General features: G+C 40.8%; 3 protein-coding genes across 3 annotated transcripts in view; all 3 read right to left on the bottom strand.

The window, feature by feature from the left end:
- Positions 1–9,990: 9,990 nt before the first annotated feature.
- On the bottom strand, positions 9,991–24,814 carry LOC306891072 (2-hydroxyacyl-CoA lyase 2-like; the record flags this gene model as incomplete). The annotated part of the gene is made up of 15 exons (XM_079451077.1): positions 9,991–10,169; positions 10,623–10,728; positions 11,002–11,073; positions 11,219–11,289; positions 11,386–11,555; positions 11,680–11,794; positions 12,571–12,705; positions 12,826–12,962; positions 13,906–14,003; positions 14,221–14,320; positions 14,432–14,543; positions 19,300–19,438; positions 21,326–21,453; positions 21,540–21,741; positions 24,791–24,814. The coding sequence occupies 15 exons, from the start codon at positions 24,812–24,814 to the stop codon at positions 9,991–9,993; spliced, it is 1,788 nt and encodes a 595-aa protein (XP_079307203.1).
- A 6,845-nt stretch (positions 24,815–31,659) lies between these two features.
- Positions 31,660–49,819, bottom strand: LOC306891075 (2-hydroxyacyl-CoA lyase 2-like; the record flags this gene model as incomplete). The annotated part of the gene is made up of 15 exons (XM_079451083.1): positions 31,660–31,838; positions 32,292–32,397; positions 32,670–32,741; positions 32,887–32,957; positions 33,054–33,223; positions 33,348–33,462; positions 34,239–34,373; positions 34,494–34,630; positions 35,574–35,671; positions 35,889–35,988; positions 36,100–36,211; positions 36,382–36,520; positions 38,200–38,327; positions 38,414–38,611; positions 49,783–49,819. 15 exons carry the CDS (start codon positions 49,817–49,819, stop codon positions 31,660–31,662), a joined length of 1,797 nt encoding a protein of 598 aa, XP_079307209.1.
- Positions 49,820–70,030: 20,211 nt separating this feature from the next.
- Positions 70,031–72,089, bottom strand: part of LOC306891076 (2-hydroxyacyl-CoA lyase 2-like) — a gene marked incomplete at both ends in the record, with an annotated part of 7,799 nt that continues 5,740 nt past the window's right edge. Inside the window, 6 exons of the mRNA XM_079451084.1 lie at positions 70,031–70,209; positions 70,663–70,768; positions 71,042–71,113; positions 71,259–71,329; positions 71,426–71,595; positions 71,720–71,834. Coding sequence (XP_079307210.1) covers positions 70,031–70,209; positions 70,663–70,768; positions 71,042–71,113; positions 71,259–71,329; positions 71,426–71,595; positions 71,720–71,834 — 713 coding nt within the window. The remainder of the gene's footprint in view (positions 70,210–70,662; positions 70,769–71,041; positions 71,114–71,258; positions 71,330–71,425; positions 71,596–71,719; positions 71,835–72,089) is intronic.

A 72,089-nucleotide genomic window follows, 5' to 3' on the forward strand; every position in this document is an offset into this window, starting at 1 on the left:
TCAGGGGGTTACCTCTGTGACGGACAGTTACCTGATATAATCTCACACCAATAGCGATATGAGGAACAGATAAGGCAGAGGTGTTCCAGCACGCCAGGCTGAGCAGAGAGTATGTAAAGTGCACCTTGAAGTAACTTTCTGACCTGCAGTAGAGTAGCAGCTGCACCACCGATAAGAAGCAGAGGAGATTCGGCCATCTGAGCGTTCTTCACCGCAGTGACAGTGTTGGTCAGTCCAGGTCCGGCCGTGACTGCAGCCACACCCACTGTGCCTACAGGGGCAAAACACTAGATTATCACCATCTAACATCCTCATGCAACACGAAGGACCCTCTTGCTTTCTTAGATTTGTTCTTACCGGAAAGTCTCGCCACGGCATCGGCTGCAAACACAGCCGTGGCCTCGTGCCGCGTGTCGACGATGCGGATGCCCAGTTTCTCACAGGCCACCAGGATGGGCGAGATGTGTCCTCCCACCAACGTAAAGACGAATTTGACACCGTGAGCCCGCAGGACCTCCGCCACGCTCTCTCCTCCATGCCGGGGACTCTTACTTTCTGTCTGGGTGTCACAGACGTTGACAGTTAGAATAACATTCCCTGGTGTATAATGCAACAATCTTTGTCACTGCGAGGGGAGGAGAATACGCCTCAAGAGAATAGAATAATAGACACATTGTCGGATTGTGGGAGTGGTGTTTCCCTGTCCTGATTTATGGATATCTGCCAAAACAGGTGTTCTGCACGAACGTGTTTACATGCAATGTTGCAGTAAAAACTTGCAGTGTTGGCAATACAACAAGAATGCTTAAGTGTCAAATAGGCGCATGAGATCAAAGACAGCAAGGCTTGTGATGCAGTGAGCTGCGCGTGCACACCTGTCACCAGTGGCGGCTGGTGAAAAATATTTTAGGTGGGGCTGTTTGTGTGTGTGTGTGGGCATCTGGGGGGATCCTCCCCCAGAAATTTTTTAATTTCATAGATGTGATTTCCTGCATTCTGGTGCATTTTAGTCCATGTCCCTTGCCTATACCAATAAAAGAACTCAAACCAGTCAATACCAATGGTCTAAAAAGACAATATTAATTGAACTGCCATGTAGAAATCAAGTCTCACAGGTAATGATAATGAACAAGTTACATCGCTCAGTGTCCAGATAGGAAAAAGTGAACAAAAAAAAACAAAGCAAGCATAGTTACATTACTATTAAGATCAATATTTTAATGGCAAATGTGTGTGAAATGTGGTGTGGTGAGTGAGAGAGAGACTGAGTGAGTAAGAGAATGACAGCGTGTGTATGTGTCTTTCAAAGTGAGTGAGTTGGAGAGATAGATGGAGGGTGAGTGTGTGTGTGTGTGTGTGTGTGTGAGAGAGAGAGAGAGAGAAAAAGAGAGAGTGAAGAGTAGAGAGAGACTAAGATATGGTGTCTGTGACAGACTTGTGTATGAGAGAGGTAGATGGAGTGAATGCGGGAGGGTGTGTGTGTGTGTGTGAGAGAGAGAGAGGTAGATGGAGTGAATGCGGGAAGGTGTGTGTGTGTGTGTGTGTGTGTGTGAGAGAGAGAGGTAGATGGAGTGAATGCGGGAGGGTGTGTGTGTGTGTGTGAGAGAGAGAGAGGTAGATGGAGTGAATGCGGGAGGGTGTGTGTGTGTGTGTGTGAGAGAGAGAGGTAGATGGAGTGAATGCGGGAGGGTGTGTGTGTGTGTGTGTGAGAGAGAGAGGTAGATGGAGTGAATGCGGGAGGGTGTGTGTGTGTGTGTGTGAGAGAGAGAGGTAGATGGAGTGAATGCGGGGGGTGTGTGTGTGTGTGTGTGAGAGAGAGAGGTAGATGGAGTGAATGCGGGGGGGGGTGAGTGAGTGAAGGGGATGGAGAACTCTTATTTGTACAGGAACTTTGCTCGTCTATCTTTCTGAGTGGCAAATCTCTCAATGACCCTTGTGTTGAAATCTGGAATGTCCCGTGTGAGTTTCTTCTCTATAGAGAGTATAGCCAGAGCGTTGAGGCGATCTTGTGCCATAGTGTTCCTAAGGAACGTTTTGATCCTCTTTAAAGTAGAGAAGCACCTCTCTGATTCTGCTGTTGTCATTGGTGTGGTGATGAGGATCTTGAGAAGACTTACAGTTTCAGTGAATGTGTCTTGAAGGTTATTTTCCATTACAACCTGAAAGAGAGCCAGTGCACCACTGCAACCCTGGAAGTCCTCATTTTCATAGATAAGGGACAGTTCTGTTTTAAGTCTGGCTTTGTCCAACATGGGATAGGCTTCCACCGTGGTTCCTAGTGCTGAATCTGGGAACTTTCTGCTGTGTTGTGGGAACAAGTCTCCTTGCAACAGAGTGGCACTGATGAGATGATTGGTGAAAGAAAACCTCTCCTTGGCATGGCTCATAATGGTATCACACACCTATGAAATTATACATAATTGTAGAAGAGTAAGCAACATTAAGTTTTCACATTTCTCAGTTCAACAATACAATAAAATCAGCATATTCATAGCAGTTACAATTTTGTTATGAGCAAGTAAGTTTTATTAATTACAATACAGACACTAGCTTTCACTCACTCACTCGCTCGCTTGCTCGCTCTATTGGCGGTCTCTATCACTCACTCACTCACTCGCTTTATTGGCGGTCTCTATCACTCTCTCCCTCGCTCACTCACACATACACACCATATAGCACTAATTAATAAAATCACAAATGTGAAAAAAAAGTAGATAGATTTGACAATTCAGAATACAAAAATGTGCAAACAAACACAAATACATATAGGCTATAGAATACAGAAACAGAATTTCTATTACTGCTTACCTCTATTGCCAGATGATTTTGTGGAATAACGCCAGGATGAAACAGAAAACCTCATCTTCCAACATTCTCATACAACCCCCGGCCTCTCTCTTCGATATGGCATCAAAGTCTCCTCTGTCTCGAATGGTTTGGAAGCACTTAACCAGTTCATCTTTGTGCTCGTAAACTGTGTTAACAGCACGACTGTGGAAGTTCCATCGCGTTGTTGAAGCACCTGGAAGTCTGTGTGCCACCACTTCATCCAGCACTGCCGTTCGTTTGAATGACTTGGAAAAAAATGTAGAAAACCCCCCAATGTCTGAAAAAAACTGCCCGATCTTTGGGATGTTGCCTGCTGCATAATGAGGTTCAACTGATGCGCATAACAGTGAACGTAGTATGCACTCCCGTAGACGTCTTGCACTATACGCTGCACTCCACCTGTAGCACCCCTCATCACTGCGGCACCATCATAGGCCTGGGCAATTAATTTTCTCTCTTGTCCCGCATGAAGGATGGTGCTCAGCCTTTCCAATAATGCAGTGGCAATCGTATCAGCGGTCGCATTTGGAAGCGCGATAAACTCAAAAAAACGTTCTTGAATGTTGTTGTGGCCATCTATGTACCGTAGCACAAGCACAAGCTGACAATGAGTGCAGATGTCGGTTGTCTCGTCTGCCTGAATGGCAATATAGTCCGACTGTTTCACCTCTTCCAGAATGCGGTCTCTGAGAACTGACAACATGCAGTCTAACAGTTCATTTTGCACGGTCTTCGAAGTGCCTTTAAAAACAGTGGCGTTCTCCAGGTGCACCTCCAACTCACGGTCGATTGAGGCCATAAGATCAATTAGACCCAGGAAAATGCCAGGGTTTTCTGATGCGTCACTCTCATCGTGACCACGCAAAGCAAGTTCAAAGGCACCACAAAATTTCACGGCATCGGTGCCCAGTCTTCCTCTGCCCAGTCTTCATCTGTCCGACAAAAGACGTTACAGGAGACTTTCCAGGGAGGCAAAAAGTATCCAGGTACAAAGAGCTGGTCATTAGTTAACCTATTACGTGTAATCCCTTGTCACTTGGTACAAATAGGCAAATAAAAATAAGTGTGTTTGTGCGCGCACACAAATGAAAGTTTGCGATAGGAAACTTCAGTACAGTTCAGTAATAGTTCTGTACAGTAAGTGTAACAGTTCAAGAAAAATGGCCTGTTTAAAATGACAGTGAAAAAATGCACAGTTAATGTTTTTAGGATTTACGTTATTTCATCATAATTTTTGGAAGAATGTGGTTTAAACATTTAAATTTTTTGTTAAATTAACCTTTTATAATAAATATGTTATTAATGGCCAGTACAAGTCGTAATTTGTCTTTAATTGTAATTATATTCTATTATAAAAATGAAAAATTCTCATACACTTTAAAAATGATAGCGGTATCGGTATCGGTATCAGTATCGCTTAAATTTAAAGAAAAAATATCGGTATCGTATCGCATCAAAAAAATGTGGTATCGCCCATCACTAATCTTGGTACTACAGGCGATATTTTCAGAGCCCCTAAACCTTAAAATTACACGACGATGATTGGCGAAATATAAACTTTTTTGCGTAGCAACCGGGGAACTATTGGCTTAAATTCCAGCACTGTAGGGCTGAGCGAACTGGAGCCCAGGGAAGACAGCCTATTGGCTACTACTACTACACCAACATCCAAATATCATTCTGGAGAGTTCTAAACACATTCTAGAGTAAAACCATTAATATCATGTAATTAACACAGATTATTTTTCAAAATGAGAGATTATTAAAAGATTTTTTTTTTAAATACAAATAAAAAACTGGCAGGGAGGTCGGCACCCCAGCGCCCTCTATGGGCGAGCCGCTGCTGGTGGAGCGGCATGAATATGACGATGATCTGCATCATTCAAATTCACTCGATGCAATTTAAAAAACAACGGAAGCAACGGTCAACTGTACACTTCGCTTCACGACCAGCATCAGAAGAGTTCGTCTTTCACCTTTCGCTGAAACTTGTTTACAGGAAGGATGCCATTGAAATGCAAAGAACCGTCTGACAAAGAGACTTGTATAATACATCCGGGGAGTCGGGCCAGGTAACCGGAAAAATCTCATTTTATTAATAATGCACCACCACATTTAACCAAAATCTTGTGTTTTTGGGGGTCGGGGTACAAATCATTTGTATTAATGCTTATTTGAGGAGGTTAAATCATGAAAGGCATTCATTCCTTCCACTGGAAAAGGGCCCTGGACTTTTTGTTACTAGAAATATCTTTGCATATGAAGGAAAATGTGAAAACAAAATCATAAAGGAATTTAATTTGAGTTAAACTCCCTCTTTTGAACAATCGATTAATCGATAATCGTGTTTTTATATACGCTTTAAGATAAACCGTGTGCAATTTCAATACTTGAATCCATTGTAGAGTATTTTCTCCATATATTTACCAAAGACGGTTTAAAAAAATGCTGTTTGAAACTGCCTCTGTTTACAACTTCATGTGAGGCATAGATGTGGATGGTGCATATACTACATACAGTATATAACCATCACTGATGTTTCAGCTCTGCTTCTGCAACACCAGCACACGCTGCTCACACGTCAAATGAAGCATCTATGTATACAGTACAAATGTTACATTTCAGCCTTTTTAAGGCATGAATAAATCATAATCACAGGAAAAAACCTTTTACAGATGCTATTTCAGTGCTAAAAGATGAGTGACACAACGGCACATTATTGAATGCGGTGGGACTTTGAGTGAATTAGCTAACCAAGCAACATACAATAGATTTTGTGTTTCAAAGCCTTTTTTTTTCCGCAGAAATGTATACCTGCTGTTCATGATCATCCTTACATCTTTCAACTTGTTTGCCATCCCTTTGGACATGGCCTTTTCTGAGGATATCCACAAAAGCTCACACAAGATTTGGTTATCTTTAAATGTCATCTCAGACATAGTGTTCTGTTTTGACATCTTGATAAACTTTCGAATGGGATTCTTCAAGGAACATGGTCAGGTAGGAAACCAGCCGTAACAGCGTTCTGGGTGAAAAACAAGAAACGAAATGAAAACTAAACCTTTGCATTAGCCAGATTACTGATGAACGCCTTAATAATGCCAATCACACATTTTTAGAAATAGTCCAGTTTAACTGATGACAACAACGTAAATATGATTATCTTACTTAGCTGCACCTGTCTATGTTTTTATATTCAAAACAGATTTTCAGTCCGCACTTTTTTGTTCCGTCTAGGTGCCCGTTCTTGATCCTCAGCTGATAAAGAAAGACTATCTAAGCTCGTGGTTTGTTCCAGACCTGCTGGCTGCGTTTCCGGCGGATGTCTTCATCATAATTTTGGTGAGTTTGCTTATTCGGCCTTATTAATATCAGTCACATTGATGATATCAACTATTCGATGTCTTACTATAAAACCATATTTGATTTGTTTCAGGAAAACTATCACGTTGACACGAGCTCGCTGATGGCCTCAAAGATCATGAGGATCCTCATGTTTGTGAGGATTCTGAGCATGATACGTCTGCTCCGTGTCCCGAAACTCACCAGGTTTTTCTTGGAACTTGAAGAAGTAAGGAATAGCCAGTTTCTTGCATACAAAAGTAGACATTTTTGTTGTTGTATGGAGAGTGATTGTAATGGTTGCATGGTGTTTTCGTACGTGCTTGTAGGATTTACACATCCAGCTTGTAGCAGTGAGAAGACTCTTTAGAACCTTGTTTGTTGCAGTGGTGCTGTTTCTTATTATGCACTGGAACGCCTGCATCCAGTTTTTCCTCTCCGGGCTGCGTGAATTTCCACCTGATAGCTGGGTCACACAAGAACACCTCCTGGTAAATGGTACATGGTTTTTAATATGGTGAGAAGTCACGTGAATTGAATGCCTGTTTTATTCTTTTTTTGACACATTACGTAGAATGCCTCAATTGGAGAGAAGTACTCATCTTCTTTCTTTCGTGCATTCTGCCAAATGACCGGGACACTATGTGGAGCTTCTGACCCTCCGACACGTACGTCACACTTCCAACATGCATTCGAAATACTTAAATTCAGCGATGCTTGCATTTAGACGAACTCAGGGCTTTGACCAAATCCTTAACAATAAAACTTACCACAACCTAGTAAAAGCAAGCAGCACTCAAAAAGGATGTAAAAAGATGCAATAATGGCGTTTGCATGGATGTGTTTCTCTGATTTGTAGGTATTGAAGAACAATGGGCCGCCATCATAAGTATTGTGATTGGCCGATCGATGTTTATTGCACTTGTTGCTTTGCAGATAGCAACATTTGCAGCTAGCAATGCGAACGTAAAAGAGGTGCTCTTTTGTAACATTTGCTCATTTTTATTAAATGAACTGAAGGTACGTCAGATAATATAATGGCATATTTGATATGTTACATCTGTAGCTGAAAAACTTCGAACATCTGCCCAAGGCATTGCGCAAGCGTGCCATTGCAGGCTACAGATGGCAACAGAAAAGGAGCTGTCTTGGCCTCCTGCAAGAATCGCTAAAAAAGGTTTGTCAAATTGAGAAAGTTAGATTTTTTAAAATATGAACTGATGTGTGCAGTTATACCATTTTGTCAAATGTTGTCACTGACCGATCAAAAGAGTGTAAATGTGTATACCTTCTAAAAGTTTATTTTGTTCATGTGTAGGAGCAAATTAGCATATTCATGAGCTCAAAGCTAAAAGACATTCATGTTTCGTACTGTAGGATGTTATGAAAGTCATGTGCCCAAACTTGATGAAGGGATGGCTGTTTGCTAGTGGCGATGTCACGCTGATCGAGGCCGTTCTGATGAAGCTGGAGTGCGAAATCTTCCAGACAGGCGACATCATCATCCAACGGAACGGTCCTGCTGACAGGATGTTCTTCATCGAGCGTGGACGGGTACACGAGGAGATCAAGTCTTTCCAGCAGGAGCTCTTGTCTGGAGAGTACTTTGGAGGTGGTGTATGAGAAACTTGCTTTAATTCAGTTTGAACTTTACAGAGACACACATCATATCATTTTTACCAAGAACTTCCTACTTTTGACAGGAAGCTGGTAGTATGTGTGAAAGAATTCAGACATAATTCGGACAACTTGGAAAACGACCGAAAAACCTTTAAGTGTGCCATTGGTATATTTAAAAGAAAATATACATACAGTATATACTGTACCGCCAGTCTACTTTTTATGTTGACTTACTGTAGATCTACTTGTTTTCATCATTTGATGGAGAAATGCCGTACTCTATAAAAGTGTTATGACGTATTTGGCTTGTAGTTAAGTTTCTTGCTTATATATTGAATGTTTTTTCTATTTGGATTTCTCTGTTATGTCTTTGCAGAGATCAGTTTGCTCTTGGGAGGACGGCAGCCTGCTCAACTTCGTGCCTTAAGTTCCTGCACACTTTTTTCCTTGTCTGTGGACAAGCTGCAGGAACTTGAGAAGAGCTTTCCTGATGTGATCGCTGATCTGCGGGAAGCGGCTCATCAGCACCTTTCAGATATCGAGCGTACGAAGCCTTTGTCAAAGCAGTCAGACTGGGTGTAGTGGCTTTAAAAAAATTCTTTATGCTGAAAAAACAATGCGAGTGACGTTACAGTCCATTTAGCAATGCTCAAAACAAAGCTCAGAAGTTCAGCTTATGTTGGTGTATTATGTGTGCATTAACTCTCTGCTAAAATGTTTTGTTTGTGTGCTTTACAGAAGGTGCTGCGGAGGATGAAAATGAAGATCAAGTGTGAAGAAGATGGAGTGCTTATTAATTAAAACTAAGAAACGTTCACACACTTGTGTCTGATTTTTTGGGCTTCGTTGGTTCTTGTCAATACTAGTGTTAACATATGGAAACATTTAGTGGTTTGCCCTTTAGTGCTCAAGTCACAGTTTTGGCCATCTTATCTTTTAATTTGACATTATTTGAAGATGAAAATACCTTTGCAGTAGTGTAATGCTATGGAGGAAGGAGAAAGTAAGCGGGATTATAAATCCACATTTGGTGGTTATGACCTAAATCAGCTTTAAAGCGATCCTGGTTAAGGCCTTTGGTCCTAAAGCGGCTTCTTCAAATGCTCCAGAGACTCAGCTTGAGGCCGGACCAAGGAGACCAGGTTGTCCAGCAACCTTTCCCAGAATCATCTTCTCCACTGGGAGCCCACTGACAAGCCCCAGAAGCTTCTGAATATCAGAAGGCGTGAAATAAGATGCTGTTCTCAATGATGTTTATGAGTCTTTCGTGATTTTATTGCAATCAAAACATCTTGATGAATTATATAACAATACCTAAATGATTCTGTGAATCACAAACCTGAGGAAAAGAACTGTGATATAGAAAGGTCTCAGATTGAAAAAATACAGACTACTTATTTCCAGAGGTTCTTATAAATATATTTTACGGTAATACTTAGATTAAAACTAACATGTTTCTAAACTTCAATTTGATGATCCACTGATTCCGTCATACAGTAAGCATGCACAATAACTGTAACTGCAAAGTCATGGTCTTCAGTTTCAGGCACACCGTTGAATGAAAAAGATTCAACACTATTGCATATATCACACAAGCAGCCACACTAACACACAGATCAGTCCTTCATTGTCATATATTAATGTGCTTGGAAAACATGAAATAAATATTGAAAGGACCACAACATTTCTGATCTTCCAAAGCGACACACTAAGGCACTGCTGCTCCTTAAGGAAATTGGTGAACTTCAAGAAAAAAAACATGTCCAGGCCACCGTATACAACTTATATTTTTCTTAAATAATGAGACATTGGGTAAATGTATGTGCTTACTTATAAAATAATGTCACAATGTAAAAATGTATTAAACATCAGCTCTCTTTGAGCGAAATATTGTCTTATTTCTGGTGGAGAGAAAGATGACCACAACCTGTCCTTTTTCTGAGTTTCACCCAATTTAACTTTAAAAACTGTCCTAGTTACAACACCGCTGCAATCTGGTATGTTGTTGCACACATTTGATACTCTGCTTCCATTCCAATAACTTAACTTCTTTTTGTTTTAACAAGTCAGTCTGTAAATGTAATGAAATGTGCACCGCATATAAATTAATTAGGCTTTAAAATTAAAACATAAAATTGAAATGTAAAACATAAAAGAGAACTTTGGGTTTCTAGGCAGGATCGTGCACAGTGTCGCTGTTTAGACGGAGATAGAGCCCTCCCTGAAGTTGGTTTTCCCAATCAGAACGTTTAACAGAATGGCTTTTCCCTCTCTACTTTCCTTCTGTGCCTTTTTAATGATGTCATCAAGTTGTGACTCATCCTGTCGCCCAACCAGGTAACCCTTGCCCCCATAGCCATCAGCTACGATGTGATAATCTGCAACAGAAAACAAGAAAAAAACGAATTCATACTTTTGTATCCAAATACAGTATAGAAGAAAGTCAAATGTCAGTGCTTCTGTATTCCTTGAGTGTACAACTGCTGGACACTATGCAATCCTATAATGTCACAGGTGCTACGGAAGACTCAACAATAAATTACTAAATAACAAAAATGGTAAATAACTGTGACCCAGACTTCTCTTTTAAAGCGATTTTACACGTAGTTGAACTGTACGGTACAACAACATTCAAGTAAATAATTTCCCTGGTTAGTAATATGACATCACAGGTCAAAGAACATACATGCAACAATATCCTTTTTCTGAAAAACATCTTGATCCACATATTTTTTTGAAGACTCGGGAGGTGTACTGTAAACTTCAAACTCGTGCTAAATCCTACATTTATGACAACATTTTGAAAATATTATTAGAGTAAACCATCTCACCTGTGAAGGCGAGACCACAGGCTACATTGCTCCCAAGCAAAGGCACTTGTTCTCTGGAGATCTGACTCCAGCAGGCATCATTTCCGACCAGAGCGATCACTGGTGTCTGACATGACGTGAAAAAACATCTAATTTACAATCGTTCTGGCTTATATACTGCATTTATGCATTATGCACTTACAATATAAGTCTATGGGGACAATCACATAACATGCTTCATCTGCTGTTGATCGCATATGGAAAGGGTTAAAAATGTTATGATTTTTTAATTCATTTGTAAATAAATCTAATGTAATCCAAAACCCTATTACGCCCTGTCCTGTCTTTTAAATAGATATGTAAACTATTTATATGTGAGGTTTGGCCGTGTTTTCCCCACCTTGTGGCGTGTAAAGGTATCAAATTCAGCTACACTGTATCCAAGGGAACCATCACCGTAAATGATCCAAACCTGTAACACACACATCGCACCACGTGGGAAAAGCTGTTTCAATAACTGGGGCAAATGTCACTACAGTCAGGTCAGCTAGGTCCTCTGGTCAAACAGAGATCAATATCAAAGCATTCAATACAATTTAACTTCTTTACAGTCTTACCTCAGAGTCAGGTCGACAGAGCTTGGCCCCCAGAGCAAAACCTCCTCCAACACCCAGAGTCCCAAAAGCTCCTGGAGTGAATAGCAGAAAACAGAATCATCAATTCCTTCAAAACGGTGCTTTAGATGTTCACAAACAGGTCAAAAAATATCGATAGTCCTGCTAACCTGGGTCTAGCCAGCGCAGCGGGCCGCGCCGCCTCATGATATAAGCAGCACTGCCGACAAAATCTCCCCCGGCGGCCACTATGATGCTGTCCTCATTCAAAAGCTCATCCACCCGGTGCAGAACATTCAGAGGATTCAGATGCATCTCTGTCTTCTCATCTGCTTTGGCTCTGAGATAAACAAATAGGCAGCGAGATGAAACTAAAGGGAGTTATAGGTCATAGGTTTACACATTCAGTCTCCTGAGACAAAGCTGACATGCAAGCAAGAATAGAAAAGGTGGGGAAAGTTCACCTGTTAGTTTTCTCTTTGACGTAATCTCCTTCTTTCAGACTTTGAGGCCATTCCTCTGGGCATCTGTGTCCCTTGAGGGCTTTAGAGAGACGCAGGAGGAAAGAGCCAGCATCGCCTGAAACATTTGGAAAATAAATTGTCAGTGTAGAACCCTTTTTTTAGTAGTGTATATGTACTGTATGTATACACAGGTTATAACTTAAGTTATACAAATATGATGTAGCTGTAATCCGCTGAGCGGCTAAACTGGGAGTGCTGTATTTGTGACGCATCAAAAAGGACATCATACATACAAAAAACAGAAAGCTTTCCAATACTCCAATTATTACTCCACAAACATGTTGCAAAAATAAATTGCTGGTCAACAAAGAGTACACTTACTCCCCATTCACCCCCTCCTGACCCACAACAGGTGAGCAGGTGCCCGATAACCACTTCCTACATATCTCACGACCCCTCCCAAATCATGTGACGCATTTACCATTTCATGTCCACTACAGATGGATTTTGATTCTAGTTTATTTAGTGCAGAGCTTTTTAAACTTCAAAAGGTCCCAAAAGATATACATATTTTATATACATATAATATACACAATAAAGTACAGTCTCTTTACAAAACATTGATCACAAGATTGTAAGTGTGTAATGTAAATGATGTGCCCAAATGATAAAATACTGTAGTAGAGTATACTATAATATTTACTATAGTAAACTGTAGTAAAATGTCAAGATACTCCGGTATAGGGTGTTCAATTAAGTATAGGCCTATTACAGTTAATGAATTAAAACTAGTTAGATACTATAGTTAATACTATAGTACAGAGAATTTTATTTTCATTAATGTATTATACATTATGTATTCAGGAAAGAAATTAAACTGCACTTCTTCACCTTGAATGGCCACTGTTGGTTTCCAGAACATGTCCGAGTTCTTCAATAGCTGACTTCTGTCTCTGTTAACTGCAATGATTTTACTCCGTCGGTTCAGCACCCTTCCATAACCCAATCTGAAGTCACACACTGTGCCTACAAACCAAAACAAATCATGTATTGACATCTAGAAAAAGAATAGCTTAGTTTTCTAAGCATTCCGAACAGTATAAAACCATAGAAAATAAAAAGACACTAGATGGCGTTGTTACTCACCTGCCAGCAGCACAAGATCAGCATCTTTCAAGGCATCTCTCCTGTTCTGTCTGATGTGCAGTAGACTGTTCTTTCCCAGCATGCCCCGAGACATCCCACCCAGGAAGCAAGGAATGCCTAAAGACTCTAGGGCCTTTCTGTAAGACACACATCCAAAAAGAGAGTTCAAACTTCAACCATGAGTTACATGTCCGGGTGCTATAAATCAATAATTGTTGCCGTTTTTGGCTCATGCTTACACAACTAAAGCATTATTCTATATGATCAATTTATTCAATACATACAGTAACTGTGTTGGTTGCATATGGAGCATAAAAACCCTTTGGACCTAAAGCAGTGGTTCTCGAACTGGGGGCCCCAAGATTGATCCAGGGGGACACGGAATTTGTATCATACTTTTCACGCAATCAAACACTAGAAAAATAACCAAAATTATTTATGTTTCAGCATTGTATAACTGAATATGTTTTTGGTTTATTAAAATTCTAGTTTAGGATTATGCGACTTTATTTTGGGGAGGGTCGAAAATGCACTGTACAACAAGGAAAACGTTTGAGAACTACGGACCTAAAGGGATAGTTCACACCAAGATTTAAACTCTTTTTTTGTAAGAAAAATAAATATTTGTTCTGCAGAATACAAAAGAAGATATTTGTTGGTAGCCAAACAACACCGCCCCATTGACTTGGCCCCAAAATGATTTCTCAACATATTTTCTTTTCCACATAAAAATGAACCAGAAGTTTTGAACCACATGAGAATATAATTTTTTGAGAGAATTTTTTTTGAGTGTTATTTTATACTTCTAATGCCCTTTATTGCAAAGAAAAATAAATAGTAAGCAGGTCTAAAGTAGCAGAACGGGTTTTTTCACGATATGATTTAAAAAAATGTAAAGGTGTCAACCAGTATATGTCAATATTAAATGTTTAATGTTTACTGTTTTATGAAGGAGGGGTGTCTTTAAATATCTAGACTGGCACCACAAAGACAATAGGTTTAATATCCAGAAGGGGATTGATGAACTACTCCATGAACGAGTATGACACAAACTGGGTAAAGACAGAATGGCTAAATGACCTGACATCATCTGCAGGTGTAGGCGGCAAGGTTGCTTGGCTGCCCAACAGTATGACGGGTTTCTTGGCTCGGCTCACCAGTTCCACACATCTTTGAATCTGGAAATGAATGAAACAACTTGAATACCGAGTCATGTAAATAAGATCTAATCTGCCGTGTCTGAAGTAAAAGTCACAGCTTTCTAGATCATTTCATTCTGCCCTGTTATGGTTCATGTTAAAGATGATGAGAATCAAATGAGATCTAATGTGACGCAACCATAAAAGCAATTAATAATACATCTCAAATGGCCATTAAATGATTGACAGGTCTCACCTCATCCTCTGTGGCCTGCGGGATGTGAACGGGAAGTGGGGAGGGATCACGGTTTTCCCAAGCTCCAGCAAATAAGTTAGATAAGTGATTTTTAAGATACCTGGCGGATAACAAACAAAAACACTTTCAACGTAAAAGTGATTGCCTTTCCTTTAATAATGAAATAAATCGTAAGAAAATTGGAGGAAATAAAAAGTGAGAAATGTTTTACCGTGCAGTGATTTTGCCCATAAGACCTTTGGGAGTGTTTTTAGGGGCAAACTCTTTTTCCACCACATGGAAAGGGTACAGCGTGTCTATGGGAAGCTCGATAAACACTGGGCCTGTGAAATTGTTATACACATCAAACTGTACTTATGCACACAGAGTCAGGTCATGTACTCTCTAAAACGTCTCAGGTTACGACTGTAACCGTAGTTCCCTGAGACAGGGAACGAGACACTGCGTCAATGTTGACACTTTGGGGAACGCCAGCAGCGTGACGCATCTGAATACGTTGTGTGAAACTAATCTCGCGACTTATCGTCGCGCCGCGATGACGTCACTATGACGTCACGAGTGACGCGCGGCACCGGAAGGTATAAATAGGAAGCGGACGCAATGCAAACCAGCTTCTGCAAAAATTATTGAAGCAAATGCTCCAGGCACAGGGAGTTATGGCACAACGACGCAGTGTCTCGTTCCCTGTCTCAGGGAACTACGGTTACAGTCGTAACCTGAGACGTTCCCTTTCGAGGGAACTCTACACTGCGTCAATGTTGACACTTTGGGGAACGAAATGCCCACTACGCCATAATGCATTGTGTCTGTCCAAGTGTGAAGGTGTCCACGCACATCTCAGGACAAAAGTGCCTGGGTTCCAGGTAAAGAAAAGAGGTCCAGTTTGTAGTACCATATAAACATCCCGCATAGACGCCCGACAGAAGGGCCCGCGAGGAAGCCATACTCCGAGTTGAATGTGCCCTTACTAGCAGAGGTGAAGGTATTCCACGCACCTCGTAAGCTAAAGAAATTGCCTCTACCATCCATTTACAAATGGGCTGCTTAGAGGTTGGTTGACCTCTGTTACGAGGTCCAAAACAGAGCAACAGTCGGTTAGAATTTCGTCATAAAGAAGACCTGCACATATTCTTCTAACGCCCAGACAGGGCATGACAATTATTACCTTCGGTTATCCGCTATCTCGTGAGGTGGAGGATGAAAAGCCTGGAGCTAACTCCAAACAAGATTGAGAAGCTGATAAGCTTGAAGGTCGCCTACCCTCCAAAGAGAGGTAATGACTACCAGACAGGCTAGCTTGAGGGATAAATGAATGTCCCAGCTAGACTCAATGGCCTTAAAAGGCATCTGGGAAAGCCCTTCTAGAATCACAGTCTAGAGCAGGAACTTTCACCTGAGATGAAGGCCTCATCCTCATGGTTCAATGCAGGAACCGAACAGCTAAGGGATGTCTCCCCAGAGAACCCTCGGGTATAGGGGGTGACAGGCCGAGATAGCTGCCACATACACTTTAATGTATGTCGGACTCTTTCTAGAAGTCCTGGGAGCAGAGCGATCGGAGGGAAAGCTTACAGATGCCGTTGTGGCAATGTCTGTACCAGGGTGTCCAGTCCCAACGGAGCTGGGCGTGTAAATGAAGACCACAGAGGACAATGAAACGTCTCTTGGGACGCAAACAGGTCGATGGAGTCTCCTCTCCCCCGGGCCTCAGCCCCTGCCTTGACAGCGTGTCTGCTCCCACATTGTGGACTCCAGGGAAGTACACTGCCCTGAGCGATGTAAACTTCTCCTGGGCCCATAGGAGAACCTAGTGCGCCAGTCTGCAGAGAGGGCGTAGTCTCAGGCCCCCTTGAAGATTTATGTAAGAGAACTATCGTATTCTGTTAATAAGAACATGATGGCCTCTAAGGACTGGAAGGAAGTACCTCAGTACTTGTAGTACAGCTAATCTCCAGGCAATATTTGTGCAGTTGGTGATGCTGCACTCCAATTTCAACCCTTGATTGAGAAACCAAGGATTCTTCCATATAACCAGGAAACGAAGGCATCTGCGCGTTAACCTGATCATACAGAACGGGTTACCTCTCGAGGAAAACCTTTTGCCTTTTAGCCACCACTGTAAAGATCTCATGTGCAGGAGGCCAAAGGAATCACGTTGGACGCTGCTGCCATTAGACCAAAAAATTCACAGAAATGCTTGACAGTGTAAGCATGACCTTACTTGATCCTGGACACTGCTGTCAGGATCTATTCGACACGTGCAGGGGACAATCGTGCCTGCATCGTGACCGAATCCTATACTACCTCTATTGAGGAGTTTAGTTGCTCTTTTTGGCATTGAGCCGTAACCCCCCACGCTTCATATGGTCGAGAACGAGATCTCAATGTCGAATCGCCATATTGTGAAACTGAACTAATATTAACCAGTTGTCTATGTAATTTAGTATATGGATCCCTTGAAGTCTCAATGGAGCAAGGGCTGAATCCATGCATTTTGTGAAGGTGCGTGAGGAAAGAACAAGGCCGTATGGAAGAACTCGATATAGGTAAGCTTTGCCCCCGAAAGCAAACCTGAGAAACTTCCGATATTGAGGAAGGATAAGAGTGTGGAAGTATGCAAATTTCAGCACTATTGTGGTTAACCAGTCTTCTGATCTGATTCCGGCCACAATAATAGGGACAGTGAGTATCTTGAGCTTGTATCTCTTCAGATTTGTTGAGATTTCTCAGATATAAAAATGGGCCTCAGCCCTCCATCCTTCTTCCGACTGTGAAGTACCGGCTGTTTAAAGCCGATCTGACTCTCATGGGGGGGAACATATTTTATGGCCCCTTTCACCAAGAGAGACAACTCTTACCCTTCTACTACCCCATTAGAATTTGTAAAGCTTTCTCCACTCGTGGAGAAAGGTATGCTAAGGGGTCAACCTCTCGACATTGATGTCGGTTGTGTGAAGCCCGATGCCCTGAAGCGGCTGACCGGCAGGGGATGGTCGGACTGTTGATTTTATTTGCAGATTCACTAGGTCTACAGCATCTTCGGGTAGACTCTGATGATTCCATGTAATAGAAATGGACGTGCCCCGAAACGTCTTGGACGGCGGGGTTAGCGTAAAGATTTTCTGAGGACTTCTTGGAAGGATCGAACTTTTCAGTCCTCCAAGAGGAGCCGCCCTCGGATGTCCTGAAAACACATCAGGACCTCTTTGCAGCAGCCTTCCGGTTTGAGACGATGACTGTTCTCAGATCCGGCTTCGCCTGCCTAGCAGGTTTAGGAGGTTGCTGCCTCGACCCCCAAGCTCTTTGAGGGGGGGTTCGAGTGGCTACACTCTGCTTCTGCTGCTGCCTATATGAGGAGCTTGTAGATGGCTGGGGCTGTCCTTGGACTGCAGACCCCTGGGGATAAGAGCGGAGAGGTAAATATTTATGAAACGCAGCAGCCTGGCGTTTTGTCTCCTGGAAACGGTCAACAACTGTCTCGACCGCACCACCAAAGAGGCCTTCAGAGGAGAGAGGTGCATCAAGCAGCACAGTTTTATCTCTCTCCTTAATGCCTGACAGATTTACCCACAGGTGTCTCTCTGTGGCTACCAGTGCTGACATGGAGCGCCCAACAGCTTGGGCTGTCTCCTTAGTGGCCCGAAGAGTAAGATCTGCTGCTGTTCTCAACTCGTTGAGCAGACTTGGATCTATTACCTCGCCCTCTTTAATATCCCCCAGCAAGTCGGCCTGGTATGCCTGCAATAGACCCATGGTGTGTAGGCATGATCCAGCCCGACCTGAAGCCATATATGCCTTGCCTACCAAATTAGATGTCACTCTACATGGTTTGGAGGGCAATGTCGGGGATTTCAAAGATGATGCCGAATCTGGTGAAAGATACACGGCCAACGTATCTTCTACCCTTGGCATCATGCCATACCCCTTATCTCTAGCCCCTAACACATTCGAAAAATTCGTGGATGTGGAAGAAATGCGAGAAGAGTATGGTTTTTTTCCACGATTTGGACACCTCTGAGTGTAAATCGGGGAAAAAAGGCAACCCCCGACGCTGAGGTTGTATCCGTTTTTCCAAGAATCTTTCATCCAATTTACTGACAGACAAAACTTCTTGTTGCTCTGTGGGCCAGTCAATGCCAAGTCTGGCTACCGCCCGGCCAACAGCCTCTAGCAGCTCCTCATACCCAGGGGAAAGGGGAATTTCATTGGGCTCATCTATGTCCCGTGCATGAAAACCAACACTCTCTAACTCCTCAGAGCTAGAGCAGTGCGTTGGGCTTCTGGATGGGGCGGGAGAAGCCGCCATGCGGGCTCCCGTATCCCTTCCAGAGGCAATGGAACTGGGGGGTTGAGAAAAGGCCGAAGCCGTCTCTACACCCTCATAAACATCCATCTGCGAGCCCCACGAACGGAGACGCCGCGCTGCCTCGGCAGTAGCGGGTCCCGATCCGTGAGGCTGGCGAATTTTGCCTGACTCATCAAACAAAGCAGCACGAGAGTTGAGTGTTTTTAGTGATAGCCACAAACAATGTTCACAGGGATCCCCCTTAAGAGCTGCCTTAGCATGCTCAAATCCCAAACACTCAACACAGAGTTCATGTGTATCCCCACCCGTAATAAAACGAGGACAAGGGGAAACACATGGCTTAAAGGTCTTTTGTCTACTCATTTCTAATAAAGTTTTCAATAAACAATCTAGACAACGTCGTAAACAAACAGACAATAAACTTCACACACACAGAGCGCTTTGCTGAAATGGCAGAAGCTGGTTTGCATTGCGTCCGCTTCCTATTTATACCTTCCGGTGCCGCGCGTCACTCGTGACGTCATAGTGACGTCATCGCGGCGCGACGATAAATCGCGGCGCGACGATAAGTCGCGAGATTAGTTTCACACAACGTATTCAGATGCGTCACGCTGCTGGCGTTCCCCAAAGTGTCAACATTGACGCAGTGTAGAGTTCCCTCGAAAGGGAAAGTGTGATTCACTATATCTTAACTTGTCTGAAAAGTGACATGTTTCAATCACTCACAAAAATGATAAATGATTAAATGAAAAAATGGTCATTCGCAGCATTACCTGGTGTGCCAGACTGTGCCACGGCCAATGCTTTTCTCACAGTAGGAACGATTTCTCTCACTGTTCTCACTGAAGCACAGAACTTACAGAGGGGTTTAAAGAGAGACATCTGGTCAATATCCTGCAGGGCTCCTCTACCCTAAAAAACACAAAAATCGAATGTCAAGAGGAAGAGTGGTGGGTTATTCTTGTACAAATTGTAGATTTTCATATTTATAACAGATCACAAAACCATCACATATGACACACACTTAAAATATTACTGTTCGCTGTATTAACATAAACAATTAATGTCTTAAGCTAGGATCTCTTCTACGTTACACACACGACTCAACAGAATGTTCATATCAAATGTATTTTACAGTAAGATATACTATGTCTGCAACTTTTCAGCACCAATGAGAATTTATGGGATCAGATTGACAAAACATTCTTAGGAGGACAATACTCACATATTTATATCCACATCCTAATTTTATTTAAAAAAAGGAGTTTTATGTTCTTGCCATAAAGATCATCAGAAGTTAGAATAGCTTCACAGATGTTTTATACATGGGTCGAAATAAATTGATAAAGTGATTTTGTGTCCATAGAAAGCACATTAAATGTAAGTAAAATGTCTTTTTACTTACAACGTAAAGTTTCTTGGACAATAAAGTCACAATTTGGTTGAAATACTGTTACATTGTCATTCAGCGTAACACAATATGTACAAATTCAGAATTTTACTTATTAAAATATATAAAACAATTAGGGGAGCATTTACATTTTATTGTGCTTTAAATATGTAAAAAAGATTATTGACCATTGGCCGAATTTTTTTTTTTACAAATCATTAGCATTTAGTGTGAAAGTAACTATTCTCTTTTTATATGTGATAAATAGATTTTTGTGATAAATAGACTTATTTATTTTATGCTTAAACCCTTTTTCGTCAAAAATAAAAATTATTTTAGCAGTGCGGAATTTCATTTGAATATAATGATGATGATATAATGACATTCTTGTTCAGAGCAAGTCGAAACATTGAATGTCACAAGTATTCCGACAAATATAAAGTAACGACTTTATAATACAAGAATAAGTGTTCACAACATCATAATGCTAGCTAACAGTTTACTTTTAATAGCTTATTGTTTGGCATCATACGTCTTCCAGAAGGAAATATTATGCGCAAACAATGGTGTCAGAGACTCCTCTATATTAAATTATGAGCGAAAGAATCCCTCCACAATAATTGATCATTAATGTCACTCAACACTTCGTGTTAATATATACATGAGAATGCGATGTGCTTGTTACACTGAAAGGTTTGATAGATAAGTATACTGTAAGCTCTTGACCGGGCAAGTAGAAACAAAGCATGTCATTTTATTCTTAAGAAAAAATGAAGCAAACATTGAAGTTTCTTCTTTAGCTCCGTTCCTTAAGCTTCATCCCTGTACACCTGTTCTTCTGTTCATACTGAAATTAGATCATTTGCTTTGTTATTTTCTTTCTAGTGCGTTTCTTCTCTTCAACATGCTTCGTAAGATCCCGGGTAGAGCGGTTCAATAATAATATAAAAGTAATTGCTGACTTATTTGCTCTCTGTGTGTACACTTGTACTGGGCGGGAGGAACCAGGAGAGTTAAGATAAGCCTTGAGGTGAGGTGATGAATACACATCCAGTTTACTGTGTCAGAGATACATGGAGATAAAACCCTGTAATTTCATCACTACCACAATCTCATGAGTGCAGAGAAAGCATGTTAAGCATTCTTATACACACAGTTGTTGACAGACTCAATATTAAACTCACAACTTGCGCATGAAATGTTATATTCAAGTTTTAGAATTAAATTCATAAAATGATTTCTACTTTCAGAGCCTCACTGTTGCGGTCAGGGGGTTACCTCTGTGACGGACAGTTACCTGATATAATCTCACACCAATAGCGATATGAGGAACAGATAAGGCAGAGGTGTTCCAGCACGCCAGGCTGAGCAGAGAGTATGTAAAGTGCACCTTGAAGTAACTTTCTGACCTGCAGTAGAGTAGCAGCTGCACCACCGATAAGAAGCAGAGGAGATTCGGCCATCTGAGCGTTCTTCACCGCAGTGACAGTGTTGGTCAGTCCAGGTCCGGCCGTGACTGCAGCCACACCCACTGTGCCTACAGGGGCAAAACACTAGATTATCACCATCTAACATCCTCATGCAACACGAAGGACCCTCTTGCTTTCTTAGATTTGTTCTTACCGGAAAGTCTCGCCACGGCATCGGCTGCAAACACAGCCGTGGCCTCGTGCCGCGTGTCGACGATGCGGATGCCCAGTTTCTCACAGGCCACCAGGATGGGCGAGATGTGTCCTCCCACCAACGTAAAGACGAATTTGACCCCGTGAGCCCGCAGGACCTCCGCCACGCTCTCTCCTCCATGCCGGGGACTCTTACTTTCTGTCTGGGTGTCACAGACGTTGACAGTTAGAATAACATTCCCTGGTGTATAATGCAACAATCTTTGTCACTGCGAGGGGAGGAGAATACGCCTCAAGAGAATAGAATAATAGACACATTGTCGGATTGTGGGAGTGGTGTTTCCCTGTCCTGATTTATGGATATCTGCCAAAACAGGTGTTCTGCACGAACGTGTTTACATGCAATGTTGCAGTAAAAACTTGCAGTGTTGGCAATACAACAAGAATGCTTAAGTGTCAAATAGGCGCATGAGATCAAAGACAGCAAGGCTTGTGATGCAGTGAGCTGCGCGTGCACACCTGTCACCAGTGGCGGCTGGTGAAAAATATTTTAGGTGGGGCTGTTTGTGTGTGTGTGTGTGTGTGGGCATCTGGGGGGATCCTCCCCCAGAAATTTTTTAATTTCATAGATGTGATTTCCTGCATTCTGGTGCATTTTAGTCCATGTCCCTTGCCTATACCAATAAAAGAACTCAAACCAGTCAATACCAATGGTCTAAAAAGACAATATTAATTGAACTGCCATGTAGAAATCAAGTCTCACAGGTAATGATAATGAACAAGTTACATCGCTCAGTGTCCAGATAGGAAAAAGTGAACAAAAAAAAACAAAGCAAGCATAGTTACATTACTATTAAGATCAATATTTTAATGGCAAATGTGTGTGAAATGTGGTGTGGTGAGTGAGAGAGAGACTGAGTGAGTAAGAGAATGACAGCGTGTGTATGTGTCTTTCAAAGTGAGTGAGTTGGAGAGATAGATGGAGGGTGAGTGTGTGTGTGTGTGTGTGTGTGTGTGTGAGAGAGAGAGAGGTAGATGGAGTGAATGCGGGAAGGTGTGTGTGTGTGTGTGAGAGAGAGAGGTAGATGGAGTGAATGCGGGAGGGTGTGTGTGTGTGTGTGTGTGAGAGAAAGAGGTAGATGGAGTGAATGCGGGGGGGGTGTGTGTGTGTGTGTGAGAGAGAGAGGTAGATGGAGTGAATGCGGGGGGGGGGTGAGTGAGTGAAGGGGATGGAGAACTCTTATTTGTACAGGAACTTTGCTCGTCTATCTTTCTGAGTGGCAAATCTCTCAATGACCCTTGTGTTGAAATCTGGAATGTCCCGTGTGAGTTTCTTCTCTATAGAGAGTATAGCCAGAGCGTTGAGGCGATCTTGTGCCATAGTGTTCCTAAGGAACGTTTTGATCCTCTTTAAAGTAGAGAAGCACCTCTCTGATTCTGCTGTTGTCATTGGTGTGGTGATGAGGATCTTGAGAAGACTTACAGTTTCAGTGAATGTGTCTTGAAGGTTATTTTCCATTACAACCTGAAAGAGAGCCAGTGCACCACTGCAACCCTGGAAGTCCTCATTTTCATAGATAAGGGACAGTTCTGTTTTAAGTCTGGCTTTGTCCAACATGGGATAGGCTTCCACCGTGGTTCCTAGTGCTGAATCTGGGAACTTTCTGCTGTGTTGTGGGAACAAGTCTCCTTGCAACAGAGTGGCACTGATGAGATGATTGGTGAAAGAAAACCTCTCCTTGGCATGGCTCATAATGGTATCACACACCTATGAAATTATACATAATTGTAGAAGAGTAAGCACAGAAAACATTAAGTTTTCACATTTCTCAGTTCAACAATACAATAAAATCAGCATATTCATAGCAGTTACAATTTTGTTATGAGCAAGTAAGTTTTATTAATTACAATACAGACACTAGCTTTCACTCACTCGCTCGCTCGCTCGCTCTATTGGCGGTCTCTATCACTCACTCACTCACTCGCTTTATTGGCGGTCTCTATCACTCTCTCTCTCGCTCACTCACACATACAAACCATATAGCACTAATTAATAAAATCACAAATGTGAAAAAAAGTAGATAGATTTGACAATTCAGAATACAAAAATGTGCAAACAAACACAAATACATATAGGCTATAGAATACAGAAACAGAATTTCTATTACTGCTTACCTCTATTGCCAGATGCTGTTGCGTTTCTTCTCCCATTGCCCTCCGTCTCTTCGGGGGTGGTTCCTGTACGGGTCCCCTATACTCCTCATCCTCAACTAGAGAAGGAACGGAGTCCCTGATCCAAAATAAGTTTCACAAGTCACTGTCCACCCTGAAACTACTTTATCAGAAACCAACTTGCTGGAGATATAAACATAATTTTAATAAATCTGTATTAAAATATGTGCTATTGTTGTGTTGGGCCTAGTCAATGTTATCTAGATTCATCACAAATAAATTCACTAGTCTAACATGGTGGCGAAATTGTAATATTTATGATAGGTTCTGTTGTGCTAAGCCATGTGGATTTATGTTTTTATTGTTTAGGCTGCATAAGCATGTTTTTAGCCAATATGCAAAATCATAGCCTACCTGATCACCTGTATGCTGTGAGTGAACCTCTGGGTGATCCCTGCGATGAAGACAGAGTCTATGTTCCTCTTCTGCAGATGGTTAAACAGCATGTCTACATGTGGCATGATTTTGTGGAATAACGCCAGGATGAAACAGAAAACCTCATCTTCCAACATTCTCATACAACCCCCGGCCTCTCTCTTCGATATGGCATCAAAGTCTCCTCTGTCTCGAATGGTTTGGAAGCACTTAACCAGTTCATCTTTGTGCTCGTAAACTGTGTTAACAGCACGACTGTGGAAGTTCCATCGCGTTGTTGAAGCACCTGGAAGTCTGTGTGCCACCACTTCATCCAGCACTGCCGTTCGTTTGAATGACTTGGAAAAAAATGTAGAAAACCCCCCAATGTCTGAAAAAAACTGCCCGATCTTTGGGATGTTGCCTGCTGCATAATGAGGTTCAACTGATGCGCATAACAGTGAACGTAGTATGCACTCCCGTAGACGTCTTGCACTATACGCTGCACTCCACCTGTAGCACCCCTCATCACTGCGGCACCATCATAGGCCTGGGCAATTAATTTTCTCTCTTGTCCCGCAGGAAGGATGGTGCTTAGCCTTTCCAATAATGCAGTGGCAATCGTATCAGCGGTCGCATTTGGAAGCGCGATAAACTCAAAAAAACGTTCTTGAATGCTGTTGTGGCCATCTATGTACCGTAGCACAAGAACAAGCTGACAATGAGTGCAGATGTCGGTTGTCTCGTCTGCCTGAATGGCAATATAGTCCGACTGTTTCACCTCTTCCAGAATGCGGTCTCTGAGAACTGACAACATGCAGTCTAACAGTTCATTTTGCACGGTCTTCGAAGTGCCTTTAAAAACAGTGGCGTTCTCCAGGTGCACCTCCAACTCACGGTCGATTGAGGCCATAAGATCAATTAGACCCAGGAAAATGCCAGGGTTTTCTGATGCGTCACTCTCATCGTGACCACGCAAAGCAAGTTCAAAGGCACCACAAAATTTCACGGCATCGGTGCCCAGTCTTCCTCTGCCCAGTCTTCATCTGTCCGACAAAAGACGTTACAGGAGACTTTCCAGGGAGGCAAAAAGTATCCAGGTACAAAGAGCTGGTCATTAGTTAACCTATTACGTGTAATCCCTTGTCACTTGGTACAAATAGGCAAATAAAAATAAGTGTGTTTGTGCGCGCACACAAATGAAAGTTTGCGATAGGAAACTTCAGTACAGTTCAGTAATAGTTCTGTACAGTAAGTGTAACAGTTCAAGAAAAATGGCCTGTTTAAAATGACAGTGAAAAAATGCACAGTTAATGTTTTTAGGATTTACGTTATTTCATCATAATTTTTGGAAGAATGTGGTTTAAACATTTAAATTTTTTGTTAAATTAACCTTTTATAATAAATATGTTATTAATGGCCAGTACAAGTCGTAATTTGTCTTTAATTGTAATTATATTCTATTATAAAAATGAAAAATTCTCATACACTTTAAAAATGATAGCAGTATCGGTATCGGTATCAGTATCGCTTAAATTTAAAGAAAAAATATCGGTATCGTATCGCATCAAAAAAATGTGGTATCGCCCATCACTAATCTTGGTACTACAGGCGATATTTTCAGAGCCCCTAAACCTTAAAATTACACGACGATGATTGGCGAAATATAAACTTTTTTGCGTAGCAACCGGGGAACTATTGGCTTAAATTCCAGCACTGTAGGGCTGAGCGAACTGGAGCCCAGGGAAGACAGCCTATTGGCTACTACTACTACACCAACATCCAAATATCATTCTGGAGAGTTCTAAACACATTCTAGAGTAAAACCATTAATATCATGTAATTAACACAGATTATTTTTCAAAATGAGAGATTATTAAAAGATTTTTTTTTTAAATACAAATAAAAAACTGGCAGGGAGGTCGGCGCCCCAGCGCCCTCTATGGGCGAGCCGCTGCTGGTGGAGCGGCATGAATATGACGATGATCTGCATCATTCAAATTCACTCGATGCAATTTAAAAAACAACGGAAGCAACGGTCAACTGTACACTTCGCTTCACGACCAGCATCAGAAGAGTTCGTCTTTCACCTTTCGCTGAAACTTGTTTACAGGAAGGATGCCATTGAAATGCAAAGAACCGTCTGACAAAGAGACTTGTATAATACATCCGGGGAGTCGGGCCAGGTAACCGGAAAAATCTCATTTTATTAATAATGCACCACCACATTTAACCAAAATCTTGTGTTTTTGGGGGTCGGGGTACAAATCATTTGTATTAATGCTTATTTGAGGAGGTTAAATCATGAAAGGCATTCATTCCTTCCACTGGAAAAGGGCCCTGGACTTTTTGTTACTAGAAATATCTTTGCATATGAAGGAAAATGTGAAAACAAAATCATAAAGGAATTTAATTTGAGTTAAACTCCCTCTTTTGAACAATCGATTAATCGATAATCGTGTTTTTATATACGCTTTAAGATAAACCGTGTGCAATTTCAATACTTGAATCCATTGTAGAGTATTTTCTCCATATATTTACCAAAGACGGTTTAAAAAAATGCTGTTTGAAACTGCCTCTGTTTACAACTTCATGTGAGGCATAGATGTGGATGGTGCATATACTACATACAGTATATAACCATCACTGATGTTTCAGCTCTGCTTCTGCAACACCAGCACACGCTGCTCACGCGTCAAATGAAGCATCTATGTATACAGTACAAATGTTACATTTCAGCCTTTTTAAGGCATGAATAAATCACAATCACAGGAAAAAACCTTTTACAGATGCTATTTCAGTGCTAAAAGATGAGTGACACAACGGCACATTATTGAATGCGGTGGGACTTTGAGTGAATTAGCTAACCAAGCAACATACAATAGATTTTGTGTTTCAAAGCCTTTTTTTTTTCCGCAGAAATGTATACCTGCTGTTCATGATCATCCTTACATCTTTCAACTTGTTTGCCATCCCTTTGGACATGGCCTTTTCTGAGGATATCCACAAAAGCTCACACAAGATTTGGTTATCTTTAAATGTCATCTCAGACATCGTGTTCTGTTTTGACATCTTGATAAACTTTCGAATGGGATTCTTCAAGGAACATGGTCAGGTAGGAAACCAGCCGTAACAGCGTTCTGGGTGAAAAACAAGAAACGAAATGAAAACTAAACCTTTGCATTAGCCAGATTACTGATGAACGCCTTAATAATGCCAATCACACATTTTTAGAAATAGTCCAGTTTAACTGATGACAACAACGTAAATATGATTATCTTACTTAGCTGCACCTGTCTATGTTTTTATATTCAAAACAGATTTTCAGTCCGCACTTTTTTGTTCCGTCTAGGTGCCCGTTCTTGATCCTCAGCTGATAAAGAAAGACTATCTAAGCTCGTGGTTTGTTCCAGACCTGCTGGCTGCGTTTCCGGCGGATGTCTTCATCATAATTTTGGTGAGTTTGCTTATTCGGCCTTATTAATATCAGTCACATTGATGATATCAACTATTCGACGTCTTACTATAAAACCATATTTGATTTGTTTCAGGAAAACTATCACGTTGACACGAGCTCGCTGATGGCCTCAAAGATCATGAGGATCCTCATGTTTGTGAGGATTCTGAGCATGATACGTCTGCTCCGTGTCCCGAAACTCACCAGGTTTTTCTTGGAACTTGAAGAAGTAAGGAATAGCCAGTTTCTTGCATACAAAAGTAGACATTTTTGTTGTTGTATGGAGAGTGATTGTAATGGTTGCATGGTGTTTTCGTACGTGCTTGTAGGATTTACACATCCAGCTTGTAGCAGTGAGAAGACTCTTTAGAACCTTGTTTGTTGCAGTGGTGCTGTTTCTTATTATGCACTGGAACGCCTGCATCCAGTTTTTCCTCTCCGGGCTGCGTGAATTTCCACCTGATAGCTGGGTCACACAAGAACACCTCCTGGTAAATGGTACATGGTTTTTAATATGGTGAGAAGTCACGTGAATTGAATGCCTGTTTTATTCTTTTTTTGACACATTACGTAGAATGCCTCAATTGGAGAGAAGTACTCATCTTCTTTCTTTCGTGCATTCTGCCAAATGACCGGGACACTATGTGGAGCTTCTGACCCTCCGACACGTACGTCACACTTCCAACATGCATTCGAAATACTTAAATTCAGCGATGCTTGCATTTAGACGAACTCAGGGCTTTGACCAAATCCTTAACAATAAAACTTACCACAACCTAGTAAAAGCAAGCAGCACTCAAAAAGGATGTAAAAAGATGCAATAATGGCGTTTGCATGGATGTGTTTCTCTGATTTGTAGGTATTGAAGAACAATGGGCCGCCATCATAAGTATTGTGATTGGCCGATCGATGTTTATTGCACTTGTTGCTTTGCAGATAGCAACATTTGCAGCTAGCAATGCGAACGTAAAAGAGGTGCTCTTTTGTAACATTTGCTCATTTTTATTAAATGAACTGAAGGTACGTCAGATAATATAATGGCATATTTGATATGTTACATCTGTAGCTGAAAAACTTCGAACATCTGCCCAAGGCATTGCGCAAGCGTGCCATTGCAGGCTACAGATGGCAACAGAAAAGGAGCTGTCTTGGCCTCCTGCAAGAATCGCTAAAAAAGGTTTGTCAAATTGAGAAAGTTCGATTTTTATATATTCGATAAATATGAACTGATGTGTGCAGTTATACCATTTTGTCAAATGTTGTCACTGACCGATCAAAAGAGTGTAAATGTGTATACCTTCTAAAAGTTTATTTTGTTCATGTGTAGGAGCAAATTAGCATATTCATGAGCTCAAAGCTAAAAGACATTCATGTTTCGTACTGTAGGATGTTATGAAAGTCATGTGCCCAAACTTGATGAAGGGATGGCTGTTTGCTAGTGGCGATGTCACGCTGATCGAGGCCGTTCTGATGAAGCTGGAGTGCGAAATCTTCCAGACAGGCGACATCATCATCCAACGGAACGGTCCTGCTGACAGGATGTTCTTCATCGAGCGTGGACGGGTACACGAGGAGATCAAGTCTTTCCAGCAGGAGCTCTTGTCTGGAGAGTACTTTGGAGGTGGTGTATGAGAAACTTGCTTTAATTCAGTTTGAACTTTACAGAGACACACATCATATCATTTTTACCAAGAACTTCCTACTTTTGACAGGAAGCTGGTAGTATGTGTGAAAGAATTCAGACATAATTCGGACAACTTGGAAAACGACCGAAAAACCTTTAAGTGTGCCATTGGTATATTTAAAAGAAAATATACATACAGTATATACTGTACCGCCAGTCTACTTTTTATGTTGACTTACTGTAGATCTACTTGTTTTCATCATTTGATGGAGAAATGCCGTACTCTATAAAAGTGTTATGACGTATTTGGCTTGTAGTTAAGTTTCTTGCTTATATATTGAATGTTTTTTCTATTTGGATTTCTCTGTTATGTCTTTGCAGAGATCAGTTTGCTCTTGGGAGGACAGCAGCCTGCTCAACTTCGTGCCTTAAGTTCCTGCACACTTTTTTCCTTGTCTGTGGACAAGCTGCAGGAACTTGAGAAGAGCTTTCCTGATGTGATCGCTGATCTGCGGGAAGCGGCTCATCAGCACCTTTCAGATATCGAGCGTACGAAGCCTTTTCAAAGCAGTCAGACTGGGTGTAGTGGCTTTAAAAAAATTCTTTATGCTGAAAAAACAATGCGAGTGACGTTACAGTCCATTTAGCAATGCTCAAAACAAAGCTCAGAAGTTCAGCTTATGTTGGTGTATTATGTGTGCATTAACTCTCTGCTAAAGTGTTTTGTTTGTGTGCTTTACAGAAGGTGCTGCGGAGGATGAAAATGAAGATCAAGTGTGAAGAAGATGGAGTGCTTATTAATTAAAACTAAGAAACGTTCACACACTTTGTCTCTGATTTTTTGGGCTTCGTTGGTTCTTGTCAATACTAGTGTTAACATATGGAAACATTTAGTGGTTTGCCCTTTAGTGCTCAAGTCACAGTTTTGGCCATCTTATCTTTTAATTTGACATTATTTGAAGATGAAAATACCTTTGCAGTAGTGTAATGCTATGGAGGAAGGAGAAAGTAAGCGGGATTATAAATCCACATTTGGTGGTTATGACCTAAATCAGCTTTAAAGCGATCCTGGTTAAGGCCTTTGGTCCTAAAGCGGCTTCTTCAAATGCTCCAGAGACTCAGCTTGAGGCCGGACCAAGGAGACCAGGTTGTCCAGCAACCTTTACCAGAATCATCTTCTCCACTGGGAGCCCACTGACAAGCCCCAGAAGCTTCTGAATATCAGAAGGCGTGAAATAAGATGCTGTTCTCAATGATGTTTATGAGTCTTTCGTGATTTTATTGCAATCAAAACATCTTGATGAATTATATAACAATACCTAAATGATTCTGTGAATCACAAACCTGAGGAAAAGAACTGTGATATAGAAAGGTCTCAGATTGAAAAAATACAGACTACTTATTTCCAGAGGTTCTTATAAATATATTTTACGGTAATACTTAGATTAAAACTAACATGTTTCTAAACTTCAATTTGATGATCCACTGATTCCGTCATACAGTAAGCATGCACAATAACTGTAACTGCAAAGTCATGGTCTTCAGTTTCAGGCACACCGTTGAATGAAAAAGATTCAACACTATTGCATATATCACACAAGCAGCCACACTAACACACAGATCAGTCCTTCATTGTCATATATTAATGTGCTTGGAAAACATGAAATAAATATTGAAAGGACCACAACATTTCTGATCTTCCAAAGCGACACACTAAGGCACTGCTGCTCCTTAAGGAAATTGGTGAACTTCAAGAAAAAAAACATGTCCAGGCCACCGTATACAACTTATATTTTTCTTAAATAAATAATTTTTGCGATTGTGACATTGTGACCTACTTTAAGTACATTAATAAAAAAATTCATTGCTATGGGTCCTGTATAGGAGGTTTCAATAATTCTCATTATTCTAAATGGTGATTCTCATACTGTAATACAGTACGTAATATAAATAAAATAAGCATAAATTAAAGCCAGTACAACAAATTCTACAACATGGTACTTGTCAAATTAAGTATTACAAGAAAAAAATAAGCCTTATTTCCCCAATACAACACTGAGACATTGGGTAAATGTATGTGATTACTTATAAAATAATGTCACAATGTAAAAATGTATTAAACATCAGCTCTCTTTGAGCGAAATATTGTCTTATTTTTGGTGGAGAGAAAGATGACCACAACCTGTCCTTTTTCTGAGTTTCACCCAATTTAACTTTAAAAACTGTCCTAGTTACAACACCGCTGCAATCTGGTATGTTGTTGCACACATTTGATACTCTGCTTCCATTCCAATAACTTAACTTCTTTTTGTTTTAACAAGTCAGTCTGTAAATGTAATGAAATGTGCACCGCATATAAATTAATTAGGCTTTAAAATTAAAACATAAAATTGAAATGTAAAACATAAAAGAGAACTTTGGGTTTCTAGGCAGGATCGTGCACAGTGTCGCTGTTTAGACGGAGATAGAGCCCTCCCTGAAGTTGGTTTTCCCAATCAGAACGTTTAACAGAATGGCTTTTCCCTCTCTACTTTCCTTCTGTGCCTTTTTAATGATGTCATCAAGTTGTGACTCATCCTGTCGCCCAACCAGGTAACCCTTGCCCCCATAGCCATCAGCTACGATGTGATAATCTGCAACAGAAAAAAAGAAAAAAACGAATTCATACTTTTGTATCCAAATACAGTATAGAAGAAAGTCAAATGTCAGTGCTGCTGTATTCCTTGAGTGTACAACTGCTGGACACTATGCAATCCTATAATGTCACAGGTGCTACGGAAGACTCAACAATAAATTACTAAATAACAAAAATGGTAAATAACTGTGACCCAGACTTCTCTTTTAAAGCGATTTTACACGTAGTTGAACTGTACGGTACAACAACATTCAAGTAAATAATTTCCCTGGTTAGTAATATGACATCACAGGTCAAAGAACATACATGCAACAATATCCTTTTTCTGAAAAACATCTTGATCCACATATTTTTTTGAAGACTCGGGAGGTGTACTGTAAACTTCAAACTCGTGCTAAATCCTACATTTATGACAACATTTTGAAAATATTATTAGAGTAAACCATCTCACCTGTGAAGGCGAGACCACAGGCTACATTGCTCCCAAGCAAAGGCACTTGTTCTCTGGAGATCTGACTCCAGCAGGCATCATTTCCGACCAGAGCGATCACTGGTGTCTGACATGACGTGAAAAAACATCTCATTTACAATCGTTCTGGCTTATTTACTGCATTTATGCATTATGCACTTACAATATAAGTCTATGGGGACAATCACATAACATGCTTCATCTGCTGTTGATCGCATATGGCAAGGGTTAAAAATGTTATGATTTTTAATTCATTTGTAAATAAATCTAATGTAATCCAAAACCCTATTACGCCCTGTCCTGTCTTTTAAATAGATATGTAAACTATTTATATGTGAGGTTTGGCCGTGTTTTCCCCACCTTGTGGCGTGTAAAGGTATCAAATTCAGCTACACTGTATCCAAGGGAACCATCACCGTAAATGATCCAAACCTGTAACACACACATCGCACCACGTGGGAAAAGCTGTTTCAATAACTGGGGCAAATGTCACTACAGTCAGGTCAGCTAGGTCCTCTGGTCAAACAGAGATCAATATCAAAGCATTCAATACAATTTAACTTCTTTACAGTCTTACCTCAGAGTCAGGTCGACAGAGCTTGGCCCCCAGAGCAAAACCTCCTCCAACACCCAGAGTCCCAAAAGCTCCTGGAGTGAATAGCAGAAAACAGAATCATCAATTCCTTCAAAACGGTGCTTTAGATGTTCACAAACAGGTCAAAAAATATCGATAGTCCTGCTAACCTGGGTCTAGCCAGCGCAGCGGGCCGCGCCGCCTCATGATATAAGCAGCACTGCCGACAAAATCTCCCCCGGCGGCCACTATGATGCTGTCCTCATTCAAAAGCTCATCCACCCGGTGCAGAACATTCAGAGGATTCAGATGCATCTCTGTCTTCTCATCTGCTTTGGCTCTGAGATAAACAAATAGGCAGCGAGATGAAACTAAAGGGAGTTATAGGTCATAGGTTTACACATTCAGTCTCCTGAGACAAAGCTGACATGCAAGCAAGAATAGAAAAGGTGGGGAAAGTTCACCTGTTAGTTTTCTCTTTGACGTAATCTCCTTCTTTCAGACTTTGAGGCCATTCCTCTGGGCATCTGTGTCCCTTGAGGGCTTTAGAGAGACGCAGGAGGAAAGAGCCAGCATCGCCTGAAACATTTGGAAAATAAATTGTCAGTGTAGAACCCTTTTTTTAGTAGTGTATATGTACTGTATGTATACACAGGTTATAACTTAAGTTATACAAATATGATGTAGCTGTAATCCGCTGAGCGGCTAAACTGGGAGTGCTGTATTTGTGACGCATCAAAAAGGACATCATACATACAAAAAACAGAAAGCTTTCCAATACTCCAATTATTACTCCACAAACATGTTGCAAAAATAAATTGCTGGTCAACAAAGAGTACACTTACTCCCCATTCACCCCCTCCTGACCCACAACAGGTGAGCAGGTGCCCGATAACCACTTCCTACATATCTCACGACCCCTCCCAAATCATGTGACGCATTTACCATTTCATGTCCACTACAGATGGATTTTGATTCTAGTTTATTTAGTGCAGAGCTTTTTAAACTTCAAAAGGTCCCAAAAGATATACATATTTTATATACATATAATATACACAATAAAGTACAGTCTCTTTACAAAACATTGATCACAAGATTGTAAGTGTGTAATGTAAATGATGTGCCCAAATGATAAAATACTGTAGTAGAGTATACTATAATATTTACTATAGTAAACTGTAGTAAAATGTCAAGATACTCCGGTATAGGGTGTTCAATTAAGTATAGGCCTATTACAGTTAATGAATTAAAACTAGTTAGATACTATAGTTAATACTATAGTACAGAGAATTTTATTTTCATTAATGTATTATACATTATGTATTCAGGAAAGAAATTAAACTGCACTTCTTCACCTTGAATGGCCACAGTTGGTTTCCAGAACATGTCCGAGTTCTTCAATAGCTGACTTCTGTCTCTGTTAACTGCAATGATTTTACTCCGTCGGTTCAGCACCCTTCCATAACCCAATCTGAAGTCACACACTGTGCCTACAAACCAAAACAAATCATGTATTGACATCTAGAAAAAGAATAGCTTAGTTTTCTAAGCATTCCGAACAGTATAAAACCATAGAAAATAAAAAGACACTAGATGGCGCTGTTACTCACCTGCCAGCAGCACAAGATCAGCATCTTTCAAGGCATCTCTCCTGTTCTGTCTGATGTGCAGTAGACTGTTCTTTCCCAGCATGCCCCGAGACATCCCACCCAGGAAGCAAGGAATGCCTAAAGACTCTAGGGCCTTTCTGTAAGACACACATCCAAAAAGAGAGTTCAAACTTCAACCATGAGTTACATGTCCGGGTGCTATAAATCAATAATTGTTGCCGTTTTTGGCTCATGCTTACACAACTAAAGCATTATTCTATATGATCAATTTATTCAATACATACAGTAACTGTGTTGGTTGCATATGGAGCATAAAAACCCTTTGGACCTAAAGCAGTGGTTCTCGAACTGGGGGCCCCAAGATTGATCCAGGGGGACACGGAATTTGTATCATACTTTTCACGCAATCAAACACTAGAAAAATAACCAAAATTATTTATGTTTCAGCATTGTATAACTGAATATGTTTTTGGTTTCTTAAAATTCTAGTTTAGGATTATGCGACTTTATTTTGGGGAGGGTCGAAAATGCACTGTACAACAAGGAAAACGTTTGAGAACTACGGACCTAAAGGGATAGTTCACACCAAGATTTAAACTCTTTTTTTGTAAGAAAAATAAATATTTGTTCTGCAGAATACAAAAGAAGATATTTGTTGGTAGCCAAACAACACCGCCCCATTGACTTGGCCCCAAAATGATTTCTCAACATATTTTCTTTTCCACATAAAAATGAACCAGAAGTTTTGAACCACATGAGAATATAATTTTTTGAGAGAATTTTTTTTGAGTGTTATTTTATACTTCTAATGCCCTTTATTGCAAAGAAAAATAAATAGTAAGCAGGTCTAAAGTAGCAGAACGGGTTTTTTCACGATATGATTTAAAAAAATGTAAAGGTGTCAACCAGTATATGTCAATATTAAATGTTTAATGTTTACTGTTTAATGAAGGAGGGGTGTCTTTAAATATCTAGACTGGCACCACAAAGACAATAGGTTTAATATCCAGAAGGGGATTGATGAACTACTCCATGAACGAGTATGACACAAACTGGGTAAAGACAGAATGGCTAAATGACCTGACATCATCTGCAGGTGTAGGCGGCAAGGTTGCTTGGCTGCCCAACAGTATGACGGGTTTCTTGGCTCGGCTCACCAGTTCCACACATCTTTGAATCTGGAAATGAATGAAACAACTTGAATACCGAGTCATGTAAATAAGATCTAATCTGCCGTGTCTGAAGTAAAAGTCACAGCTTTCTAGATCGTTCCATTGTGCCCTGTTATGGTTCATGTTAAAGATGATGAGAATCAAATGAGATCTAATGTGACGCAACCATAAAAGCAATTAATAATACATCTCAAATGGCCATTAAATGATTGACAGGTCTCACCTCATCCTCTGTGGCCTGCGGGATGTGAACGGGAAGTGGGGAGGGATCACGGTTTTCCCAAGCTCCAGCAAATAAGTTAGATAAGTGATTTTTAAGATACCTGGCGGATAACAAACAAAAACACTTTCAACGTAAAAGTGATTGCCTTTCCTTTAATAATGAAATAAAGCGTAAGAAAATTGGAGGAAATAAAAAGTGAGAAATGTTTTACCGTGCAGTGATTTTGCCCATAAGACCTTTGGGAGTGTTTTTAGGGGCAAACTCTTTTTCCACCACATGGAAAGGGTACAGCGTGTCTATGGGAAGCTCGATAAACACTGGGCCTGTGAAATTGTTATACACATCAAACTGTACTTATGCACACAGAGTCAGGTCATGTACTCTCTAAAAAGTGTGATTCACTATATCTTAACTTGTCTGAAAAGTGACATGTTTCAATCACTCACAAAAATGATAAATGATTAAATGAAAAAATGGTCATTCGCAGCATTACCTGGTGTGCCAGACTGTGCCACGGCCAATGCTTTTCTCACAGTAGGAACGATTTCTCTCACTGTTCTCACTGAAGCACAGAACTTACAGAGGGGTTTAAAGAGAGACATCTGGTCAATATCCTGCAGGGCTCCTCTACCCTAAAAAACACAAAAATCGAATGTCAAGAGGAAGAGTGGTGGGTTATTCTTGTACAAATTGTAGATTTTCATATTTATAACAGATCACAAAACCATCACATATGACACACACTTAAAATATTACTGTTCGCTGTATTAACATAAACAATTAATGTCTTAAGCTAGGATCTCTTCTACGTTACACACACGACTCAACAGAATGTTCATATCAAATGTATTTTACAGTAAGATATACTATGTCTGCAACTTTTCAGCACCAATGAGAATTTATGGGATCAGATTGACAAAACATTCTTAGGAGGACAATACTCACATATTTATATCCACATCCTAATTTTATTTAAAAAAAGGAGTTTTATGTTCTTGCCATAAAGATCATCAGAAGTTAGAATAGCTTCACAGATGTTTTATACATGGGTCGAAATAAATTGATAAAGTGATTTTGTGTCCATAGAAAGCACATTAAATGTAAGTAAAATGTCTTTTTACTTACAACGTAAAGTTTCTTGGACAATAAAGTCACAATTTGGTTGAAATACTGTTACATTGTCATTCAGCGTAACACAATATGTACAAATTCAGAATTTTACTTATTAAAATATATAAAACAATTAGGGGAGCATTTACATTTTATTGTGCTTTAAATATGTAAAAAAGATTATTGACCATTGGCCGAATTTTTTTTTTTTACAAATCATTAGCATTTAGTGTGAAAGTAACTATTCTCTTTTTATATGTGATAAATAGATTTTTGTGATAAATAGACTTATTTATTTTATGCTTAAACCCTTTTTCGTCAAAAATAAAAATTATTTTAGCAGTGCGGAATTTCATTTGAATATAATGATGATGATATAATGACATTCTTGTTCAGAGCAAGTCGAAACATTGAATGTCACAAGTATTCCGACAAATATAAAGTAACGACTTTATAATACAAGAATAAGTGTTCACAACATCATAATGCTAGCTAACAGTTTACTTTTAATAGCTTATTGTTTGGCATCATACGTCTTCCAGAAGGAAATATTATGCGCAAACAATGGTGTCAGAGACTCCTCTATATTAAATTATGAGCGAAAGAATCCCTCCACAATAATTGATCATTAATGTCACTCAACACTTCGTGTTAATATATACATGAGAATGCGATGTGCTTGTTACACTGAAAGGTTTGATAGATAAGTATACTGTAAGCTCTTGACCGGGCAAGTAGAAACAAAGCATGTCATTTTATTCTTAAGAAAAAATGAAGCAAACATTGAAGTTTCTTCTTTAGCTCCGTTCCTTAAGCTTCATCCCTGTACACCTGTTCTTCTGTTCATACTGAAATGAGATCATTTGCTCAGATAAAACCCTGTAATTTCATCACTACCACAATCTCATGAGTGCAGAGAAAGCATGTTAAGCATTCTTATACACACAGTTGTTGACAGACTCAATATTAAACTCACAACTTGCGCATGAAATGTTATATTCAAGTTTTAGAATTAAATTCATAAAATGATTTCTACTTTCAGAGCCTCACTGTTGCGGTCAGGGGGTTACCTCTGTGACGGACAGTTACCTGATATAATCTCACACCAATAGCGATATGAGGAACAGATAAGGCAGAGGTGTTCCAGCACGCCAGGCTGAGCAGAGAGTATGTAAAGTGCACCTTGAAGTAACTTTCTGACCTGCAGTAGAGTAGCAGCTGCACCACCGATAAGAAGCAGAGGAGATTCGGCCATCTGAGCGTTCTTCACCGCAGTGACAGTGTTGGTCAGTCCAGGTCCGGCCGTGACTGCAGCCACACCCACTGTGCCTACAGGGGCAAAACACTAGATTATCACCATCTAACATCCTCATGCAACACGAAAGACCCTCTTGCTTTCTTAGATTTGTTCTTACCGGAAAGTCTCGCCACGGCATCGGCTGCAAACACAGCCGTGGCCTCGTGCCGCGTGTCGACGATGCGGATGCCCAGTTTCTCATAGGCCACCAGGATGGGCGAGATGTGTCCTCCCACCAACGTAAAGACGAATTTGACACCGTGAGCCCGCAGGACCTCCGCCACGCTCTCTCCTCCATGCCGGGGACTCTTACTTTCTGTCTGGGTGTCACAGACGTTGACAGTTAGAATAACATTCCCTGGTGTATAATGCAACAATCTTTGTCACTGCGAGGGGAGGAGAATACGCCTCAAGAGAATAGAATAATAGACACATTGTCGGATTGTGGGAGTGGTGTTTCCCTGTCCTGATTTATGGATATCTGCCAAAACAGGTGTTCTGCACGAACGTGTTTACATGCAATGTTGCAGTAAAAACTTGCAGTGTTGGCAATACAACAAGAATGCTTAAGTGTCAAATAGGCGCATGAGATCAAAGACAGCAAGGCTTGTGATGCAGTGAGCTGCGCGTGCACACCTGTCACCAGTGGCGGCTGGTGAAAAATATTTTAGGTGGGGCTGTTTGTGTGTGTGTGTGGGCATCTGGGGGGATCCTCCCCCAGAAATTTTTTAATTTCATAGATGTGATTTCCTGCATTCTGGTGCATTTTAGTCCATGTCCCTTGCCTATACCAATAAAAGAACTCAAACCAGTCAATACCAATGGTCTAAAAAGACAATATTAATTGAACTGCCATGTAGAAATCAAGTCTCACAGGTAATGATAATGAACAAGTTACATCGCTCAGTGTCCAGATAGGAAAAAGTGAACAAAAAAAAACAAAGCAAGCATAGTTACATTACTATTAAGATCAATATTTTAATGGCAAATGTGTGTGAAATGTGGTGTGGTGAGTGAGAGAGAGACTGAGTGAGTAAGAGAATGACAGCGTGTGTGTGTGTCTTTCAAAGTGAGTGAGTTGGAGAGATAGATGGAGGGTGAGTGTGTGTGTGTGTGTGTGTGAGAGAGAGAGAGAGAAAAAGAGAGAGTGAAGAGTAGAGAGAGACTAAGATATGGTGTCTGTGACAGACTTGTGTATGAGAGAGGTAGATGGAGTGAATGCGGGAGGGTGTGTGTGTGTGTGTGAGAGAGAGAGAGGTAGATGGAGTGAATGCGGGAAGGTGTGTGTGTGTGTGTGTGTGAGAGAGAGAGGTAGATGGAGTGAATGCGGGAGGGTGTGTGTGTGTGTGTGTGTGAGAGAAAGAGGTAGATGGAGTGAATGCGGGGGGGGTGTGTGTGTGTGTGTGAGAGAGAGAGGTAGATGGAGTGAATGCGGGGGGGGGGTGAGTGAGTGAAGGGGATGGAGAACTCTTATTTGTACAGGAACTTTGCTCGTCTATCTTTCTGAGTGGCAAATCTCTCAATGACCCTTGTGTTGAAATCTGGAATGTCCCGTGTGAGTTTCTTCTCTATAGAGAGTATAGCCAGAGCGTTGAGGCGATCTTGTGCCATAGTGTTCCTAAGGAACGTTTTGATCCTCTTTAAAGTAGAGAAGCACCTCTCTGATTCTGCTGTTGTCATTGGTGTGGTGATGAGGATCTTGAGAAGACTTACAGTTTCAGTGAATGTGTCTTGAAGGTTATTTTCCATTACAACCTGAAAGAGAGCCAGTGCACCACTGCAACCCTGGAAGTCCTCATTTTCATAGATAAGGGACAGTTCTGTTTTAAGTCTGGCTTTGTCCAACATGGGATAGGCTTCCACCGTGGTTCCTAGTGCTGAATCTGGGAACTTTCTGCTGTGTTGTGGGAACAAGTCTCCTTGCAACAGAGTGGCACTGATGAGATGATTGGTGAAAGAAAACCTCTCCTTGGCATGGCTCATAATGGTATCACACACCTATGAAATTATACATAATTGTAGAAGAGTAAGCACAGAAAACATTAAGTTTTCACATTTCTCAGTTCAACAATACAATAAAATCAGCATATTCATAGCAGTTACAATTTTGTTATGAGCAAGTAAGTTTTATTAATTACAATACAGACACTAGCTTTCACTCACTCGCTCGCTCGCTCGCTCTATTGGCGGTCTCTATCACTCACTCACTCACTCGCTTTATTGGCGGTCTCTATCACTCTCTCTCTCGCTCACTCACACATACAAACCATATAGCACTAATTAATAAAATCACAAATGTGAAAAAAAGTAGATAGATTTGACAATTCAGAATACAAAAATGTGCAAACAAACACAAATACATATAGGCTATAGAATACAGAAACAGAATTTCTATTACTGCTTACCTCTATTGCCAGATGCTGTTGCGTTTCTTCTCCCATTGCCCTCCGTCTCTTCGGGGGTGGTTCCTGTACGGGTCCCCTATACTCCTCATCCTCAACTAGAGAAGGAACGGAGTCCCTGATCCAAAATAAGTTTCACAAGTCACTGTCCACCCTGAAACTACTTTATCAGAAACCAACTTGCTGGAGATATAAACATAATTTTAATAAATCTGTATTAAAATATGTGCTATTGTTGTGTTGGGCCTAGTCAATGTTATCTAGATTCATCACAAATAAATTCACTAGTCTAACATGGTGGCGAAATTGTAATATTTATGATAGGTTCTGTTGTGCTAAGCCATGTGGATTTATGTTTTTATTGTTTAGGCTGCATAAGCATGTTTTTAGCCAATATGCAAAATCATAGCCTACCTGATCACCTGTATGCTGTGAGTGAACCTCTGGGTGATCCCTGCGATGAAGACAGAGTCTATGTTCCTCTTCTGCAGATGGTTAAACAGCATGTCTACATGTGGCATGATTTTGTGGAATAACGCCAGGATGAAACAGAAAACCTCATCTTCCAACATTCTCATACAACCCCCGGCCTCTCTCTTCGATATGGCATCAAAGTCTCCTCTGTCTCGAATGGTTTGGAAGCACTTAACCAGTTCATCTTTGTGCTCGTAAACTGTGTTAACAGCACGACTGTGGAAGTTCCATCGCGTTGTTGAAGCACCTGGAAGTCTGTGTGCCACCACTTCATCCAGCACTGCCGTTCGTTTGAATGACTTGGAAAAAAATGTAGAAAACCCCCCAATGTCTGAAAAAAACTGCCCGATCTTTGGGATGTTGCCTGCTGCATAATGAGGTTCAACTGATGCGCATAACAGTGAACGTAGTATGCACTCCCGTAGACGTCTTGCACTATACGCTGCACTCCACCTGTAGCACCCCTCATCACTGCGGCACCATCATAGGCCTGGGCAATTAATTTTCTCTCTTGTCCCGCAGGAAGGATGGTGCTCAGCCTTTCCAATAATGCAGTGGCAATCGTATCAGCGGTCGCATTTGGAAGCGCGATAAACTCAAAAAAACGTTCTTGAATGTTGTTGTGGCCATCTATGTACCGTAGCACAAGCACAAGCTGACAATGAGTGCAGATGTCGGTTGTCTCGTCTGCCTGAATGGCAATATAGTCCGACTGTTTCACCTCTTCCAGAATGCGGTCTCTGAGAACTGACAACATGCAGTCTAACAGTTCATTTTGCACGGTCTTCGAAGTGCCTTTAAAAACAGTGGCGTTCTCCAGGTGCACCTCCAACTCACGGTCGATTGAGGCCATAAGATCAATTAGACCCAGGAAAATGCCAGGGTTTTCTGATGCGTCACTCTCATCGTGACCACGCAAAGCAAGTTCAGAGGCACCACAAAATTTCACGGCATCGGTGCCCAGTCTTCCTCTGCCCAGTCTTCATCTGTCCGACAAAAGACGTTACAGGAGACTTTCCATGGAGGCAAAAAGTATCCAGGTACAAAGAGCTGGTCATTAGTTAACCTATTACGTGTAATCCCTTGTCACTTGGTACAAATAGGCAAATAAAAATAAGTGTGTTTGTGCGCGCACACAAATGAAAGTTTGCGATAGGAAACTTCAGTACAGTTCAGTAATAGTTCTGTACAGTAAGTGTAACAGTTCAAGAAAAATGGCCTGTTTAAAATGACAGTGAAAAAATGCACAGTTAATGTTTTTAGGATTTACGTTATTTCATCATAATTTTTGGAAGAATGTGGTTTAAACATTTAAATTTTTTGTTAAATTAACCTTTTATAATAAATATGTTATTAATGGCCAGTACAAGTCGTAATTTGTCTTTAATTGTAATTATATTCTATTATAAAAATGAAAAATTCTCATACACTTTAAAAATGATAGCAGTATCGGTATCGGTATCAGTATCGCTTAAATTTAAAGAAAAAATATCGGTATCGTATCGCATCAAAAAAATGTGGTATCGCCCATCACTAATCTTGGTACTACAGGCGATATTTTCAGAGCCCCTAAACCTTAAAATTACACGACGATGATTGGCGAAATATAAACTTTTTTGCGTAGCAACCGGGGAACTATTGGCTTAAATTCCAGCACTGTAGGGCTGAGCGAACTGGAGCCCAGGGAAGACAGCCTATTGGCTACTACTACTACACCAACATCCAAATATCATTCTGGAGAGTTCTAAACACATTCTAGAGTAAAACCATTAATATCATGTAATTAACACAGATTATTTTTCAAAATGAGAGATTATTAAAAGATTTTTTTTTTAAATACAAATAAAAAACTGGCAGGGAGGTCGGCGCCCCAGCGCCCTCTATGGGCGAGCCGCTGCTGGTGGAGCGGCATGAATATGACGATGATCTGCATCATTCAAATTCACTCGATGCAATTTAAAAAACAACGGAAGCAACGGTCAACTGTACACTTCGCTTCACGACCAGCATCAGAAGAGTTCGTCTTTCACCTTTCGCTGAAACTTGTTTACAGGAAGGATGCCATTGAAATGCAAAGAACCGTCTGACAAAGAGACTTGTATAATACATCCGGGGAGTCGGGCCAGGTAACCGGAAAAATCTCATTTTATTAATAATGCACCACCACATTTAACCAAAATCTTGTGTTTTTGGGGGTCGGGGTACAAATCATTTGTATTAATGCTTATTTGAGGAGGTTAAATCATGAAAGGCATTCATTCCTTCCACTGGAAAAGGGCCCTGGACTTTTTGTTACTAGAAATATCTTTGCATATGAAGGAAAATGTGAAAACAAAATCATAAAGGAATTTAATTTGAGTTAAACTCCCTCTTTTGAACAATCGATTAATCGATAATCGTGTTTTTATATACGCTTTAAGATAAACCGTGTGCAATTTCAATACTTGAATCCATTGTAGAGTATTTTCTCCATATATTTACCAAAGACGGTTTAAAAAAATGCTGTTTGAAACTGCCTCTGTTTACAACTTCATGTGAGGCATAGATGTGGATGGTGCATATACTACATACAGTATATAACCATCACTGATGTTTCAGCTCTGCTTCTGCAACACCAGCACACGCTGCTCACGCGTCAAATGAAGCATCTATGTATACAGTACAAATGTTACATTTCAGCCTTTTTAAGGCATGAATAAATCATAATCACAGGAAAAAACCTTTTACAGATGCTATTTCAGTGCTAAAAGATGAGTGACACAACGGCACATTATTGAATGCGGTGGGACTTTGAGTGAATTAGCTAACCAAGCAACATACAATAGATTTTGTGTTTCAAAGCCTTTTTTTTTTCCGCAGAAATGTATACCTGCTGTTCATGATCATCCTTACATCTTTCAACTTGTTTGCCATCCCTTTGGACATGGCCTTTTCTGAGGATATCCACAAAAGCTCACACAAGATTTGGTTATCTTTAAATGTCATCTCAGACATAGTGTTCTGTTTTGACATCTTGATAAACTTTCGGATGGGATTCTTCAAGGAACATGGTCAGGTAGGAAACCAGCCGTAACAGCGTTCTGGGTGAAAAACAAGAAACGAAATGAAAACTAAACCTTTGCATTAGCCAGATTACTGATGAACGCCTTAATAATGCCAATCACACATTTTTAGAAATAGTCCAGTTTAACTGATGACAACAACGTAAATATGATTATCTTACTTAGCTGCACCTGTCTATGTTTTTATATTCAAAACAGATTTTCAGTCCGCACTTTTTTGTTCCGTCTAGGTGCCCGTTCTTGATCCTCAGCTGATAAAGAAAGACTATCTAAGCTCGTGGTTTGTTCCAGACCTGCTGGCTGCGTTTCCGGCGGATGTCTTCATCATAATTTTGGTGAGTTTGCTTATTCGGCCTTATTAATATCAGTCACATTGATGATATCAACTATTCGACGTCTTACTATAAAACCATATTTGATTTGTTTCAGGAAAACTATCACGTTGACACGAGCTCGCTGATGGCCTCAAAGATCATGAGGATCCTCATGTTTGTGAGGATTCTGAGCATGATACGTCTGCTCCGTGTCCCGAAACTCACCAGGTTTTTCTTGGAACTTGAAGAAGTAAGGAATAGCCAGTTTCTTGCATACAAAAGTAGACATTTTTGTTGTTGTATGGAGAGTGATTGTAATGGTTGCATGGTGTTTTCGTACGTGCTTGTAGGATTTACACATCCAGCTTGTAGCAGTGAGAAGACTCTTTAGAACCTTGTTTGTTGCAGTGGTGCTGTTTCTTATTATGCACTGGAACGCCTGCATCCAGTTTTTCCTCTCCGGGCTGCGTGAATTTCCACCTGATAGCTGGGTCACACAAGAACACCTCCTGGTAAATGGTACATGGTTTTTAATATGGTGAGAAGTCACGTGAATTGAATGCCTGTTTTATTCTTTTTTTGACACATTACGTAGAATGCCTCAATTGGAGAGAAGTACTCATCTTCTTTCTTTCGTGCATTCTGCCAAATGACCGGGACACTATGTGGAGCTTCTGACCCTCCGACACGTACGTCACACTTCCAACATGCATTCGAAATACTTAAATTCAGCGATGCTTGCATTTAGACGAACTCAGGGCTTTGACCAAATCCTTAACAATAAAACTTACCACAACCTAGTAAAAGCAAGCAGCACTCAAAAAGGATGTAAAAAGATGCAATAATGGCGTTTGCATGGATGTGTTTCTCTGATTTGTAGGTATTGAAGAACAATGGGCCGCCATCATAAGTATTGTGATTGGCCGATCGATGTTTATTGCACTTGTTGCTTTGCAGATAGCAACATTTGCAGCTAGCAATGCGAACGTAAAAGAGGTGCTCTTTTGTAACATTTGCTCATTTTTATTAAATGAACTGAAGGTACGTCAGATAATATAATGGCATATTTGATATGTTACATCTGTAGCTGAAAAACTTCGAACATCTGCCCAAGGCATTGCGCAAGCGTGCCATTGCAGGCTACAGATGGCAACAGAAAAGGAGCTGTCTTGGCCTCCTGCAAGAATCGCTAAAAAAGGTTTGTCAAATTGAGAAAGTTAGATTTTTTAAAATATGAACTGATGTGTGCAGTTATACCATTTTGTCAAATGTTGTCACTGACCGATCAAAAGAGTGTAAATGTGTATACCTTCTAAAAGTTTATTTTGTTCATGTGTAGGAGCAAATTAGCATATTCATGAGCTCAAAGCTAAAAGACATTCATGTTTCGTACTGTAGGATGTTATGAAAGTCATGTGCCCAAACTTGATGAAGGGATGGCTGTTTGCTAGTGGCGATGTCACGCTGATCGAGGCCGTTCTGATGAAGCTGGAGTGCGAAATCTTCCAGACAGGCGACATCATCATCCAACGGAACGGTCCTGCTGACAGGATGTTCTTCATCGAGCGTGGACGGGTACACGAGGAGATCAAGTCTTTCCAGCAGGAGCTCTTGTCTGGAGAGTACTTTGGAGGTGGTGTATGAGAAACTTGCTTTAATTCAGTTTGAACTTTACAGAGACACACATCATATCATTTTTACCAAGAACTTCCTACTTTTGACAGGAAGCTGGTAGTATGTGTGAAAGAATTCAGACATAATTCGGACAACTTGGAAAACGACCGAAAAACCTTTAAGTGTGCCATTGGTATATTTAAAAGAAAATATACATACAGTATATACTGTACCGCCAGTCTACTTTTTATGTTGACTTACTGTAGATCTACTTGTTTTCATCATTTGATGGAGAAATGCCGTACTCTATAAAAGTGTTATGACGTATTTGGCTTGTAGTTAAGTTTCTTGCTTATATATTGAATGTTTTTTCTATTTGGATTTCTCTGTTATGTCTTTGCAGAGATCAGTTTGCTCTTGGGAGGACAGCAGCCTGCTCAACTTCGTGCCTTAAGTTCCTGCACACTTTTTTCCTTGTCTGTGGACAAGCTGCAGGAACTTGAGAAGAGCTTTCCTGATGTGATCGCTGATCTGCGGGAAGCGGCTCATCAGCACCTTTCAGATATCGAGCGTACGAAGCCTTTGTCAAAGCAGTCAGACTGGGTGTAGTGGCTTTAAAAAAATTCTTTATGCTGAAAAAACAATGCGAGTGACGTTACAGTCCATTTAGCAATGCTCAAAACAAAGCTCAGAAGTTCAGCTTATGTTGGTGTATTATGTGTGCATTAACTCTCTGCTAAAGTGTTTTGTTTGTGTGCTTTACAGAAGGTGCTGCGGAGGATGAAAATGAAGATCAAGTGTGAAGAAGATGGAGTGCTTATTAATTAAAACTAAGAAACGTTCACACACTTGTGTCTGATTTTTTGGGCTTCGTTGGTTCTTGTCAATACTAGTGTTAACATATGGAAACATTTAGTGGTTTGCCCTTTAGTGCTCAAGTCACAGTTTTGGCCATCTTATCTTTTAATTTGACATTATTTGAAGATGAAAATACCTTTGCAGTAGTGTAATGCTATGGAGGAAGGAGAAAGTAAGCGGGATTATAAATCCACATTTGGTGGTTATGACCTAAATCAGCTTTAAAGCGATCCTGGTTAAGGCCTTTGGTCCTAAAGCGGCTTCTTCAAATGCTCCAGAGACTCAGCTTGAGGCCGGACCAAGGAGACCAGGTTGTCCAGCAACCTTTCCCAGAATCATCTTCTCCACTGGGAGCCCACTGACAAGCCCCAGAAGCTTCTGAATATCAGAAGGCGTGAAATAAGATGCTGTTCTCAATGATGTTTATGAGTCTTTCGTGATTTTATTGCAATCAAAACATCTTGATGAATTATATAACAATACCTAAATGATTCTGTGAATCACAAACCTGAGGAAAAGAACTGTGATATAGAAAGGTCTCAGATTGAAAAAATACAGACTACTTATTTCCAGAGGTTCTTATAAATATATTTTACGGTAATACTTAGATTAAAACTAACATGTTTCTAAACTTCAATTTGATGATCCACTGATTCCGTCATACAGTAAGCATGCACAATAACTGTAACTGCAAAGTCATGGTCTTCAGTTTCAGGCACACCGTTGAATGAAAAAGATTCAACACTATTGCATATATCACACAAGCAGCCACACTAACACACAGATCAGTCCTTCATTGTCATATATTAATGTGCTTGGAAAACATGAAATAAATATTGAAAGGACCACAACATTTCTGATCTTCCAAAGCGACACACTAAGGCACTGCTGCTCCTTAAGGAAATTGGTGAACTTCAAGAAAAAAAACATGTCCAGGCCACCGTATACAACTTATATTTTTCTTAAATAATGAGACATTGGGTAAATGTATGTGCTTACTTATAAAATAATGTCACAATGTAAAAATGTATTAAACATCAGCTCTCTTTGAGCGAAATATTGTCTTATTTCTGGTGGAGAGAAAGATGACCACAACCTGTCCTTTTTCTGAGTTTCACCCAATTTAACTTTAAAAACTGTCCTAGTTACAACACCGCTGCAATCTGGTATGTTGTTGCACACATTTGATACTCTGCTTCCATTCCAATAACTTAACTTCTTTTTGTTTTAACAAGTCAGTCTGTAAATGTAATGAAATGTGCACCGCATATAAATTAATTAGGCTTTAAAATTAAAACATAAAATTGAAATGTAAAACATAAAAGAGAACTTTGGGTTTCTAGGCAGGATCGTGCACAGTGTCGCTGTTTAGACGGAGATAGAGCCCTCCCTGAAGTTGGTTTTCCCAATCAGAACGTTTAACAGAATGGCTTTTCCCTCTCTACTTTCCTTCTGTGCCTTTTTAATGATGTCATCAAGTTGTGACTCATCCTGTCGCCCAACCAGGTAACCCTTGCCCCCATAGCCATCAGCTACGATGTGATAATCTGCAACAGAAAACAAGAAAAAAACGAATTCATACTTTTGTATCCAAATACAGTATAGAAGAAAGTCAAATGTCAGTGCTGCTGTATTCCTTGAGTGTACAACTGCTGGACACTATGCAATCCTATAATGTCACAGGTGCTACGGAAGACTCAACAATAAATTACTAAATAACAAAAATGGTAAATAACTGTGACCCAGACTTCTCTTTTAAAGCGATTTTACACGTAGTTGAACTGTACGGTACAACAACATTCAAGTAAATAATTTCCCTGGTTAGTAATATGACATCACAGGTCAAAGAACATACATGCAACAATATCCTTTTTCTGAAAAACATCTTGATCCACATATTTTTTTGAAGACTCGGGAGGTGTACTGTAAACTTCAAACTCGTGCTAAATCCTACATTTATGACAACATTTTGAAAATATTATTAGAGTAAACCATCTCACCTGTGAAGGCGAGACCACAGGCTACATTGCTCCCGAGCAAAGGCACTTGTTCTCTGAAGATCTGACTCCAGCAGGCATCATTTCCGACCAGAGCGATCACTGGTGTCTGACATGACGTGAAAAAACATCTCATTTACAATCGTTCTGGCTTATATACTGCATTTATGCATTATGCACTTACAATATAAGTCTATGGGGACAATCACATAACATGCTTCATCTGCTGTTGATCGCATATGGAAAGGGTTAAAAATGTTATGATTTTTTAATTCATTTGTAAATAAATCTAATGTAATCCAAAACCCTATTACGCCCTGTCCTGTCTTTTAAATAGATATGTAAACTATTTATATGTGAGGTTTGGCCGTGTTTTCCCCACCTTGTGGCGTGTAAAGGTATCAAATTCAGCTACACTGTATCCAAGGGAACCATCACCGTAAATGATCCAAACCTGTAACACACACATCGCACCACGTGGGAAAAGCTGTTTCAATAACTGGGGCAAATGTCACTACAGTCAGGTCAGCTAGGTCCTCTGGTCAAACAGAGATCAATATCAAAGCATTCAATACAATTTAACTTCTTTACAGTCTTACCTCAGAGTCAGGTCGACAGAGCTTGGCCCCCAGAGCAAAACCTCCTCCAACACCCAGAGTCCCAAAAGCTCCTGGAGTGAATAGCAGAAAACAGAATCATCAATTCCTTCAAAACGGTGCTTTAGATGTTCACAAACAGGTCAAAAAATATCGATAGTCCTGCTAACCTGGGTCTAGCCAGCGCAGCGGGCCGCGCCGCCTCATGATATAAGCAGCACTGCCGACAAAATCTCCCCCGGCGGCCACTATGATGCTGTCCTCATTCAAAAGCTCATCCACCCGGTGCAGAACATTCAGAGGATTCAGATGCATCTCTGTCTTCTCATCTGCTTTGGCTCTGAGATAAACAAATAGGCAGCGAGATGAAACTAAAGGGAGTTATAGGTCATAGGTTTACACATTCAGTCTCCTGAGACAAAGCTGACATGCAAGCAAGAATAGAAAAGGTGGGGAAAGTTCACCTGTTAGTTTTCTCTTTGACGTAATCTCCTTCTTTCAGACTTTGAGGCCATTCCTCTGGGCATCTGTGTCCCTTGAGGGCTTTAGAGAGACGCAGGAGGAAAGAGCCAGCATCGCCTGAAACATTTGGAAAATAAATTGTCAGTGTAGAACCCTTTTTTTAGTAGTGTATATGTACTGTATGTATACACAGGTTATAACTTAAGTTATACAAATATGATGTAGCTGTAATCCGCTGAGCGGCTAAACTGGGAGTGCTGTATTTGTGACGCATCAAAAAGGACATCATACATACAAAAAACAGAAAGCTTTCCAATACTCCAATTATTACTCCACAAACATGTTGCAAAAATAAATTGCTGGTCAACAAAGAGTACACTTACTCCCCATTCACCCCCTCCTGACCCACAACAGGTGAGCAGGTGCCCGATAACCACTTCCTACATATCTCACGACCCCTCCCAAATCATGTGACGCATTTACCATTTCATGTCCACTACAGATGGATTTTGATTCTAGTTTATTTAGTGCAGAGCTTTTTAAACTTCAAAAGGTCCCAAAAGATATACATATTTTATATACATATAATATACACAATAAAGTACAGTCTCTTTACAAAACATTGATCACAAGATTGTAAGTGTGTAATGTAAATGATGTGCCCAAATGATAAAATACTGTAGTAGAGTATACTATAATATTTACTATAGTAAACTGTAGTAAAATGTCAAGATACTCCGGTATAGGGTGTTCAATTAAGTATAGGCCTATTACAGTTAATGAATTAAAACTAGTTAGATACTATAGTTAATACTATAGTACAGAGAATTTTATTTTCATTAATGTATTATACATTATGTATTCAGGAAAGAAATTAAACTGCACTTCTTCACCTTGAATGGCCACTGTTGGTTTCCAGAACATGTCCGAGTTCTTCAATAGCTGACTTCTGTCTCTGTTAACTGCAATGATTTTACTCCGTCGGTTCAGCACCCTTCCATAACCCAATCTGAAGTCACACACTGTGCCTACAAACCAAAACAAATCATGTATTGACATCTAGAAAAAGAATAGCTTAGTTTTCTAAGCATTCCGAACAGTATAAAACCATAGAAAATAAAAAGACACTAGATGGCGCTGTTACTCACCTGCCAGCAGCACAAGATCAGCATCTTTCAAGGCATCTCTCCTGTTCTGTCTGATGTGCAGTAGACTGTTCTTTCCCAGCATGCCCCGAGACATCCCACCCAGGAAGCAAGGAATGCCTAAAGACTCTAGGGCCTTTCTGTAAGACACACATCCAAAAAGAGAGTTCAAACTTCAACCATGAGTTACATGTCCGGGTGCTATAAATCAATAATTGTTGCCGTTTTTGGCTCATGCTTACACAACTAAAGCATTATTCTATATGATCAATTTATTCAATACATACAGTAACTGTGTTGGTTGCATATGGAGCATAAAAACCCTTTGGACCTAAAGCAGTGGTTCTCGAACTGGGGGCCCCAAGATTGATCCAGGGGGACACGGAATTTGTATCATACTTTTCACGCAATCAAACACTACAAAAATAACCAAAATTATTTATGTTTCAGCATTGTATAACTGAATATGTTTTTGGTTTATTAAAATTCTAGTTTAGGATTATGCGACTTTATTTTGGGGAGGGTCGAAAATGCACTGTACAACAAGGAAAACGTTTGAGAACTACGGACCTAAAGGGATAGTTCACACCAAGATTTAAACTCTTTTTTTGTAAGAAAAATAAATATTTGTTCTGCAGAATACAAAAGAAGATATTTGTTGGTAGCCAAACAACACCGCCCCATTGACTTGGCCCCAAAATGATTTCTCAACATATTTTCTTTTCCACATAAAAATGAACCAGAAGTTTTGAACCACATGAGAATATAATTTTTTGAGAGAATTTTTTTTGAGTGTTATTTTATACTTCTAATGCCCTTTATTGCAAAGAAAAATAAATAGTAAGCAGGTCTAAAGTAGCAGAACGGGTTTTTTCACGATATGATTTAAAAAAATGTAAAGGTGTCAACCAGTATATGTCAATATTAAATGTTTAATGTTTACTGTTTTATGAAGGAGGGGTGTCTTTAAATATCTAGACTGGCACCACAAAGACAATAGGTTTAATATCCAGAAGGGGATTGATGAACTACTCCATGAACGAGTATGACACAAACTGGGTAAAGACAGAATGGCTAAATGACCTGACATCATCTGCAGGTGTAGGCGGCAAGGTTGCTTGGCTGCCCAACAGTATGACGGGTTTCTTGGCTCGGCTCACCAGTTCCACACATCTTTGAATCTGGAAATGAATGAAACAACTTGAATACCGAGTCATGTAAATAAGATCTAATCTGCCGTGTCTGAAGTAAAAGTCACAGCTTTCTAGATCATTTCATTCTGCCCTGTTATGGTTCATGTTAAAGATGATGAGAATCAAATGAGATCTAATGTGACGCAACCATAAAAGCAATTAATAATACATCTCAAATGGCCATTAAATGATTGACAGGTCTCACCTCATCCTCTGTGGCCTGCGGGATGTGAACGGGAAGTGGGGAGGGATCACGGTTTTCCCAAGCTCCAGCAAATAAGTTAGATAAGTGATTTTTAAGATACCTGGCGGATAACAAACAAAAACACTTTCAACGTAAAAGTGATTGCCTTTCCTTTAATAATGAAATAAATCGTAAGAAAATTGGAGGAAATAAAAAGTGAGAAATGTTTTACCGTGCAGTGATTTTGCCCATAAGACCTTTGGGAGTGTTTTTAGGGGCAAACTCTTTTTCCACCACATGGAAAGGGTACAGCGTGTCTATGGGAAGCTCGATAAACACTGGGCCTGTGAAATTGTTATACACATCAAACTGTACTTATGCACACAGAGTCAGGTCATGTACTCTCTAAAACGTCTCAGGTTACGACTGTAACCGTAGTTCCCTGAGACAGGGAACGAGACACTGCGTCAATGTTGACACTTTGGGGAACGCCAGCAGCGTGACGCATCTGAATACGTTGTGTGAAACTAATCTCGCGACTTATCGTCGCGCCGCGATGACGTCACTATGACGTCACGAGTGACGCGCGGCACCGGAAGGTATAAATAGGAAGCGGACGCAATGCAAACCAGCTTCTGCAAAAATTATTGAAGCAAATGCTCCAGGCACAGGGAGTTATGGCACAACGACGCAGTGTCTCGTTCCCTGTCTCAGGGAACTACGGTTACAGTCGTAACCTGAGACGTTCCCTTTCGAGGGAACTCTACACTGCGTCAATGTTGACACTTTGGGGAACGAAATGCCCACTACGCCATAATGCATTGTGTCTGTCCAAGTGTGAAGGTGTCCACGCACATCTCAGGACAAAAGTGCCTGGGTTCCAGGTAAAGAAAAGAGGTCCAGTTTGTAGTACCATATAAACATCCCGCATAGACGCCCGACAGAAGGGCCCGCGAGGAAGCCATACTCCGAGTTGAATGTGCCCTTACTAGCAGAGGTGAAGGTATTCCACGCACCTCGTAAGCTAAAGAAATTGCCTCTACCATCCATTTACAAATGGGCTGCTTAGAGGTTGGTTGACCTCTGTTACGAGGTCCAAAACAGACCAACAGTCGGTTAGAATTTCGTCATAAAGAAGACCTGCACATATTCTTCTAACGCCCAGACAGGGCATGACAATTATTACCTTCGGTTATCCGCTATCTCGTGAGGTGGAGGATGAAAAGCCTGGAGCTAACTCCAAACAAGATTGAGAAGCTGATAAGCTTGAAGGTCGCCTACCCTCCAAAGAGAGGTAATGACTACCAGACAGGCTAGCTTGAGGGATAAATGAATGTCCCAGCTAGACTCAATGGCCTTAAAAGGCATCTGGGAAAGCCCTTCTAGAATCACAGTCTAGAGCAGGAACTTTCACCTGAGATGAAGGCCTCATCCTCATGGTTCAATGCAGGAACCGAACAGCTAAGGGATGTCTCCCCAGAGAACCCTCGGGTATAGGGGGTGACAGGCCGAGATAGCTGCCACATACACTTTAATGTATGTCGGACTCTTTCTAGAAGTCCTGGGAGCAGAGCGATCGGAGGGAAAGCTTACAGATGCCGTTGTGGCAATGTCTGTACCAGGGTGTCCAGTCCCAACGGAGCTGGGCGTGTAAATGAAGACCACAGAGGACAATGAAACGTCTCTTGGGACGCAAACAGGTCGATGGAGTCTCCTCTCCCCCGGGCCTCAGCCCCTGCCTTGACAGCGTGTCTGCTCCCACATTGTGGACTCCAGGGAAGTACACTGCCCTGAGCGATGTAAACTTCTCCTGGGCCCATAGGAGAACCTAGTGCGCCAGTCTGCAGAGAGGGCGTAGTCTCAGGCCCCCTTGAAGATTTATGTAAGAGAACTATCGTATTCTGTTAATAAGAACATGATGGCCTCTAAGGACTGGAAGGAAGTACCTCAGTACTTGTAGTACAGCTAATCTCCAGGCAATATTTGTGCAGTTGGTGATGCTGCACTCCAATTTCAACCCTTGATTGAGAAACCAAGGATTCTTCCATATAACCAGGAAACGAAGGCATCTGCGCGTTAACCTGATCATACAGAACGGGTTACCTCTCGAGGAAAACCTTTTGCCTTTTAGCCACCACTGTAAAGATCTCATGTGCAGGAGGCCAAAGGAATCACGTTGGACGCTGCTGCCATTAGACCAAAAAATTCACAGAAATGCTTGACAGTGTAAGCATGACCTTACTTGATCCTGGACACTGCTGTCAGGATCTATTCGACACGTGCAGGGGACAATCGTGCCTGCATCGTGACCGAATCCTATACTACCTCTATTGAGGAGTTTAGTTGCTCTTTTTGGCATTGAGCCGTAACCCCCCACGCTTCATATGGTCGAGAACGAGATCTCAATGTCGAATCGCCATATTGTGAAACTGAACTAATATTAACCAGTTGTCTATGTAATTTAGTATATGGATCCCTTGAAGTCTCAATGGAGCAAGGGCTGAATCCATGCATTTTGTGAAGGTGCGTGAGGAAAGAACAAGGCCGTATGGAAGAACTCGATATAGGTAAGCTTTGCCCCCGAAAGCAAACCTGAGAAACTTCCGATATTGAGGAAGGATAAGAGTGTGGAAGTATGCAAATTTCAGCACTATTGTGGTTAACCAGTCTTCTGATCTGATTCCGGCCACAATAATAGGGACAGTGAGTATCTTGAGCTTGTATCTCTTCAGATTTGTTGAGATTTCTCAGATATAAAAATGGGCCTCAGCCCTCCATCCTTCTTCCGACTGTGAAGTACCGGCTGTTTAAAGCCGATCTGACTCTCATGGGGGGGAACATATTTTATGGCCCCTTTCACCAAGAGAGACAACTCTTACCCTTCTACTACCCCATTAGAATTTGTAAAGCTTTCTCCACTCGTGGAGAAAGGTATGCTAAGGGGTCAACCTCTCGACATTGATGTCGGTTGTGTGAAGCCCGATGCCCTGAAGCGGCTGACCGGCAGGGGATGGTCGGACTGTTGATTTTATTTGCAGATTCACTAGGTCTACAGCATCTTCGGGTAGACTCTGATGATTCCATGTAATAGAAATGGACGTGCCCCGAAACGTCTTGGACGGCGGGGTTAGCGTAAAGATTTTCTGAGGACTTCTTGGAAGGATCGAACTTTTCAGTCCTCCAAGAGGAGCCGCCCTCGAATGTCCTGAAAACACATCAGGACCTCTTTGCAGCAGCCTTCCGGTTTGAGACGATGACTGTTCTCAGATCCGGCTTCGCCTGCCTAGCAGGTTTAGGAGGTTGCTGCCTCGACCCCCAAGCTCTTTGAGGGGGGGTTCGAGTGGCTACACTCTGCTTCTGCTGCTGCCTATATGAGGAGCTTGTAGATGGCTGGGGCTGTCCTTGGACTGCAGACCCCTGGGGATAAGAGCGGAGAGGTAAATATTTATGAAACGCAGCAGCCTGGCGTTTTGTCTCCTGGAAACGGTCAACAACTGTCTCGACCGCACCACCAAAGAGGCCTTCAGAGGAGAGAGGTGCATCAAGCAGCACAGTTTTATCTCTCTCCTTAATGCCTGACAGATTTACCCACAGGTGTCTCTCTGTGGCTACCAGTGCTGACATGGAGCGCCCAACAGCTTGGGCTGTCTCCTTAGTGGCCCGAAGAGTAAGATCTGCTGCTGTTCTCAACTCGTTGAGCAGACTTGGATCTATTACCTCGCCCTCTTTAATATCCCCCAGCAAGTCGGCCTGGTATGCCTGCAATAGACCCATGGTGTGTAGGCATGATCCAGCCCGACCTGAAGCCATATATGCCTTGCCTACCAAATTAGATGTCACTCTACATGGTTTGGAGGGCAATGTCGGGGATTTCAAAGATGATGCCGAATCTGGTGAAAGATACACGGCCAACGTATCTTCTACCCTTGGCATCATGCCATACCCCTTATCTCTAGCCCCTAACACATTCGAAAAATTCGTGGATGTGGAAGAAATGCGAGAAGAGTATGGTTTTTTTCCACGATTTGGACACCTCTGAGTGTAAATCGGGGAAAAAAGGCAACCCCCGACGCTGAGGTTGTATCCGTTTTTCCAAGAATCTTTCATCCAATTTACTGACAGACAAAACTTCTTGTTGCTCTGTGGGCCAGTCAATGCCAAGTCTGGCTACCGCCCGGCCAACAGCCTCTAGCAGCTCCTCATACCCAGGGGAAAGGGGAATTTCATTGGGCTCATCTATGTCCCGTGCATGAAAACCAACACTCTCTAACTCCTCAGAGCTAGAGCAGTGCGTTGGGCTTCTGGATGGGGCGGGAGAAGCCGCCATGCGGGCTCCCGTATCCCTTCCAGAGGCAATGGAACTGGGGGGTTGAGAAAAGGCCGAAGCCGTCTCTACACCCTCATAAACATCCATCTGCGAGCCCCACGAACGGAGACGCCGCGCTGCCTCGGCAGTAGCGGGTCCCGATCCGTGAGGCTGGCGAATTTTGCCTGACTCATCAAACAAAGCAGCACGAGAGTTGAGTGTTTTTAGTGATAGCCACAAACAATGTTCACAGGGATCCCCCTTAAGAGCTGCCTTAGCATGCTCAAATCCCAAACACTCAACACAGAGTTCATGTGTATCCCCACCCGTAATAAAACGAGGACAAGGGGAAACACATGGCTTAAAGGTCTTTTGTCTACTCATTTCTAATAAAGTTTTCAATAAACAATCTAGACAACGTCGTAAACAAACAGACAATAAACTTCACACACACAGAGCGCTTTGCTGAAATGGCAGAAGCTGGTTTGCATTGCGTCCGCTTCCTATTTATACCTTCCGGTGCCGCGCGTCACTCGTGACGTCATAGTGACGTCATCGCGGCGCGACGATAAATCGCGGCGCGACGATAAGTCGCGAGATTAGTTTCACACAACGTATTCAGATGCGTCACGCTGCTGGCGTTCCCCAAAGTGTCAACATTGACGCAGTGTAGAGTTCCCTCGAAAGGGAAAGTGTGATTCACTATATCTTAACTTGTCTGAAAAGTGACATGTTTCAATCACTCACAAAAATGATAAATGATTAAATGAAAAAATGGTCATTCGCAGCATTACCTGGTGTGCCAGACTGTGCCACGGCCAATGCTTTTCTCACAGTAGGAACGATTTCTCTCACTGTTCTCACTGAAGCACAGAACTTACAGAGGGGTTTAAAGAGAGACATCTGGTCAATATCCTGCAGGGCTCCTCTACCCTAAAAAAAACAAAAATCGAATGTCAAGAGGAAGAGTGGTGGGTTATTCTTGTACAAATTGTAGATTTTCATATTTATAACAGATCACAAAACCATCACATATGACACACACTTAAAATATTACTGTTCGCTGTATTAACATAAACAATTAATGTCTTAAGCTAGGATCTCTTCTACGTTACACACACGACTCAACAGAATGTTCATATCAAATGTATTTTACAGTAAGATATACTATGTCTGCAACTTTTCAGCACCAATGAGAATTTATGGGATCAGATTGACAAAACATTCTTAGGAGGACAATACTCACATATTTATATCCACATCCTAATTTTATTTAAAAAAAGGAGTTTTATGTTCTTGCCATAAAGATCATCAGAAGTTAGAATAGCTTCACAGATGTTTTATACATGGGTCGAAATAAATTGATAAAGTGATTTTGTGTCCATAGAAAGCACATTAAATGTAAGTAAAATGTCTTTTTACTTACAACGTAAAGTTTCTTGGACAATAAAGTCACAATTTGGTTGAAATACTGTTACATTGTCATTCAGCGTAACACAATATGTACAAATTCAGAATTTTACTTATTAAAATATATAAAACAATTAGGGGAGCATTTACATTTTATTGTGCTTTAAATATGTAAAAAAGATTATTGACCATTGGCCGAATTTTTTTTTTTTACAAATCATTAGCATTTAGTGTGAAAGTAACTATTCTCTTTTTATATGTGATAAATAGATTTTTGTGATAAATAGACTTATTTATTTTATGCTTAAACCCTTTTTCGTCAAAAATAAAAATTATTTTAGCAGTGCGGAATTTCATTTGAATATAATGATGATGATATAATGACATTCTTGTTCAGAGCAAGTCGAAACATTGAATGTCACAAGTATTCCGACAAATATAAAGTAACGACTTTATAATACAAGAATAAGTGTTCACAACATCATAATGCTAGCTAACAGTTTACTTTTAATAGCTTATTGTTTGGCATCATACGTCTTCCAGAAGGAAATATTATGCGCAAACAATGGTGTCAGAGACTCCTCTATATTAAATTATGAGCGAAAGAATCCCTCCACAATAATTGATCATTAATGTCACTCAACACTTCGTGTTAATATATACATGAGAATGCGATGTGCTTGTTACACTGAAAGGTTTGATAGATAAGTATACTGTAAGCTCTTGACCGGGCAAGTAGAAACAAAGCATGTCATTTTATTCTTAAGAAAAAATGAAGCAAACATTGAAGTTTCTTCTTTAGCTCCGTTCCTTAAGCTTCATCCCTGTACACCTGTTCTTCTGTTCATACTGAAATTAGATCATTTGCTTTGTTATTTTCTTTCTAGTGCGTTTCTTCTCTTCAACATGCTTCGTAAGATCCCGGGTAGAGCGGTTCAATAATAATATAAAAGTAATTGCTGACTTATTTGCTCTCTGTGTGTACACTTGTACTGGGCGGGAGGAACCAGGAGAGTTAAGATAAGCCTTGAGGTGAGGTGATGAATACACATCCAGTTTACTGTGTCAGAGATACATGGAGATAAAACCCTGTAATTTCATCACTACCACAATCTCATGAGTGCAGAGAAAGCATGTTAAGCATTCTTATACACACAGTTGTTGACAGACTCAATATTAAACTCACAACTTGCGCATGAAATGTTATATTCAAGTTTTAGAATTAAATTCATAAAATGATTTCTACTTTCAGAGCCTCACTGTTGCGGTCAGGGGGTTACCTCTGTGACGGACAGTTACCTGATATAATCTCACACCAATAGCGATATGAGGAACAGATAAGGCAGAGGTGTTCCAGCACGCCAGGCTGAGCAGAGAGTATGTAAAGTGCACCTTGAAGTAACTTTCTGACCTGCAGTAGAGTAGCAGCTGCACCACCGATAAGAAGCAGAGGAGATTCGGCCATCTGAGCGTTCTTCACCGCAGTGACAGTGTTGGTCAGTCCAGGTCCGGCCGTGACTGCAGCCACACCCACTGTGCCTACAGGGGCAAAACACTAGATTATCACCATCTAACATCCTCATGCAACACGAAGGACCCTCTTGCTTTCTTAGATTTGTTCTTACCGGAAAGTCTCGCCACGGCATCGGCTGCAAACACAGCCGTGGCCTCGTGCCGCGTGTCGACGATGCGGATGCCCAGTTTCTCACAGGCCACCAGGATGGGCGAGATGTGTCCTCCCACCAACGTAAAGACGAATTTGACCCCGTGAGCCCGCAGGACCTCCGCCACGCTCTCTCCTCCATGCCGGGGACTCTTACTTTCTGTCTGGGTGTCACAGACGTTGACAGTTAGAATAACATTCCCTGGTGTATAATGCAACAATCTTTGTCACTGCGAGGGGAGGAGAATACGCCTCAAGAGAATAGAATAATAGACACATTGTCGGATTGTGGGAGTGGTGTTTCCCTGTCCTGATTTATGGATATCTGCCAAAACAGGTGTTCTGCACGAACGTGTTTACATGCAATGTTGCAGTAAAAACTTGCAGTGTTGGCAATACAACAAGAATGCTTAAGTGTCAAATAGGCGCATGAGATCAAAGACAGCAAGGCTTGTGATGCAGTGAGCTGCGCGTGCACACCTGTCGCCAGTGGCGGCTGGTGAAAAATATTTTAGGTGGGGCTGTTTGTGTGTGTGTGTGGGCATCTGGGGGGATCCTCCCCCAGAAATTTTTTAATTTCATAGATGTGATTTCCTGCATTCTGGTGCATTTTAGTCCATGTCCCTTGCCTATACCAATAAAAGAACTCAAACCAGTCAATACCAATGGTCTAAAAAGACAATATTAATTGAACTGCCATGTAGAAATCAAGTCTCACAGGTAATGATAATGAACAAGTTACATCGCTCAGTGTCCAGATAGGAAAAAGTGAACAAAAAAAAACAAAGCAAGCATAGTTACATTACTATTAAGATCAATATTTTAATGGCAAATGTGTGTGAAATGTGGTGTGGTGAGTGAGAGAGAGACTGAGTGAGTAAGAGAATGACAGCGTGTGTATGTGTCTTTCAAAGTGAGTGAGTTGGAGAGATAGATGGAGCGTGAGTGTGTGTGTGTGTGTGTGTGTGTGAGAGAGAGAGAGGTAGATGGAGTGAATGCGGGAAGGTGTGTGTGTGTGTGTGAGAGAGAGAGGTAGATGGAGTGAATGCGGGAGGGTGTGTGTGTGTGTGTGTGTGAGAGAAAGAGGTAGATGGAGTGAATGCGGGGGGGGTGTGTGTGTGTGTGTGAGAGAGAGAGGTAGATGGAGTGAATGCGGGGGGGGGGTGAGTGAGTGAAGGGGATGGAGAACTCTTATTTGTACAGGAACTTTGCTCGTCTATCTTTCTGAGTGGCAAATCTCTCAATGACCCTTGTGTTGAAATCTGGAATGTCCCGTGTGAGTTTCTTCTCTATAGAGAGTATAGCCAGAGCGTTGAGGCGATCTTGTGCCATAGTGTTCCTAAGGAACGTTTTGATCCTCTTTAAAGTAGAGAAGCACCTCTCTGATTCTGCTGTTGTCATTGGTGTGGTGATGAGGATCTTGAGAAGACTTACAGTTTCAGTGAATGTGTCTTGAAGGTTATTTTCCATTACAACCTGAAAGAGAGCCAGTGCACCACTGCAACCCTGGAAGTCCTCATTTTCATAGATAAGGGACAGTTCTGTTTTAAGTCTGGCTTTGTCCAACATGGGATAGGCTTCCACCGTGGTTCCTAGTGCTGAATCTGGGAACTTTCTGCTGTGTTGTGGGAACAAGTCTCCTTGCAACAGAGTGGCACTGATGAGATGATTGGTGAAAGAAAACCTCTCCTTGGCATGGCTCATAATGGTATCACACACCTATGAAATTATACATAATTGTAGAAGAGTAAGCACAGAAAACATTAAGTTTTCACATTTCTCAGTTCAACAATACAATAAAATCAGCATATTCATAGCAGTTACAATTTTGTTATGAGCAAGTAAGTTTTATTAATTACAATACAGACACTAGCTTTCACTCACTCGCTCGCTCGCTCGCTCTATTGGCGGTCTCTATCACTCACTCACTCACTCGCTTTATTGGCGGTCTCTATCACTCTCTCTCTCGCTCACTCACACATACAAACCATATAGCACTAATTAATAAAATCACAAATGTGAAAAAAAGTAGATAGATTTGACAATTCAGAATACAAAAATGTGCAAACAAACACAAATACATATAGGCTATAGAATACAGAAACAGAATTTCTATTACTGCTTACCTCTATTGCCAGATGCTGTTGCGTTTCTTCTCCCATTGCCCTCCGTCTCTTCGGGGGTGGTTCCTGTACGGGTCCCCTATACTCCTCATCCTCAACTAGAGAAGGAACGGAGTCCCTGATCCAAAATAAGTTTCACAAGTCACTGTCCACCCTGAAACTACTTTATCAGAAACCAACTTGCTGGAGATATAAACATAATTTTAATAAATCTGTATTAAAATATGTGCTATTGTTGTGTTGGGCCTAGTCAATGTTATCTAGATTCATCACAAATAAATTCACTAGTCTAACATGGTGGCGAAATTGTAATATTTATGATAGGTTCTGTTGTGCTAAGCCATGTGGATTTATGTTTTTATTGTTTAGGCTGCATAAGCATGTTTTTAGCCAATATGCAAAATCATAGCCTACCTGATCACCTGTATGCTGTGAGTGAACCTCTGGGTGATCCCTGCGATGAAGACAGAGTCTATGTTCCTCTTCTGCAGATGGTTAAACAGCATGTCTACATGTGGCATGATTTTGTGGAATAACGCCAGGATGAAACAGAAAACCTCATCTTCCAACATTCTCATACAACCCCCGGCCTCTCTCTTCGATATGGCATCAAAGTCTCCTCTGTCTCGAATGGTTTGGAAGCACTTAACCAGTTCATCTTTGTGCTCGTAAACTGTGTTAACAGCACGACTGTGGAAGTTCCATCGCGTTGTTGAAGCACCTGGAAGTCTGTGTGCCACCACTTCATCCAGCACTGCCGTTCGTTTGAATGACTTGGAAAAAAATGTAGAAAACCCCCCAATGTCTGAAAAAAACTGCCCGATCTTTGGGATGTTGCCTGCTGCATAATGAGGTTCAACTGATGCGCATAACAGTGAACGTAGTATGCACTCCCGTAGACGTCTTGCACTATACGCTGCACTCCACCTGTAGCACCCCTCATCACTGCGGCACCATCATAGGCCTGGGCAATTAATTTTCTCTCTTGTCCCGCAGGAAGGATGGTGCTTAGCCTTTCCAATAATGCAGTGGCAATCGTATCAGCGGTCGCATTTGGAAGCGCGATAAACTCAAAAAAACGTTCTTGAATGTTGTTGTGGCCATCTATGTACCGTAGCACAAGAACAAGCTGACAATGAGTGCAGATGTCGGTTGTCTCGTCTGCCTGAATGGCAATATAGTCCGACTGTTTCACCTCTTCCAGAATGCGGTCTCTGAGAACTGACAACATGCAGTCTAACAGTTCATTTTGCACGGTCTTCGAAGTGCCTTTAAAAACAGTGGCGTTCTCCAGGTGCACCTCCAACTCACGGTCGATTGAGGCCATAAGATCAATTAGACCCAGGAAAATGCCAGGGTTTTCTGATGCGTCACTCTCATCGTGACCACGCAAAGCAAGTTCAAAGGCACCACAAAATTTCACGGCATCGGTGCCCAGTCTTCCTCTGCCCAGTCTTCATCTGTCCGACAAAAGACGTTACAGGAGACTTTCCAGGGAGGCAAAAAGTATCCAGGTACAAAGAGCTGGTCATTAGTTAACCTATTACGTGTAATCCCTTGTCACTTGGTACAAATAGGCAAATAAAAATAAGTGTGTTTGTGCGCGCACACAAATGAAAGTTTGCGATAGGAAACTTCAGTACAGTTCAGTAATAGTTCTGTACAGTAAGTGTAACAGTTCAAGAAAAATGGCCTGTTTAAAATGACAGTGAAAAAATGCACAGTTAATGTTTTTAGGATTTACGTTATTTCATCATAATTTTTGGAAGAATGTGGTTTAAACATTTAAATTTTTTGTTAAATTAACCTTTTATAATAAATATGTTATTAATGGCCAGTACAAGTCGTAATTTGTCTTTAATTGTAATTATATTCTATTATAAAAATGAAAAATTCTCATACACTTTAAAAATGATAGCAGTATCGGTATCGGTATCAGTATCGCTTAAATTTAAAGAAAAAATATCGGTATCGTATCGCATCAAAAAAATGTGGTATCGCCCATCACTAATCTTGGTACTACAGGCGATATTTTCAGAGCCCCTAAACCTTAAAATTACACGACGATGATTGGCGAAATATAAACTTTTTTGCGTAGCAACCGGGGAACTATTGGCTTAAATTCCAGCACTGTAGGGCTGAGCGAACTGGAGCCCAGGGAAGACAGCCTATTGGCTACTACTACTACACCAACATCCAAATATCATTCTGGAGAGTTCTAAACACATTCTAGAGTAAAACCATTAATATCATGTAATTAACACAGATTATTTTTCAAAATGAGAGATTATTAAAAGATTTTTTTTTTAAATACAAATAAAAAACTGGCAGGGAGGTCGGCGCCCCAGCGCCCTCTATGGGCGAGCCGCTGCTGGTGGAGCGGCATGAATATGACGATGATCTGCATCATTCAAATTCACTCGATGCAATTTAAAAAACAACGGAAGCAACGGTCAACTGTACACTTCGCTTCACGACCAGCATCAGAAGAGATCGTCTTTCACCTTTCGCTGAAACTTGTTTACAGGAAGGATGCCATTGAAATGCAAAGAACCGTCTGACAAAGAGACTTGTATAATACATCCGGGGAGTCGGGCCAGGTAACCGGAAAAATCTCATTTTATTAATAATGCACCACCACATTTAACCAAAATCTTGTGTTTTTGGGGGTCGGGGTACAAATCATTTGTATTAATGCTTATTTGAGGAGGTTAAATCATGAAAGGCATTCATTCCTTCCACTGGAAAAGGGCCCTGGACTTTTTGTTACTAGAAATATCTTTGCATATGAAGGAAAATGTGAAAACAAAATCATAAAGGAATTTAATTTGAGTTAAACTCCCTCTTTTGAACAATCGATTAATCGATAATCGTGTTTTTATATACGCTTTAAGATAAACCGTGTGCAATTTCAATACTTGAATCCATTGTAGAGTATTTTCTCCATATATTTACCAAAGACGGTTTAAAAAAATGCTGTTTGAAACTGCCTCTGTTTACAACTTCATGTGAGGCATAGATGTGGATGGTGCATATACTACATACAGTATATAACCATCACTGATGTTTCAGCTCTGCTTCTGCAACACCAGCACACGCTGCTCACGCGTCAAATGAAGCATCTATGTATACAGTACAAATGTTACATTTCAGCCTTTTTAAGGCATGAATAAATCACAATCACAGGAAAAAACCTTTTACAGATGCTATTTCAGTGCTAAAAGATGAGTGACACAACGGCACATTATTGAATGCGGTGGGACTTTGAGTGAATTAGCTAACCAAGCAACATACAATAGATTTTGTGTTTCAAAGCCTTTTTTTTTTCCGCAGAAATGTATACCTGCTGTTCATGATCATCCTTACATCTTTCAACTTGTTTGCCATCCCTTTGGACATGGCCTTTTCTGAGGATATCCACAAAAGCTCACACAAGATTTGGTTATCTTTAAATGTCATCTCAGACATCGTGTTCTGTTTTGACATCTTGATAAACTTTCGAATGGGATTCTTCAAGGAACATGGTCAGGTAGGAAACCAGCCGTAACAGCGTTCTGGGTGAAAAACAAGAAACGAAATGAAAACTAAACCTTTGCATTAGCCAGATTACTGATGAACGCCTTAATAATGCCAATCACACATTTTTAGAAATAGTCCAGTTTAACTGATGACAACAACGTAAATATGATTATCTTACTTAGCTGCACCTGTGTATGTTTTTATATTCAAAACAGATTTTCAGTCCGCACTTTTTTGTTCCGTCTAGGTGCCCGTTCTTGATCCTCAGCTGATAAAGAAAGACTATCTAAGCTCGTGGTTTGTTCCAGACCTGCTGGCTGCGTTTCCGGCGGATGTCTTCATCATAATTTTGGTGAGTTTGCTTATTCGGCCTTATTAATATCAGTCACATTGATGATATCAACTATTCGACGTCTTACTATAAAACCATATTTGATTTGTTTCAGGAAAACTATCACGTTGACACGAGCTCGCTGATGGCCTCAAAGATCATGAGGATCCTCATGTTTGTGAGGATTCTGAGCATGATACGTCTGCTCCGTGTCCCGAAACTCACCAGGTTTTTCTTGGAACTTGAAGAAGTAAGGAATAGCCAGTTTCTTGCATACAAAAGTAGACATTTTTGTTGTTGTATGGAGAGTGATTGTAATGGTTGCATGGTGTTTTCGTACGTGCTTGTAGGATTTACACATCCAGCTTGTAGCAGTGAGAAGACTCTTTAGAACCTTGTTTGTTGCAGTGGTGCTGTTTCTTATTATGCACTGGAACGCCTGCATCCAGTTTTTCCTCTCCGGGCTGCGTGAATTTCCACCTGATAGCTGGGTCACACAAGAACACCTCCTGGTAAATGGTACATGGTTTTTAATATGGTGAGAAGTCACGTGAATTGAATGCCTGTTTTATTCTTTTTTTGACACATTACGTAGAATGCCTCAATTGGAGAGAAGTACTCATCTTCTTTCTTTCGTGCATTCTGCCAAATGACCGGGACACTATGTGGAGCTTCTGACCCTCCGACACGTACGTCACACTTCCAACATGCATTCGAAATACTTAAATTCAGCGATGCTTGCATTTAGACGAACTCAGGGCTTTGACCAAATCCTTAACAATAAAACTTACCACAACCTAGTAAAAGCAAGCAGCACTCAAAAAGGATGTAAAAAGATGCAATAATGGCGTTTGCATGGATGTGTTTCTCTGATTTGTAGGTATTGAAGAACAATGGGCCGCCATCATAAGTATTGTGATTGGCCGATCGATGTTTATTGCACTTGTTGCTTTGCAGATAGCAACATTTGCAGCTAGCAATGCGAACGTAAAAGAGGTGCTCTTTTGTAACATTTGCTCATTTTTATTAAATGAACTGAAGGTACGTCAGATAATATAATGGCATATTTGATATGTTACATCTGTAGCTGAAAAACTTCGAACATCTGCCCAAGGCATTGCGCAAGCGTGCCATTGCAGGCTACAGATGGCAACAGAAAAGGAGCTGTCTTGGCCTCCTGCAAGAATCGCTAAAAAAGGTTTGTCAAATTGAGAAAGTTAGATTTTTTAAAATATGAACTGATGTGTGCAGTTATACCATTTTGTCAAATGTTGTCACTGACCGATCAAAAGAGTGTAAATGTGTATACCTTCTAAAAGTTTATTTTGTTCATGTGTAGGAGCAAATTAGCATATTCATGAGCTCAAAGCTAAAAGACATTCATGTTTCGTACTGTAGGATGTTATGAAAGTCATGTGCCCAAACTTGATGAAGGGATGGCTGTTTGCTAGTGGCGATGTCACGCTGATCGAGGCCGTTCTGATGAAGCTGGAGTGCGAAATCTTCCAGACAGGCGACATCATCATCCAACGGAACGGTCCTGCTGACAGGATGTTCTTCATCGAGCGTGGACGGGTACACGAGGAGATCAAGTCTTTCCAGCAGGAGCTCTTGTCTGGAGAGTACTTTGGAGGTGGTGTATGAGAAACTTGCTTTAATTCAGTTTGAACTTTACAGAGACACACATCATATCATTTTTACCAAGAACTTCCTACTTTTGACAGGAAGCTGGTAGTATGTGTGAAAGAATTCAGACATAATTCGGACAACTTGGAAAACGACCGAAAAACCTTTAAGTGTGCCATTGGTATATTTAAAAGAAAATATACATACAGTATATACTGTACCGCCAGTCTACTTTTTATGTTGACTTACTGTAGATCTACTTGTTTTCATCATTTGATGGAGAAATGCCGTACTCTATAAAAGTGTTATGACGTATTTGGCTTGTAGTTAAGTTTCTTGCTTATATATTGAATGTTTTTTCTATTTGGATTTCTCTGTTATGTCTTTGCAGAGATCAGTTTGCTCTTGGGAGGACGGCAGCCTGCTCAACTTCGTGCCTTAAGTTCCTGCACACTTTTTTCCTTGTCTGTGGACAAGCTGCAGGAACTTGAGAAGAGCTTTCCTGATGTGATCGCTGATCTGCGGGAAGCGGCTCATCAGCACCTTTCAGATATCGAGCGTACGAAGCCTTTTCAAAGCAGTCAGACTGGGTGTAGTGGCTTTAAAAAAATTCTTTATGCTGAAAAAACAATGCGAGTGACGTTACAGTCCATTTAGCAATGCTCAAAACAAAGCTCAGAAGTTCAGCTTATGTTGGTGTATTATGTGTGCATTAACTCTCTGCTAAAGTGTTTTGTTTGTGTGCTTTACAGAAGGTGCTGCGGAGGATGAAAATGAAGATCAAGTGTGAAGAAGATGGAGTGCTTATTAATTAAAACTAAGAAACGTTCACACACTTTGTCTCTGATTTTTTGGGCTTCGTTGGTTCTTGTCAATACTAGTGTTAACATATGGAAACATTTAGTGGTTTGCCCTTTAGTGCTCAAGTCACAGTTTTGGCCATCTTATCTTTTAATTTGACATTATTTGAAGATGAAAATACCTTTGCAGTAGTGTAATGCTATGGAGGAAGGAGAAAGTAAGCGGGATTATAAATCCACATTTGGTGGTTATGACCTAAATCAGCTTTAAAGCGATCCTGGTTAAGGCCTTTGGTCCTAAAGCGGCTTCTTCAAATGCTCCAGAGACTCAGCTTGAGGCCGGACCAAGGAGACCAGGTTGTCCAGCAACCTTTACCAGAATCATCTTCTCCACTGGGAGCCCACTGACAAGCCCCAGAAGCTTCTGAATATCAGAAGGCGTGAAATAAGATGCTGTTCTCAATGATGTTTATGAGTCTTTCGTGATTTTATTGCAATCAAAACATCTTGATGAATTATATAACAATACCTAAATGATTCTGTGAATCACAAACCTGAGGAAAAGAACTGTGATATAGAAAGGTCTCAGATTGAAAAAATACAGACTACTTATTTCCAGAGGTTCTTATAAATATATTTTACGGTAATACTTAGATTAAAACTAACATGTTTCTAAACTTCAATTTGATGATCCACTGATTCCGTCATACAGTAAGCATGCACAATAACTGTAACTGCAAAGTCATGGTCTTCAGTTTCAGGCACACCGTTGAATGAAAAAGATTCAACACTATTGCATATATCACACAAGCAGCCACACTAACACACAGATCAGTCCTTCATTGTCATATATTAATGTGCTTGGAAAACATGAAATAAATATTGAAAGGACCACAACATTTCTGATCTTCCAAAGCGACACACTAAGGCACTGCTGCTCCTTAAGGAAATTGGTGAACTTCAAGAAAAAAAACATGTCCAGGCCACCGTATACAACTTATATTTTTCTTAAATAAATAATTTTTGCGATTGTGACCTACTTTAAGTACATTAATAAAAAAATTCATTGTTATGGGTCCTGTATAGGAGGTTTCAATAATTCTCATTATTCTAAATGGTGATTCTCATACTGTAATACAGTACGTAATATAAATAAAATAAGCATAAATTAAAGCCAGTACAACAAATTCTACAACATGGTACTTGTCAAATTAAGTATTACAAGAAAAAAATAAGCCTTATTTCCCCAATACAACACTGAGACATTGGGTAAATGTATGTGCTTACTTATAAAATAATGTCACAATGTAAAAATGTATTAAACATCAGCTCTCTTTGAGCGAAATATTGTCTTATTTCTGGTGGAGAGAAAGATGACCACAACATGTCCTTTTTCTGAGTTTCACCCAATTTAACTTTAAAAACTGTCCTAGTTACAACACCGCTGCAATCTGGTATGTTGTTGCACACATTTGATACTCTGCTTCCATTCCAATAACTTAACTTCTTTTTGTTTTAACAAGTCAGTCTGTAAATGTAATGAAATGTGCACCGCATATAAATTAATTAGGCTTTAAAATTAAAACATAAAATTGAAATGTAAAACATAAAAGAGAACTTTGGGTTTCTAGGCAGGATCGTGCACAGTGTCGCTGTTTAGACGGAGATAGAGCCCTCCCTGAAGTTGGTTTTCCCAATCAGAACGTTTAACAGAATGGCTTTTCCCTCTCTACTTTCCTTCTGTGCCTTTTTAATGATGTCATCAAGTTGTGACTCATCCTGTCGCCCAACCAGGTAACCCTTGCCCCCATAGCCATCAGCTACGATGTGATAATCTGCAACAGAAAACAAGAAAAAAACGAATTCATACTTTTGTATCCAAATACAGTATAGAAGAAAGTCAAATGTCAGTGCTGCTGTATTCCTTGAGTGTACAACTGCTGGACACTATGCAATCCTATAATGTCACAGGTGCTACGGAAGACTCAACAATAAATTACTAAATAACAAAAATGGTAAATAACTGTGACCCAGACTTCTCTTTTAAAGCGATTTTACACGTAGTTGAACTGTACGGTACAACAACATTCAAGTAAATAATTTCCCTGGTTAGTAATATGACATCACAGGTCAAAGAACATACATGCAACAATATCCTTTTTCTGAAAAACATCTTGATCCACATATTTTTTTGAAGACTCGGGAGGTGTACTGTAAACTTCAAACTCGTGCTAAATCCTACATTTATGACAACATTTTGAAAATATTATTAGAGTAAACCATCTCACCTGTGAAGGCGAGACCACAGGCTACATTGCTCCCGAGCAAAGGCACTTGTTCTCTGGAGATCTGACTCCAGCAGGCATCATTTCCGACCAGAGCGATCACTGGTGTCTGACATGACGTGAAAAAACATCTCATTTACAATCGTTCTGGCTTATATACTGCATTTATGCATTATGCACTTACAATATAAGTCTATGGGGACAATCACATAACATGCTTCATCTGCTGTTGATCGCATATGGAAAGGGTTAAAAATGTTATGATTTTTTAATTCATTTGTAAATAAATCTAATGTAATCCAAAACCCTATTACGCCCTGTCCTGTCTTTTAAATAGATATGTAAACTATTTATATGTGAGGTTTGGCCGTGTTTTCCCCACCTTGTGGCGTGTAAAGGTATCAAATTCAGCTACACTGTATCCAAGGGAACCATCACCGTAAATGATCCAAACCTGTAACACACACATCGCACCACGTGGGAAAAGCTGTTTCAATAACTGGGGCAAATGTCACTACAGTCAGGTCAGCTAGGTCCTCTGGTCAAACAGAGATCAATATCAAAGCATTCAATACAATTTAACTTCTTTACAGTCTTACCTCAGAGTCAGGTCGACAGAGCTTGGCCCCCAGAGCAAAACCTCCTCCAACACCCAGAGTCCCAAAAGCTCCTGGAGTGAATAGCAGAAAACAGAATCATCAATTCCTTCAAAACGGTGCTTTAGATGTTCACAAACAGGTCAAAAAATATCGATAGTCCTGCTAACCTGGGTCTAGCCAGCGCAGCGGGCCGCGCCGCCTCATGATATAAGCAGCACTGCCGACAAAATCTCCCCCGGCGGCCACTATGATGCTGTCCTCATTCAAAAGCTCATCCACCCGGTGCAGAACATTCAGAGGATTCAGATGCATCTCTGTCTTCTCATCTGCTTTGGCTCTGAGATAAACAAATAGGCAGCGAGATGAAACTAAAGGGAGTTATAGGTCATAGGTTTACACATTCAGTCTCCTGAGACAAAGCTGACATGCAAGCAAGAATAGAAAAGGTGGGGAAAGTTCACCTGTTAGTTTTCTCTTTGACGTAATCTCCTTCTTTCAGACTTTGAGGCCATTCCTCTGGGCATCTGTGTCCCTTGAGGGCTTTAGAGAGACGCAGGAGGAAAGAGCCAGCATCGCCTGAAACATTTGGAAAATAAATTGTCAGTGTAGAACCCTTTTTTTAGTAGTGTATATGTACTGTATGTATACACAGGTTATAACTTAAGTTATACAAATATGATGTAGCTGTAATCCGCTGAGCGGCTAAACTGGGAGTGCTGTATTTGTGACGCATCAAAAAGGACATCATACATACAAAAAACAGAAAGCTTTCCAATACTCCAATTATTACTCCACAAACATGTTGCAAAAATAAATTGCTGGTCAACAAAG

This window comes from Barbatula barbatula, assembly GCF_947034865.1.
Source record: "Barbatula barbatula genome assembly, chromosome: 2".
NCBI classification, from domain to species: domain Eukaryota; kingdom Metazoa; phylum Chordata; class Actinopteri; order Cypriniformes; family Nemacheilidae; genus Barbatula; species Barbatula barbatula.